This window comes from Heterocephalus glaber, unplaced genomic scaffold, assembly GCF_053883595.1.
Source record: "Heterocephalus glaber isolate CG9 unplaced genomic scaffold, H.glaber_assembly_v1.0 deba00001550, whole genome shotgun sequence".
In the NCBI taxonomy this organism is placed as follows: domain Eukaryota; kingdom Metazoa; phylum Chordata; class Mammalia; order Rodentia; family Bathyergidae; genus Heterocephalus; species Heterocephalus glaber.
In genome coordinates this window covers 8,161,182-8,233,270 of record NW_028258343.1, presented here as the reverse complement: position 1 = coordinate 8,233,270, position 72,089 = coordinate 8,161,182, and the positions used below count along the sequence as shown (strand labels likewise).

The window sequence follows — 72,089 nt, the reverse complement described above, 5'->3', positions numbered from 1 at the left end:
CCCAGGTAAGCGGAAGCTGGTATCCTGTAATCTCTGCCCCTGGGGGCTTCATTTGGATGCAGTCTTCCTTAGGGAATTCATTCCCTAAAGGGTCCAAATCAGAAGCCAAGTTGTTTGAGGCAGAATCATCCCAGTTCTTCAGGATCTGGGCATTCTGAGTACTTTTGATGAGAAGCGAGTGTAGGAAGCATACGTGCAGCATATAGAGAACAAAGGTTCTGAGTGCTTAGGAAATAGGAACATTCAATTCTTACATGTACAACAACGGATCCAAATGTTAATAGTTGTGTTTCTTCCTGAAATTTAGTGCCTCAATTCTTCTTTCATATACCATTCCTTTGATGCAATTATTCTTTTCTTAAGGCCTTCTTATTCTTTTCATGTAGGCCTCTTTAAAATTTTGTGTGTGTTGCCTTGCATCTCTCCTTCATTTCCTTTGCGTTCCAGTTGTTTTTCTATTCAGAGTTCTAGCTAGAGCGACGCCAACAGCTTCCATCACCATTAGAGACCATTTTGCTTGGAAATGTGGAAATGAATGCTTGCCCGTGGTCCCATCCATGTGAGGATGTGGGGGAGAGCAGACTCCATGATTTCTGACTCCTGGATTATTACGACCCCAACTACCTCCTCCCCACATATGCAGACACACAGTAACCTTCTGCAGGTGTCTGATAACTAAGTGGAAAGGCATTGAGCACGCAGTGATGTTCCAGGAGAAGGACCATTTCCAGTTCTGCTGCCTCCTTTGAAATTTAGCTGCCCTCCCCGGGGGGGAATCAGGCTGACGGGCACCTCTTGGGATTGTGGGGTGCAAGAGCCTCACTAGAAGGCCCAGCAGAACCACTCTGAACCAAGGCAGGCTGCCAGGACAAAAAGTGCTTTGTCCCAGTGTTTTGTCCCAGTACTCACAGAGAGCTGAGCTGGTGATGGGAACCTGCCTTGCTGAAGGGAAGATTGGGTCGACCTGGCGGGCGATACATGCACGGGAAGCTCCCAAGCCAGGACAGCAGAATCTGAGCATTCACAGGAGCTGGCGGGGTCCCTGGAGCATATTTGGGCTACTGGTGCTGCGCTGAGCAGACACAGTTTTGGAAAACTGGAAGGGGTATTAAAAAGGTTCAGTGGAGAAGGACAGTGTGTCACTAGAGATGTCTTTTTGTGGGTAGACAGAGGCTGCAGGAAGTTCCATGAGGATCTCATGCAAACAGCAGTATCGGGGAAAGTCACTCTGTCTACCCAGGTGGGGACAGGCACGCACATGCTCACTGGAGGTTCAGAGTTGGTGGCGGATGGGAGGGAAAGGTAACAGCTCCTAGAAATGGAAACAGGCGTTGTGAGGGCTGGGTAGCTGCATTTCAGGCAGGGGTACTGTAGCAAGTTATTTTATTGTGTGTGTATGTGTCTGTGCAGGTAACTAGAGACGAATTCCAGGGTCTTCACACTGAGGTCACTAAGTTGCTGAGGCTGAGCTTGAAAGAACTTGGAATCCTCTTGTCTCAGCCTCCCAGAGTTTTGTGACTATAGGCACGTGCCACCACACCTGGCTCCAGAAGTGGTCTTTTTGTTTTCGTTTTGTTTTCAGTAGTGCAGAATGAACCCAGTACCTTTGCACTGAGCTACATTGCCAGCTCTTTTTAAATTTTAAAATTTTGAGGCAGAGTCTTGCTAAGTTGCTAATTTGCTCAGGGCATGCTCGAACTTTCACTCCTCCTGCCTCGCCTCCCAGAGTGCTAGGACTACAGTGCCTGGTTCAGAAGCAGTTCTGAGGCAGGCGATTAGGGCGAGCAAGTGGGTGTGAAATGTCCATAACAGAAATCCTGGAAATGTGCAGAAAAATAGTTCCCAAAGCCCTGTGCCTGAGACCAATCACCGAATGCTACCTTCAATCTTCTCGCAAGAACTCAAGCAGATTTTTGATAGGGCGGCCCAAACCTGACCTCAGCCTGAGGGAAGCTGCTCAGCAAAGGAAGCTGCTGAAGGGGGTTTCCTGACTCCATGGGACGCACATTCTGCTCAGAAGCCTGGTCACATCTGGATGAACAGATATGCAGGCAGCTCTAGCTTCTCCAGGGTCTGAGGTGCACCTCCACGTGATGTTCTGATGGGAAACCTCCTTAAGGGCCATCTAGGATTCCTTCTGCCTCTCTGCGCTGTGAAAATCGCAGGTTGCATGTTTACCAAACTTAGCTAAAAAGAATTTCCTTTTGCCCAAGGTTTCAACCCTTAGTATGATTCTCTGGAGCTCTCTTGGGGCACATTAAAGGGTGGAATAATTCTATTTCCACATTCTCATTTGCCACTTAAGCCCCAGGTTACAGTCAGGGCATAGCCTAACGTTAACACAGGCAACAAAAACACAGGTAAAATTTGTTTCTTTTCTTTGTCTCCCTGCTCTTTGGTGAATATGAAATTCACATGTAAGGGCACTCTTAGTCCTCTTCCCATCTTTAGGAATGTGATGGTGGAGCAATCTTCATTTCTTCATGGTTGACCCATTTGCAAAATAAAGAGATTGAAAAATCTCTGGATTTCAATCTCTCCTTTCTTTCTTTCTTTCTTTCTTTCTTTCTTTCTTTCTTTCTTTCTTTCTTTCTTTCTTTCTTTCTTTCTTTCTTTCTTTCTTTCTTCTTTCTTTCTTTCTTTCTCTCTTTCTCTCTCTCTCTCTTCCTTCTCTCTCTCCCTCTCCCTCTCTCCCTCTCCCTCTCTCCCTCTCTCTCTCTCTCTCTCTCTCTGTGAGAGCACCCTTCTTCAAAAGCGTGCTTATTACAAAACTCAATTATGTAAAACTGATGGTCCAGAAGTTAAACTCTTGTGGGGTTTTGGGGGCCTCTGTAGCCCCTTGGATTTCTTCATTTCTTCCCCATAAAGCTACTTGTTCTTGAAGAGATTCTATAGAGCCCCTAGGACAAAATACATCCAGACCAATTAGCTAGGTTATCTTTTGCTGTGTCATTCTCTGAGTACTCACATACGCACACATGAACATATGTGTGCACATATATACACAGGCACACAGAGTTTGACTGATGGCATTCAAGAGGTAGAGGCTATGGTAGAGTAGGAGAGACGAGGATGTTGAAACTAAGCCCAACCACTGAGTGCGGCAGAGAGGGAAAGAGGGTACTGTGAATGCACTGTGCCTGCTTCTAGGGACTCCTCAGAGAGACCTGTGCACAGGGTTTGGTCACTGTCTAGTGCTCAATGGTGTCATTGCTCAATGACTTGAAGCAGATGTCATGAAGATCCATGAAGAGTCAAGTTGTATACAGCTGGGTTTATTTAGGAAGCTCTTATTCAATGGAAGTATGCACTGCCCATTGGAAGCACCATCCCCTAAGTAGCACATATCTCAGAGCTGCTAGGAATTTCCAAGCAAGTTATATATCCTTTATAATCAGAAATGAAAAATAGCATGTCTTGCCATTTCCCTCGACCTCCTGCGTATTTCTATAACTCTAAATGCTTATCTGAGAGACAGGTATTAGCTATCAGTTGATATATTTGTCTCAAGACAGATTTCATAGGAATTTCTTTGCTACATAGGAATGCCCATTCCAAAGTCAGAGGAGGTTTAAAAAATAAGGAAATAGAGTTAGACACCCATTTCCTTAAAGAAGATATACTTAACTTTAGAGAGAAAAACTTCCTGAGTCTTAATACATCTAATATTTCTGGGCTCACTAAAGAGACCCATGAGTTCTACTCTTGTTAGAGAAAGAACAGGGTTTGACTTTCATGATACACTTAAAATCAAAATAGTCCTCTTTGGGACTATAACTCTTAAAATCTTTTTGAATTAATCATATTTTCTAGTCCTCAAAATGATCTAGGCCTTTTGCCTGATAAAAGGATTGATAACTGATGTTATTCAAATAAGTAAGATATTAGTCACCAGTGTCCAACACAGTGCCCAGCATCCATAAAAACAATTAAATAAGTTACGTGGCTGCAAGCCAACAGTCTTAGAGACTTGCTTTAGTTGGGTTCTGAATGACTGAGTTGAAGTCAGGAAAAAGCTGGTCAAATACGAATATGGCTTGAAGACCTGACCTTCCCACAGATTTTCACTATTGAATGTGGCTGCAGTATGGAGGTGGCAGGGAGCCGACCATTAATCTGGTATGCAATCTGAGTAGTTGTCAAGGTAGGAGGGTGATTAATGACTTCCTACTGGGATATTGGTTGCACTAGGCTTCTATGAGCCACTGTGGAAGTGCTGAGTGGGTGGGTATGAGTGGGCTAGGTGGGGCTGACGAGGGTGATGAATAAAATACGTAGGAGTGCTGGATAGGGCAGAAGATGAGCTTGGGTTAACTTGATACTCATACCTGGCAATTACCTTAGCACAGTTTTCATGATTTGTTGAAGGAAATCCTTGTTATTAATGTTTGAGAAGATAACAAATGTAAAGGTAGAGATGACTCACACCTACCTTCATAAAAGGCATAAATTAGAAGAGAGAAAATGCATCTAAGATGATGAATGGTGAATTTCTAAGCATGAAGCCTTTCATGGTGCATTTCTTCCCTGGTGCCCCCTTTTGGTTTGACAGTGGCAGCAGAAGAATCTTGGTGAAATGAGATTGTGTGTGTGAGGATTAATAAAGGGATTATAATTTCTTCTTGCACTGTGAGGATTCCCTGTTAGTAAAGAGATTGCAGTAGGTACGGAGAAAAGCCTAATTTTCCTCATGAGAAAGACGAGGGTCCGATCTATTTGCCAGTTCTCTTCAGAACAGTAAGGCAGAGTGATGCCTTCCACACACGCAAACACGGCCGCCCTACCTCTCCTAGGAACTCATAAGATGTCCGGCTTCTGGCAGAGCTTCGGGAGTCCAGAGGTGTCCAGCAGGTCAGACCCGCACAAAATGCAGTTTAATCACTTAGCAGTCTACTCTGAACGTCTCTCAGGCAGCGCGGTTGTTTTCATTCTGACTATCCCTAGTGTTGCTCGGGCAGGTGTCATTTCAACCAATTGATTCTTAGATGGAATAAATTTGATAAAATTGTCATTTTTATATTTTCTGTTATATTACCTTATAAAATTAATGAAAAAATAGGCAATTTTGGGTCATGTTGTATTTAAATAATTGGACTGCTAAGGGGTTAAAAACAGACAGTATCAAAAGACCTGGGAACTGGGAGCTTAAAGGAAGGAAGTCATCCTCCTGATCCTGTATTCTTTGATAGCCTTAAAGTCCTCCTTTTAGAAAGATCTTCAGAACATTCTTATGCAAATTAAGATTGAGAAAACACTGTTATAGGAAATAATGAGTTGGCTAAGGACAGAGATGGCCCTTTTTGTAAATAAATCTCTGGCATGCACATGTTTATATTTCAAACTTCTCTATCACCATATACAGAAACTCCATACCTTAAAGTAATAACTCCCCTTCACATGTCCTCTGCCTCTGGTAATATTCTACTTTCTGTCTCCATGGGATTTTTTTTAGACTATTCTAGATATTTCATATAAATGGAATAATACAATATTTACTCTTTTGTAACTGGCTTATTTCACTCAGCAAAATTTTTTCAAAGTATATATATTCATATATATACACACACATGCACATATACATATTTATATATATGTTATAGTATATGTAAGCACTTCATTCCTTTCTTATGGCTGAGCAATATTCCATTGTGTATCTGTTTCACATTTTGTTTACTCATTCATCTTTTGATGGATAACAAAGGTATTGTTTCACCTTTGGCTATTGTGAATAATGCTGCAATGAACATTGGTATACCAGTATCTATTGGAATCCTTGCTTTCAGTTATTCTGGGTGTATGTATTTGAGTGGAATTTCTAGGTCATGTGATATTCTATGTCAACTTTTTGAGATTTTACCAAGTTTTTTTCCTACAGCAGCTGCTTCATTTCCGAATAACATCAGAAATAGAGAGTTCTTGTATTCTGAAGTATAGGATCTCTGAAGTCTTCATTTATTACCCCGTTTTGAGCCAACATTTTGATAAGAAATTTCTTGAATACCAAGAGTTGAAATTGCCTTTTTTTTTTCTTTTGGTGGTACCAGGGATCGAACTCAGGACCTTGTACTTGCAAGGCGCGGCGCCACTGATCTAAGTCCCAGGCCCAAGTTCCCTTTTTCTTGACTCAGCATTTTCTGAGTTGCTGTAAGTATCTGTTTTTGTAGTTCTTAAAAAGTTTTTCCTTCTTTATGGAAAATGGATGCACCTTGAGACCATAATGTTGAGTGAAATAAATCAGACACACAAGCTTAAATATTGCATGGTTTCTCTTACATGAGAAACCCAACACATAAATAAAGAGCAAAATAAAAGATAAAAGTAGGGATATAGATCTATCTCAAGTGGGAAGGGGAAAGGGGAGGGAGGGGGATGAAAAAGGGATTAAGACCTGTGTGTACGTGCACCAGCTCCCCACAAGAAATGTAAACATTATTCCTGCAAACATGTACAATAAAAAATAAAAACTGAAAATAAAAGTTTTTCTTGTGAGTTTCTGCCGGTGTTAGGTGCTTCTTTGGGAATATGGGAGCCTGCAGTTGCCTACTCCTCTATTTTGTCAACTTCACTCCCAACTTACTGTGCATTTCTTATTCTAACAGTGTTACTACAATGTTAATAGCTATGCTTTTCTTTGTGGTTTTTCTATTGAAGTAATTTGTTTATAATGCTCCTTGAATATATGGCTCAAGTCCACCATCAGGTTTAGAAAATACCAAGCCATTAAACCTTCAAATACTCTTTCTTTTCCATTATCACTGTTTCTTGCCTGTGGCATTTGAATTGCACCTATTCAACCTTTCCCTGTGTCCACATGTTTCTTGCACTCTGTATTGGTCAGGGTTCTCCAGAGATACAGAACCAGTAGGCTGTGTATATACATAGAGGAATTTACCCTAAGGAATTGGTTTATATGAGTATATGCAGGCAAGTCTGAACCCTGGAAGATGAGCAGCCAGTCTGGAGACTCAGGAAAAGCCAGTATTGCAGTTCAAGACTGTTAAGCGAGAGACTCAGAGAAGCGCTGTCGTTATAGTTGAAGAGTGCAGTCTGTGAACAGGAATCTTTTTGCTCAGGGAGGTCAGTCTTATAGTGGTGAAGCCTTTGACTGATTGGATGGGGCCCACTTGCGTAATGAAGAGTAATCAGCCTCACTCAAAGTCCACTGATTTAAGGTAATTTCATTCACAAAAACTTCTGGGATAATGTTTGACCAAATATCGGGGCACCATACCTTAGCTAAATCAATGTATAAAGTTAACCAATACATGCGCCTTTCAGTATTTTTAATCCTGTTTGTTCTCTGTGTCTCTAGGTAGAATTTCTCTTGGGTTATTTTCTTTCACTAATCCACATATCTGCTGTGTGCCAACTGCTGTTATATCTAGCAGCTCCTCTGTTGAATATTTCATTTCAAATACGGTATTTTTATGGTTTATAATTTTCATTTGGTTTTTAAATGCCAGTAGAGAACAAGAGAAATACATATTTCCATTTTTCATTTATACCTTATACTATATTTATGAGTAGGACAAAATACAATGTGTTTAAATGAAAAATTATTACAGTAAAAGGCACATGCCATCAGTGTCTCTCAAAACACTCCCTCTTGCTTTGTACACACTTATCCCATTGTTCTTGCCACTTTGTGGAGGAGTTCTGGACGTGCCCTTTCATGAGTGTCTTTACGGGATATGTTCAAGAACGTGGTAGATGCCGCTGCCAGATGTCACTGAATAGAAAAGCAGGCTCTTCAAGACATTAGAATGTGCCTTTATCTATCGTATTTTCCAGATCTGACATCATGCTACTTTTGAGTCCTTCCCAAAGCCAAGATGATCAGGAAAAGTAAATGGTTTGAATTGAGTCAGGGCATCAAGGCAGCCAGGAAAGTGCAACTATAGACATTCACATGAGAGGACTTTTGGAACTGTTTCAGAAAGTTCTCCAGAGAATGATGGGATGAATGTATTCAAAGCAAAGGACATCATTTTGAGGGACCTTAATGACAATGTGTCTATTATTGTAATAATTTGTAAAATATCCACTGTATTTTGTGGTCATAACTCATAATTTGTTCCATATTTTCTTAATTGTCTCACATTAATTACATCTTCTTCAAAATCTCACAGTAATAACTTTCATGACTGGAATATCTACTGGCCTCTTTCTATTATTTGTTCTTTTCCTCTTGGTCCCTTTCCTTGCTATGACTATTATTTTTTGCCTGAGTACCAGATGTTGTATGTGGAAAATTGTGCAAGGGCTGAGTGGCGTCATCTTCCATCAGAGGGGGCTGTTTTGGTGTGAAGCCAGAGTTGAGGCAGGAAGTAACCTGTATGAAGTCTGGGTCCACATTCTGAATGTCCTGTTTCCTTCTGGCTTGCTCCCCACCCCCACCGGTTTGTCACCCACACAGTTCCTGGCTGGGAGCCTGGGGTGTTGCCAAGGGCTTCTCCTCCTCAGGTTCTGAGCTCCAGTGTTGGCCACTTCAACTCTGTGAGGTCAGTAACTCTGCTCTGATTTCCTGCGTTGTTTCTGTCTTAGTCACTTTCCCATCGCTCCAACAAAATATGGGACACTTTCAACTTACAGGAGGAGAGGCTTGATTTTGGTTCATGATATTTAGTCCATGGTTGGCTGGCTCCAAGGAATAAAAGGATTAGTAGAGGGTGTTTTGGAAGGAGGGTGTCCACCCCATAGCAGCCATGAAGCAGAGAGGGAATGGAGGAGCTGGGGACGAGAATACACCCTTCCAGGTCATGCCCTAGTGACTGACCAGGCCCCACCTCCGAACATGAGATTTTGTGAGACATTTTAAAAGTAAATCATAGGTTTCTTGTTGTCTGAAGCTTAAGAAATTGGCAAATTCTTCTAGGAGAAAATGAATACAGATGCTCCTTGACCTACAACTAAATTATGCCCTGATAAGCCCGTACTTTGACAATTTTATAAACTGAAAATGCATCACCTACAGCTGATCTACTCAACAACCTAGTTCAGCACTGCACTCTCCACTGTCAGTTGTTTCTCTGCATGCTTGTGGGAGCTTTGGCTGCTGCTGCCCAGGATCAAGAGAGAGAATAAAAATTTTAAATTCAAAATTGGGTTTCTATTGAATGCACATCTCTTCTGCACGATGGTAAAGTCCACTCATCATTAAGTAGGAGCTGTCTATTTATCTAATTTCCTTCCTGTGTTTTCCTCCTCTCCTGAATATTCTGCTCCTTTCATTCTTGGGTGATTTGGCAACTCAACCCCCCACTTCTTCTCTCCCTCCCCAGCTTCCATCTTTTTGTTTTTCTATCTGGAGCCATGTGAGGTTTCCATGACCTTATCTCCCTCTCTGTCTCTTTCTCTCCTCTCTTCTCCTCTTTCTCTCTAACAATCTCTCTCTCTCTCTCTCTCTCAGCTTGAGTTCCAAAAAGTGGATTCCAAACCCCAAACTGGCAGTTGTCCTGAGGGGAAGAGCTGCCTGCAGAATATCAGCTCAGCTCTGTGGTTCCTTTCTTACCCCTGCTGGGTCGTGCCTCAGGCATCTTCCAATGCCTCGAAGGAAGGAGAGGGTTGTTGTTATTGGACTGTTATTGTTTTGTTTTAAAATATTTAATCTAAATTTTCTGTTTGTTCTGAATACAAAAAACTTCATATTAGCTAAAAGCAAAAGCCCAACACACGAGTTTGATGAGGGTCACTCAACATGCTCTTGCCCGTTTCTTTGTCAATTACCTGCAGAATAATTAGTATCTTACCTTAATATTCTCCTGAAATAGTCTATTCCAGGAAATTTATCATGTATTTGGTTAACTTTATAAATGAGAGAAAAATCATGACCTTGAGATGTGCATTAGAAATACTGAGATTTTTGGAAAATAATAACCCTAAACAAAATTCTTATGTGAGTAGTGTAGGTGCTCATTTTCTTTATGATAAAGATTTAATGTTTGTCCTATTCTTATTTTAATAAATGCAGGGTCTCTCACCTTCCTTTGGGAAATATTTTGCACCAAGACATTTGATATTTAATCTGGATGTGTTTGAAATCTGATTGCACTCTGTCTGGCACCTACAAATCCTGAAGTTTATTTTTCACCTTTCTTGTTTATTATTTCTATGTTTAACTTCAGTCATTATTAAGGCAAATTATAAGTAGCTAGATCTCCTGGTTTTGAGTTGGCATAAGACTTTCTGTTTTGATTGTGTTTTGTGGTATCCTTTCCCCTGAGCTTCACTTTGTTTTAGTCTGCCTGAACAGCATGCCAATCTCTCCCACCTTTTTAGAAGGAAATTTATTTCTTCTTGCTTACAACTCCCTGCCTGCTTTGTTACTTGTAGCCTTGAGTGATCTGGGAAAGTGAGTACCAAGCATAGGAAAAGAATTTGTGTTTTCTTACTCTTTTGGCCTGAACTCTAAATCAGAAAACTGAAAGGCTGGTTCCCAGATGGATTGTTCACTCCTCTTTCTCTCTCTTTCTCTCTCTCTCTCTCTCTCTCTTTCTCTCTCTCTCTCTCTCTCTCCAGTCACCTACTTTATCAAAAGCCATCTACAGGCACATTGCCCACATTCTGATTCTTACCAGCTTGTAAATATGAGCCAAGAAATCCCATAAAACCTCCAAATCAAAAGAAACACCATTTTCTCATTACCTCTCCTGTTTTATTTCATCCACTGCCATAGCATATGAACCATTGTTATATTGTATTAATTTTGTACCCAAATAAATAGTGTAATGTTATAGATATTTATCACTACAGAAATGAGCAAATAGTTGGTTCTTGGCAAAAAAAAAACAACAAAAAAAACTTGAGTGACTGGAACCAGAAGGAAACTATTTCACTGCATTTCATCCTTGGTTATTCTTGTAGCAGCCAAGGCAATCATATCATATTGGAGTATATTACTAATTCTTTACTGAAAGTTCCCATCCACCTGAAGGGGGAGCCAGATGTTGAAATGCAATTCACAAGGAAATCATGCCATTCCAACCACACAGAACATTGGGGAAATTTAGACCAGTCTCTGAAATTACAAGAAGGAACAGGTGAAGGCAATTAAGGGAAAGATAAGAAAAAAGGTAGAAGTTATTCTCAAATAGCCATTGGAGTAGAAATCTGTGAAGTGACACTTGGAATGGGAAGAGTGAAGTTGTGCCCTGTAAGAGAGGGAACACAGGAGAGCTGACAACTTGGATGCAGCAGGTGGACCAGGGTACTCATATTTTTTCTTTGAAGTAAAGGGTGTTGGCGAAGAGCAATGAAATTAAGGTAAAAGAGTGCTCAGTTGCAATGTGTGCCATCAGGCTACTTTTCTACTTTTCCAAAGTTCCCAGGAAGACCAGTCACAGAATGAATTTAACTGCTAACTGATGGAAACCAAATTTAAAAATGAGGAAGAGGTTCATTAGTTCCCCATTTGTCCATCTCATAGAGGGAAGCTGCTGGCTGTGGAAGTTCAAATGTGGGGTGGGCCATGAACTCATGACCTATACTGGACATACCAGTGAGTGATCCACTTTATTTTCTTCTTATTGTTCTCTTTGAATATATTTCACACTCAGAAACTGAGAAATGAAGAGTGAAACTAAGAGGTACCTGATGGAAAGCAGTACCTCCCACCTCTGTGAGTTTGGACAAGTTATGTGAACTTCTATAGCCTCAGTGTTTTTATCTAGTGAATGAGAATAATAATCCTTAATTAAGGAATCCAATGGGATAGTGAGTATCTGGTACTTGTCACATAGTTGTAACTCAGTAAATGATAGCCATTTTTGTAAAAATTTTCATAATTAAAAAAGTAAGTAATAAGAGAGAACAAAAAAATCACTTTTTGTTTTAGTCACCTTTCTATCACTGGGACAAAATACCCAACAGCTGCAAGCTAAAGGAAGAAAGGTTTATTTTGGTCTTCTTTTCAAATTTCATTACTTATTAGTACATGTTGGCAGTACATAATGATCACCTTCCTTTTGGGGAGTTGGTACATGTGCATAACACATCTCAATTCTATTTTCATCCCCTTCCCCTCCCCCTCATTCCATCCCTTGATCCTGTTCCCATTTGAAAAAAATCTATTTCTTATTTCCTATTATCTATGTTTTATTTTATTTTGGCTCACAGTTTTAGTGGATTCAGTCCATGGTCAGTAGGCTCAAAGGCAGAAATGGCAAGGTGAAAGGGCATGGTGGAGGAAAACTGCTCATCTCATGGGAGCCAGAAAACAGAGTGAAGAGAGGAGCCAGAGATAAGAATGCATCCTTCCAGGTCATGCCCACAGTGACCTGGCTCTTTCAACCAGGCTCCACCTCCTACCAGCACACTCAGCTGGTGACCTAATCAATGCATGAATCCATTGATGAATGCAGCACCCCCATGATTCAACCACTTTTCAAAAGGCCCACCTCTGAATATATAAGACTCGTGGAGGACCTTTTATATTTAAGCCATAACAGCTATATTCATGGTTTAAGGAAGGAAGGAAATTTGCATTTTTAGCATCTGGAAGAGGATATGAAATGAAACTCTAATGATAAGAAAAAGTATCACTTACCTTGACACTTGCTTCAAACACTCTTGACCAGACTTGGTAAGACTTAATTTCATATTTTAAGGGCACTGATTTGAGTTTTCACTCAACTCCAGGATTTTAGTGATTGGGCCTTGAATAATTCCCGATATTACGAGGGCTCTGGGATCTGCAGATAAGTCCCCAAGGTGCTCTGAATCCAAAAGTTCTCAGAGATTCTTCACAGTCCTTTGTGTCTTTCAGAGCATAGAACACAAAGTGTATAATTTGCAAAGTTCATTCACTTTGTCATCATAAAGGGTATTTGGGTAAATCATTAACAGTCTGCATGGAAAATGAATTTTGGAGTTAATATTTAACAGTCCTTATGTTTCCCAGTTAGCAACAGTACGTTCCTGCATCACTTGGATAATGTTGGCCTTTTATATTTTTTTCTTTCTTTTCCAAATTTCTCATATTGACTCTCTTAGTAGCAAGTCCTATGTGGAGACAAAGTGACCTTCTATTTTTAATAGTTGTGACCATAGCTTGTTGAGAAATACTGCCAGATAAGAGTTAAATATTTGACAATTTCTATTCTGTTGAGGCTCTAAGAAGACTAGGACCTTTAATTTCCTCTTCCATCTTTTAGGGTTGTATTAGTTTTCCAACTATGCTATAAGAAACCTTTATAAACTTAGTGGCTTATTACCTTAGTGGCTTTATTACCTTAAAATGCTGAGGGATAGAAGTCCCACACTGTTCGCACTGGGATAAAATCAAGGTGTGTGGAGGGCTGAGTTTGTTCTTGATGCTCTTAGGGGAGAATCCCTTTTCTTGCCTATTTCCAGTGACAAGAGTCTGCGTGCATTCATGGTCTCTTCCTTAATTTTCAAGCCCAGCAATATTGCCTGTCCACTACCCATCTTTCTGGTCACATCTGGGAAAGGGTCTCTGATTTTAAGGACTCACATGATTACATTGGTCCCACCTGGATAACCCCAAATAATCTCTCCAACTCAGACCTTTAATTTAACCATTGCTGCAATGCTTCGTTTGCCATGTAAGGTAATGTACCAGTGGGTTTCAGGAATTAGAACTTAAAACATTTCTTGGGGAGGAAGCTGTGTTATTAGTCTATTTTAAAAGAAAAATGTAATTGTAAATTTTGGCATACATTTCTAAATGTTATCTGCCTCTGTCTCCCAGGTTCCTCAATTTTCCATCATAGGGGAGGCTAGAGGTGGCTTGGGGAAGAAATCAGGACAGCAGGTCCTTGACCGAATGTATGGACAGAGAGAGCTCAGCCTTTCTGTGTCATGCCTTTCTATTATCTTACAGGATGTGAGGTTCTCCATGGTCCTGGGAAATTATACAGGGCATTAAATTGTCCCAAGGATCCTAGAGAGAGTATGTGAATGTGAGTGAATCCGAAAAGGTCTAGATACAGTGGTGATGAACCTATGACATGCATGCCACAGGCAGCTGTTTGTTATTATTGAAAGCTCTACAAGGTTCACCAAGTGGGGCTGTACCTAAGCAAAGAGTGTGGGCAGGTAAGGCGGTTTCATGATTGCAGACACAGCCTCCCTTGGGATCAGTGGCTTTGCCAGAGTTGATAAATACCTTGTGCCTGGCAATCAGAGCATGATTGTAAAAGAAACAGGACAATGTAGATCTGATTGGATTAGAGGACTTGGAGGCAACTGTAGAAGCTCCAGAGATGAGGTTAGAGAAGGGAACACCCATTCCTCCCCATCCCTGGTAGTGTCACTGGGGTGCTGGTGTCAGGATGGCTGAGTCTGTCTCAGGGCTGCTGATATCATGGACTCTACTTCCAGGAGCCCCAGAGGGACAACAAACATCCGGACCCAGGGGTGGCTATTCAGTGTGTTTCAGGATTTTCCCAGGGTGCATTTCTTTAGCACATCTTCTTAGGCTGCAAATGAGGAAGTGGAAGACTAGAGGGTAGAGCTGGGAGTGAGGCAGGAGAGCGGGAAGTGGAAGTTGAGAGGGTGATGGGTTTTCTGGAGCGGGTTAGGCACAGTTCACAGCCCCACTCTCTCTAGCCACTCACTGTAACACAGTTTCCAGGAACTGGGCATGTTGCACAGAGCCTTGAGGGAGGAAGCAGAACAGCGGGCATGGTGAAGAACATGATATGACTGAAAATAGGGCCTGGTGGGGAATAGAAATTGCACCTTCTGAACTTGGCAAAGTGGAGGAGGCTTCCTCATCAGAGGACATTTACTTGAAGTGATTTTTAAAAAAATAGTTGTTGAAATTATTAGGACCCAACTAGAGATATAGAGATAGGGGGAGAATGCTGATAAAAAGCACTAGGAAGGCTTTTGAAAGCAACCTGATATAACGGTTATATATAGTCATCAAGTATATCTTAAATATATGTAGTTTTTATTGTTATACCTTAATAAACTTGAAAAAAGAGAAAGTGAGCTTAATCTGAATGACCACAATTTGTGCCTTTGGGGCAGCAGTTTAACATTGTTTTTGTTAGGATTTATAGCAGTCACAAAACCTGCCTCATTCCAGGTGCTGTGGTGAAGACTACAGGCTTTGAATTCCCTGGGCCTGGGTTCAAAGCCCTATATTGCCATTTACTCTGAGTATGAGATTGACCAACTGATCTTTCTTCAAACCTTGCTTCCTCCCACCAGCAACAACCCTCCCCGAGTGGAATCATGTGATATCTATCTGGTGGGGTTGTTGTAATGATTAAATAAATGATGCATTTAAAATGATGAGTGCAATGGCTGGCTCTTCATACTGAAAAATGTTCCTCTATTTTTGAACATTGTTATTTAGTGGGTTATTATATTATAAATGTACTCTCCTTGGGATATTATCACATATGAACACCTTGGGGTAAATGAGTTTATCAAACCAGCTGTCATCTGCCAGGGTTCTGATAGGAGGAAACAAAACAGGGGAACTTATTAATGAGTAAGAGATAGAGCCTGATCCCAAGTAGGGGGTGCTAATGAGAAGTGCTCTGCTGATATGTTTTGGGATTCTGGGGGTGTACCCTGAGACATTGAATACTTTAGGGGTGCAGCACACATTTTACTCTTTTACCTAGTCTAAATGTATGAATCATACAATAGAGGCCACTGTCTAGAACTAAATAATATAATAAAATGCCATCTTCCCAAGTGTTGGATCTTATTGTGTTTATTGCTGACATAAAAATGAATCCCAGTTGGGGAGATCCATTAAATAGCTCTACAAGCTTTGCCACATTTTATCTCTAAGATGAAAGTATAGGGCAAAATGATGTCTAATATCTCTCGTCTAACATTCCTGGCTCTAAAATAATGCTGGGACTAATGTTATGTATTTCTTTTTATAGGAATTTGTTTTGCTGGGCAAGAGTAAGACCGTATGTCAGAGACATTGTGTAACTCAGGTCAATTAAGAAGGATTGCTCCTTCAGCCTTAGATTTGCTTCAGCAAATCTTTGGAGTTGGGTTTTTATTTAGAACTCAGTAGAGGACCAAAACAACTCTGCACCCGATGAGGGCGAGGAGGAGCAAGCACAGTTCAGATGCATTTCTAAATCATGTGTTGTTCTCATTGACGTACGTGCTATCACAGACAGTGCAGCTGCATGTCATAGAATCTTTTCAGGCTTGATTACAAACAACCTCCGCCAGACTTCCCTGGGAGAAGGGTGAGGAAGTCACCCTGTCACACAGCTGAGCTGCTCCTCCAGGGAACCAAGGCTAGCAAGTTGAAGGGCAGGTAGCAGCACCTGTCTGACACCTAAGGGGGAATGGAGGTGTTTTGGGGATGGGTTGAAAATCTGGAGCATCCAGAGCCAGTTCTTCCTATTTTGGCTTTAGTTATTTTTCTTACTGGTGGTCCTTGGCATTTCTCATTTCTATGTGGGAGCAAATGCTGGGACTTGGGACCAGTTCTTCTGTAGCACTCAGGCAATCCTATGGTTGTTGGTCTAATTACCTGCTGAGCTCTAGTTCCCTCAGGCATGCTCCTTGGCTTGTAGAGCCTTAGGCGACAGTTTCTGAGCCTACCAGCTGAGCTGTAATTAGGGCCTTATAATTATTATCCTTTTTCTCCATCACCTACCTCAAATTTAAGTTTTATGGTTAATTTTTAACTCCAGGACCAGGATAAATGATTCTTTAGATGGGCCTGGAACAACCTGTGCTTATACCTTTTGAAACACTTCTCAAGTGTGTTGATGTTTCGCGCTATAGAATAAGCCCCTGAAGGGTATGAACTCAACCTTGATTCTAATGCAATTCATGGCACTTACAGTGTGTCCAGGACATGTCAGGGATGGCATCACCAATCTGATCACAAACCTTAAAACATGCAGAGGTGACCAGGTAATTGGTTGGCCCATTGTGACCCCTGGCCTTGTCTGGCTTCTCCGACATGGCAGACAACTACTTCACTTCCCGCTTCTGTGTAATCATGATTCATTGCTCTGTTTTGTACACATACTTCATGCAGCTGGTTTTTCCTCTTTAACATTTTGCATATTATGTTAAGACAAACACTTGTATTTTTAGATCATCTGTAACATTCACTTAGACCCTTTCCTCAAGTGAGAATGTGGGAGTAAATGATCAAGTTGCAATTATCCCTGTGTGACAAAGACATTTGCTTATTTAATGGATGATTAATTTTCTATCTTTCTTATTAGACTGGCCATATAATTTGTATTCTGAGCCAGAACTGCTCTGAGAGTGAATGAGGACAGTATTAATCATTACACAGGTCCACAGGGGTAAACTTGGACTCTACAGGGCACAATGGGACATATGGTCACCCTATTTATAGATGAAGATGCTGCTGACCTAGCACCAAGAAAACATGACCCTGGACAGTTCTCCAACAGTTGTGATGTGTATGTGATGAGCCAAATATGCCCTCTTATCAGGATATCCTTGTCCTGATGTGACAGATGTTGGCCAGGTGGATTTGTGTCATATGACTGAGGGATGACATGGAGAGACTAAGGCCCTTGAAAGAAGGTGTTCATTACTTAAAGTTTTGAAGAGAAAGGGGGCATGTCTTCTCCTTGCCCCCAGGGCCCTGAGGGAAGCACCAGCCTAGTTAGGAGGCAGAAGCAGGAGTGAGAGGAAAGCTTGGCCAGGAGCCTTTACCCTGAGTTCCATGGCAAGGTGGGCAGTGCAAACAGCTTAGCATCACTTGCTGTGAATGCTGTCAGTGAGCTCTGAGCTCCACTGGTACTCTCTAGTTGTTTGGTTTCTGGACCTGCATGCTTTATTACAGGGAGAATATAAAGAATTAGTTAAAGGACAAGGTCAGGGTCTGGGCTCAGGCTGGGCTGGAGGATTTGCAATGGGATTTTCATGTGCCCATACAAGCTGGTGTCAGGGAAGATGAAAACAACTTCAGCTGTTAGTTTGTCTCTGTGATCAATGGATGCCAAATAGACAAAGGCAGGATCTAAGGAACACAGTTAAAACGAAGATACTTGTTGGGAGGTGGAGTGCATTTTTGCATTTGGAATACAGATTGCCTCAGAGAGGCTCCCTGGCTCATGGAGGTTGAACTCTATTCTGGACAGCTCTCTGGCCTCTCGGGCACCAGGGGGTTTGGGGACCCCAAAAGACAGGAGGGCATTGAGGTTAGGTCAAACGAATGGCTTGAAGAAGGCACCTCTTGAGGATTTCATGAAGATGTAAAAGCTTAGCACTTGTTACTGCTTTGCAAGGAACTCTGGTGCTGACTGGCTTTGTTTGAGAAATGGCATGAATGTCAAGTTCATCTTAGTTTTACAGCTGAGAACAGATGATGCACACTTGTGCTGTCAAGGGTGTCTTGAGCCCATCAGAGAGTGCGTGAAGCCGGCTCTCCAGGTGCCCTCACTTGACCCTCGCCACAGATACCCTTACTTTACAGCTGAGGACACCAAGAGTGATTAAGGAAAGAGTCCAAAGTGCCACAGCTTTGGAGAAGCAGGACTGATAAGAGGTCACAGGGCTGCCTGACTTGTAGCTCAGTATTCTGACCATCTGACTTCCCTACCCTCAGATGGGAGCTTTCATGAGAAGGAAAAACTGGAATCCTTCCTATGCTAGCCAGCTCTCTCTTGGTTTAAGGACCTAGTTTAAAACCCATGACGAGTCTCCTAGGAATGGGAGGCCCTTCCTTCACTTGTTCTAGCAGTGGAGTGGCTTTTGCATATCTACCAGCATGTTGCCATTTATGGATTTGGGCAACATAACAGAATTGTACAGCTTCAGAGTGTCAGACTTCTTTTTTTTTTCTTTTTCTTCCACACTGAGCTTCCTGTTTCTATGGCAATGAATAGGATGTTTTGCACCAAGAAACACTTTAAATGCCACTGGGGGAAGGTAAGAACTGCACATAGATTTCTGCAAAGGGAGGTGAAATGAGATTCTAACAACTGAGTGAAACAAGAAGAGAAAGGAAGTAGAAATGCTGAAGAGAAGTGGGAGAAAGGAGGAGGGAGGTTATGAAATATATGCTTGGAAAGAAAAAATAAAACAGAGAGAGCAACATAGCAGGCAAGAACAGGGACATCAGAGTGTAGGAGCATCCTTGGGCTCCCCAAAAGAAGATGCCAATGTCATGAGTGCCACGGGGGTGGTACTGTCAGGCAGTGTTCATCCAGAAGCAGAGCTGCAGGAATGGGGCTTCCGGCCTGACCTGTGAGATGGGGATGCTCAAAGAAGGTCCCCTGCACATGCTTTCTGTGCACACACAGGCCAGCATGAGGCCTCCAAGTCAGCTCTTCTGCCTACAGGGTTAGAACTATTACCCTTCCATGATGGATGCCAAGGTACTGGCTCTGGCACATTCTGTTGTCTTCCCTTCTTTATGTGTTAGTCAGCTTTCCATCACTAGAACAAATACCTGAGATAATCAACTTCAAAGGAGGAAACTTTTGTTTTAGATCATAGTTTTGGAGATTCAGTCCATGGTCAGCTGGCCCTACAGCTTTTGGGCCTGTGGCAAGGCAGCATTTCATGGTGGGGGGCACTTGGTAGAGAGCAGAACCACTCACCTCATGGCTGGGATGTCAGAGAAAGAAGAGACTGTGCAGTCACAGTCCCCTTCAAGGGCTCACCCTTGTATTAGTCACTTTTCTGTCACTTGCTCGCAGTTTCAGAGGGTTGTCTATGGTTGGTTGGCTACAGAACAGGAATAGGATGGTAGAAGGGCATGGAGTACAGAAGACTCTCAACTTATGGTGGCTGGGAAACAGAGAAGAAAAAGGAGGAGGAGGAGGAGGAGAAAGAGGAGGAGAAGGAGAAGTTGAAGGAGAAGGAGAAGAAGGAGAAAGGAGGAGCCCAGGACAAGAATACACCTTTCAGGGTCACACTCCCAGTGACCCATCTCCCTACAGCACATTCAGCTATGAACTGATGAGCCCAGCACCCCTATGACCCAATCACCTTCCATAAGCCCCACCTCTTAGCTCATGAGATTTTAGGGGGACATTTAAAATCTAAACCATGGCACCTCCAATGACCTGAAGACCTTCCATTAAGCCTTACTTCTTTAAAGGTTTCACTGTGTCTCAACAGCACCAAGCTGGGGACTAGTCCTCTAACTCACGGGCACTTGGTGAGTATTCTAGATCCAAGCTATAGCACCTTTTCTTTCTTCTCTTTGTATTTGTGGGGGATTGTCCACACATACACCCTAGAAGGCAGATGTTAAAAATAACATAGAATATGAGGGATGCCAAAGAGAATTTGGAACATTCCAGTGGCAACCAGGAAAAGTTTCTTTCTCTTTCCTTTATCCAACTTTCTCCAATGAAAACATGGACACACGAGACCAAATCAGCAAATAAAGACCACAGAATAATTTAAAATGAAACTGAATGGATCTATGAGTGGAAGAGCAAGGACTTCTCACTTTTGATTTTGTTAATTCCTTTGCCATAGCAGGGCCAAATCAAATCAAACTCCATCTAGCCAGGAGTTCCTGCTCTATAAGGTTTTACGAGCTATAAGTTACATTAAAGACACAGTTGTAGGAAGAGTCACTCAAAGGGTAGCCTCAAAAAAGATGGTGCCTGTAAAGGTGCAGGCAGATGTATTTGCCCAGCTGCTTAATGGGGACCCCAGGGCTCTCAGTCACCCGCCAGAAGCCCATGAAGGTTCACCTACAGCTGCTTGTGCAATTGGTTCCTTGTTAATGAAAATTGACCAGGAGTCATACGAGCCAAAGGCAGCTGGACAGAGAGGGACCCGGGTGCCAAGCCCAGCAGGAAATGGCCAGGGGCCAGGGTAAACAGCTGGGGGCAGGAGCTGAGGTGAGTGTCTGTCCCAGGATAGCTCTGCAAGGCACTGCTTTCCAAGGCTTTGGCCAGGGCAACCTGGTTTATTTTCAGTCAATCCGGGTATGCCCTAATTTACTATGGGAGCCTCAAATTTTCACGTCTACTTTAAGAGACCCTAACAAGTACACATAATAAAATGTTAATTTATGCCGTCCGTGAGGATTGGAATCGAGTGTGGCTTGACACAACTGCAGAACAGAACAAATCTGGAAACCCTGGCAGGCAGGAGAGAGGAATGGAGGGAGCACGTGTTTTTCGGAGTTTTGGAAGGGAGGCTGGGAAAAGACTGGAAAACTTCCTGGCATTTGTCTCTTTCCAAAACCCCTAAAGGGACTTTCTCCAACAGCCGAGGGATGGCCTTTCTGTCTCACAGCCCCGACTCTCGACACGACTGTTTCCAACAGTACCAGGCCCAGAGCAGGTCTTTGGTAAACACTTAGTGAACTGATAAGCAGTACTGGGGATGCTCTCTGTCAAACACTCCCTTCCAGGATTTGGGAAGTGTCAGGTCTTGCTCAGCAACCTGCCCGGCTCGACATAAAGGAGAAAGCTGGCAAGCATGCGATGTTCCGAGTTGCTCTGCACAGCCTCCCGCCCCGTTGTGGGTTTCTGGATGTTCCTCTGACCCCAAGAGTGCACACTTTCCCAGCAGCCTTGTGTAAATGATTCTTTCCATGTAGCAGTCCCCAGACCCTCCTGTCTGGTGTCATGGTCCATAATACATTGTATGCTAAACTGGCCCATTTCTAAGAATGGCAGAAATTCCTTCTACCCATTTCTTTTTGTTTTTACTGACTTCAAGCCGATTGCAAGACTAAAATACACCAGCTGACTTCTGGCTGCTTGTTGTAAACACCTTTGGGAGTTCCTGTGCCGCCTGTACCCCACATTTGTCCAGTAGTTATCCCTCTGTTCACAAAAGAGAATTCCAAGCAACAGAATATCTTCCTGACCCTTCTGCTCTGGCCAGGGCCTACAGCACTCCTGTAGCCTGCTCTTCTCGCTTCCCAGACTGCTGCCCAGGCTTGGGATAGTCTTCTCTCATCTCTTGGCCACACACATAATCTAGATAGAACACGAGATGCATTTTGTCTTCTGCAGATGCAGTGATGCACTCGATGCCTTGTGTTACAGAAATAAATGACCACAGTGAATGGTGAGGCAGAGCATCCACAGCCACTTGGCTCTCATGTGCCCAACATCGTATCTAACATTGGTATTGATGAGAATAAAGATTCATCCCATTAACATAGGTTTAAACTACCGAAGCAGTGAGTTACCTAAATTGTGATCCTAGTTCATCTGAGGAACAAGCTTCTCTTGCTCTGGAGAAAGATTTGAGGGGTATTCAGCCCTAGGCAAGTTAACTGGGTGATACCAGCCTTCTTTCTGGTGTGAAGAGAAGAAAATGTTTGGGGAAAAATATACGATATATGATTCATTTGATTTCTCTCTCTCTTTCTGATGTCAACTACATCATGAAAAGAAAGCACGTGTGATGGGGTAAAGTGCAATGAATGAAGAGCTGCTTAACCATCTGCTGACAGCATAACCAGAGAGAGGTTAGAGATGCTAAGCGATATTGCTGAGGCGCCCAGCGAGGAAGGGGAAATGCTACTGTGCACAGAACAGGACTGAATATTTTAGGATCTATGGGGCCGTGTCAAAAAATATCTCACCTGGTATTTGGCACAAGAAGCCTTAAGAAGCCAGCTCTAACTTCTTGACTTTATGTAAAACTCTGTACCTTGTGCCACACAAGTGTGTCACACAATTGTTCTAATCAACCTCTGTAATTTATTGTGCATTGGCTGGGTATACTGCCTAGTCCTGGGTATAATTTTTAAAATCATCCTTGTTTTTGTTTCATCACATTCTTTTCCTAAGAAATACCATTTGGTGATAACACGGGCATGATGGGGGGGTTTAAAAAAATAAAAGATGTATCCTACAGATGCAACATAAGGGATTATAAGAATTTTTAAAATGTCCACACATATGGAAAAGGTCTCTCTCTGCTTTACACTCTCCACTGGATCTCTCCTCTATTCCTTCTGGCTTTCTGTTGTTCCCTGCCAAAAGAAATGTTTTTCTGTCATTCTTTGAATCATTTTAATTTTACTTTGGAGTGGGCTCCAAAGTGTGGGATTACACACTGGTACAAATAATGACAATTTTAAAATTTTGAACTAGAGCCCAAGTAGTAGGAATGAATACAGTTAAGGTAATCTTTATGAGGCTTTCACCAGGACAAAAACTTTTAGGAGAGGAAATCCCATATGATACTGAAAAATGTGTAGTGACCTCCAAGATGCATTTATGAGTTCCTCATTGCCAAAATGCTGGGGACTCTGTGCACATGGCAAACACTGGGGACTCAGTAATCAGCTCACCAGACACTCTCGAAAACACAGCCACAGAGCGAGTATTGGGTTCCACCAGAGAAAGGGAAAGGCTTCTCATAGGCATGAAACATTAATTTTTCTCATGATATCCCAGACCAAAGTTTGAGTGAGTAACTTCACAGGCAGCCCACAATGTCATCTCTGGATTCCTCATCTTCATACTGCTTAGCTACTTTGTCTGCAGATCTCACAGCATCTTTAAATGAAAGTACAGAATGGAGCAGGCATTTAAAAAAGAAAAACAACCAGATTACAAAAGGCAAAAAGACCTTTTGAAATGCTGGAAACACGGGAATCTAAGGAGAGGAGGTGATGTGTCCAGCTCGACGCCGCTTGACCTGGTTGAACACGAACACATTAGGACAGAAAGCAGAAATGTTGCAGGAGAGCCTCTGAATTGTATTTAAGGGAGTCCTTCCCGTCCTTCTCTGGGACACGGGGTGGGTCACGTGGTGAATGTTGCCGCTCAGGCAAAGGGCCTGAGGTGGAGAATGGAGAGAGACACGAGTTGAAGAACTGTCTGCTTTTTGTATGTAGGGGAAGTTTCCAGCAACCATTGCTTTTCCTAATAATGCCATTGAGAAATCAATTCTGGAGAAAAGGGCAGACAACTGATAAAGATCACCGTGAAGTTGGCCCAGTGGATCCCGAATCTTGGTCTTCATGCGCCCCCTAGTGTGGGGTAAAGGATAGTTCATTGGTCACTGGGTTGATGCTGAAAATCTTTCTTAATTATCCTTTTGATGCATGAGAAACATGGAGAAGAGATAAATTAGAAATATATCAAAATTAAGTAATGAGTTAATTTTGAACCTCTAACAATTTCAGGCTACAAATTAGTAATTGTTTTAAAAAGTGAGGAACTTTGATATGCTCAAGACTGAAGTAAAGAGATTGGGTGCACTTGCCATTGTGTGAACAGTTTCTCACATTTCAATAGGCACATGAATCATGCGGGAAGCTTGTTAACATCTAGGTTTTTGTTTTGATTCAGTCATTCTAAATGTGGCCCTTGATTTTCCATCTTTACAATCTCCCGAAATGGTGCTGGGGACACTGGTCTACAGGTGACACTTGGATAACACTCGGAGTGACTGACATGCAGGACAGATCTGTCCCCTCAGTCGGGCCTGCTTGCATCCCTGTGTTCTCACGTTCAGCCCAGCTGCCATCTCTGCAAACCCTCCCAGGACCCCTGCTGGAACTCCTGCCATGACCCCCTCATTCAGTCAGAGAACTGTAAATTTGTTAGCTTAAATACGACTACCTTTGATTTCTTGGACTGAATGGGACCATTTCCCAACAGCATTTACTGCTTGTAACATTGGATTATTAATCATTACATATTACCTTGTGATTTCTTGAGGTAGTTTTGGTTTTTCCAAGTGAATCGTGTGGTTTTAGGAATGGGGGCTGTCTGATGTGATTTTGTTTCTTTGGGGGGGGGGTCCTGTATGATGCAAGGAATGTAGGAGGCAATTATAGAAATAGTTGGCTGGCTTCCTACTGTAGACTTGGACTTGAAAACCTTCCAGATCTGTTTCCTAAGAGGGAACTGTGAATCTAAGGGAGAAGAGGGAGGAAGGGCTGAAAGGTATTGGGTGTCTGAGAAGAGTGGAGAAAGCCTATTTGGGGCAGGGGTTTGTTCCTCTTGTAGTACTCATAATGGATATATACTGGACTCCAACTTTTCACTAAGACTTTTCTTAATATTAGGAGACGCATATTGAATTCTTCCCAGAGTCACACTTAAAATCACTCTGTGCAAAAATGTCCAGACCTTCTGAGCAGAGAGGGAACAAAAACAAATACGTTCTACAACAGTGGACAAGACAAGATGAAAGGAAACCCTCTCGGTACATTGAAGAAATAACAGGTGAAAAATTCAAGTCAAAGGAACGATACTGTATAAAGAGTGATAAAGAATGCTTGAAAATTTTCATCATGAAAGGACAGAATGCATTTAGTACCATTAGAGAAGGGTTATAATGCCAAAGGATTGATTGTATGTCACGATTGAGAAATAAATAGATGAAGTTTGTTTCATGTACCACAGGGCCGGCCATTTTAGACAGACACATCACCTGCTGTCCAGGAAAGACCACACGGAAGTGGCCAATGGAAGAGTTGAGTCTTCCTGGCCATAGCAAGCATTGTTCTGTGCTGTTACCTAAAGAATTTTTAATACTGCTTATATTGGCTGGAGAAGGTGAATTCTGAGTTCCCTGGCACATCTGGGGTTCTTGACTCTTTATAAAAACGATGAACTCTCCATGTTACATAGATAATGATAACAGTTATAATTTTAATTGTAATGAATATTTTGCACTGTAGGCTCAGAAATAGAGGTTGATGGTGGGTCTTTCTTTCTTCTCACAGGGTCTGCTGGGAATTACAGCAACAACTCTGCTTAATTCCTGCAGCAAAATGCAATGCCCCAAGACAACCATTTTTATTGTACAATGTATTTCTGTTACTAGAAAGATGGTTTGCCTTCATTGTAATAATTTTAAGAAGTAAACAAATAAAAATGTTAAATATCTATAATACTATCTATGTGGATGGATGTGTGCATGTCCACACATATGTACATTTTTATTTTGCAAAGTCACTATCTGTATTTTAGAATCAGCCTTTGTCATCCTTTGTCACTAAATATTTTCTATCACATTTTTCAAAGTCGAGTAAGCACATTTCATTTAAAATATTTCTAATTATTATGAATTTTGCATCTATCAAGCCAAGACATTCCTCCATAATTTATATGCATTGCTCCTTTGTCTTTACTCTAGAGTCACAAGCAACAAAAGGCCTGATCCTTCTTTTGCAGGATCAACCTTTCAAATATGTGAAGATCAACTGCTCTCGGGTCTCTGTCTTATTTTTCATTCTTTACACAAATAAAAGTAAAAAGGCTATACGTATCTAAATAAAATTTGATGAGTTTGGATAGGCACAAACACCATGAAAATAAAAAAATAAACACATTATCATCTCCAAAAGTTTGATTATGCTTTTTGTTTTGTGTCTGCGCGAGCACGTTTGCGTATGTGTGTGTGTGTGAGAGAGACAGAGAGAGAGAGAGAGAGAGAGAGAGAGAGAGAGAGAGAGAGAGAACATCTAACATAAGATGTATCCTTTTATTAAAGATTTATCCTTTTATTAAATTTAGATGCACAATTCGGTATGTAAACTGTGGGCACAGGAGTGCAGTAGATCTCTACATCTCTACTCATTAGCATTACTGAAATTTTAAAACCACTGAACAATAATCCCATATTTCCCCCTCTCCCCAGCTTCTGGAGACATCGAAAACTCAGCTTCTATGAGTTTGATTATTTTAGATACCTTCTATAAGTAGAATCATCCACTGGTTTATTTCACTCAGGGTAATGTCCTGCAAGTTCATCCATGTTGTTGTATATAAAAAGATTTTCTTATTTTTAATGCTGACTAATATTCCATTGCATGTGTAGTTTGCATTTCATTTGTCCACTCATCCCTCAACAGACATTTCAGTTTTGCTGCTTTGTCTTGGCCATCGTGAAGAGTGCTGCCATGACTATTGGAACATAGACAGCTCTTCAAAATCCTGATTTCAATTCTTTTGGATAAATACTCAGAAGTGGATTAGTGGATCATATGGTAATTCTATTTCTAATTTTTGAGGGATCTCCAACTAATCTTAAACGAGGGTGCCAAGAAGCTACAAAGAGGAAAGGATAGACTCTTCAACAAATGGTGTTGGGAAAAGTGTATGTCAGTATGGAAAAGAATGAAATTGGACCCTTTATCCTACAGCTTACACATAAAAACCAGCTCCACATAGATTTAAAATTTGAATATAAAACTTGAAAATTACTTTTTTGGTTTTAATTAGCTTCAGGTTTTCAGGCCTATTTCATGATTCTCATGTCCCATTATCATAGTTCTTTGCCTTTGGATTAATTTTAATTGGTCATTTTCCCACATAATATTTTGGAAAAGGTTGGAAGTATCTCCTCCTTTTGAGGATGGAATTTTGAATTTATTCTTCGAGTCTGAGTTGTGTTGACTTTTTGAAGTTGACTCATTGTTAATGCACTGAGTCTTCCATGTCGTGCTCTCTCCTCTGCTGTTATTCAGTAACCACAGTCTGTACCACCACAGTGACACATTTTCTAACGATACACACAGTGTTTCTGGCCAGAGTGCATCTTTGTGTATTCTGCCATTAATCCAACAAATATTTATCGAACACTTCTTGTGTATCAAGAATGCGCACAACAGCGTTACAGTGATAAAGGAGGTAGACTTGTTCTCTTGCCCTCAACAAATTTATAATCTGCAATAAAGACAGGGACAGGATAAGGGGCTATGACAGCATAGGTGAGGCGGTCATTGCTTTAAGACTCAGGGAATATCTTGCTGAAGAAATACGATTTAAGATCTGAAGGAGACGTGAGACCTATTAGTATGAGATTCAGCTCATTGTCCCAGCCTATTGAGATAATTTCAGATCTTGATTCAATATGTATTTTTATTTGTGAACAATAGAAATGTTATCTCCATTATCAGATAAACTGTAGAGAAATGACAGGGACAACAGGGCCCAGGACAAATCTTTTTGACATCATAAACCTTCCTCCAAATGTTTCCAGATTCATCTGCTTCTGTTTTTCTTTAAGGAACGTTTCCCTATTAATCTATATGCATTGGATAAAGAATATCATTAGTAGTAAATTGATTTAACTTCTGCTTTATGATTACTTGCTTACATGGCTGATATACTTAAATTCTCCCAAGGCCTGGCCTGGACTGAAAGTGGACATGTTCCACATTCCCGAGACTCCAGGAGTGGTTGTCAGTCACGAACTCTGGCTTGTGTTGTGGATGTCTGTCCTTACAGCTTCTCAGCTCTCTGCATGATGTCCCTAGAAATCACTGTCACATTACAGGATGTGAGACCATGTTTTCCAACACATCCTGCAGCCTCCACTCCATCATTCTCCATTGTTCCTGCTCATATTTTTATACTTTTTTGACCTTTTATATAACTGGGTGCTCACTATTCCTCCAAATCCCACGTTGCAATATCCAAAGGGACCAATTCAGTTTCCAAACACTCAAGAATTTGTTTGCACCCCAAACATAAACAACTGAGAGACTCCACGAATTCTTCATTTTACAATTTTTGTTTTGACATTGTGGAGACACGTATTGATCTTTTCTTGGTCTCACCTAGCTTCAGCAATTACCTGGATGCAAAATAGTAAAGCAGCATTTTCTAATTGTATGATTGATTTCTTTTCCTGAATTGGCACCTCCTTTTATCTTGCTTCTGAGACAGAACTCCCAGGAGGAAGAGGAGGCTGCCAGGAGATGTGAAGCGAGGGTGGGTGTACCATGTGCGATCAGGCTCTGTGGTGAGGATTAGCGACTGCAGCCCAGCCATGAGCCAGAGAGCAACAGCAGGGGGAATCTCTGTCCCGAGTGAAGGGTAACTGCTGCTGAAAACAATATGGCTGATCCATGTTTGTGGAATGATAATCCATTTGGAAATTACTTTCAAACTTTAAATACAGTCTTGCCAAGAAAGCCAGCCTGTTCTTCTGTTCCCATAGCTCTATGACTTCATTCAGTTAAAGAAAGCATTTTGCAGGGAGCATTTCCTCTATTTTGCTGCTGCTATTGGTGTTATCTAATGCTCTTCCATGAATTTGCTAGAAAATGAGACCCTTTGTTTTGCAGATTTAAGTTGTAAGGGCATCCATTTATATAAATCCACTGCAGACATGTTTGGAGGGTTTAAAAATGTTTAATTTTAGCAATAGCATGTAACTGATTTTCTGTGCGGAGAAGTTTCTGTCTGACAATGAGTCACGGTTTTAATACCTTGAATGGCTTTGCCACAGGTTCCTTTCTCACATGTGGGTTGGGCTTTGAAGTAACAGTGGGTTGAATGCACTGGTGTGATTTTTAGCTTAGCTCTTTTGCAGACATCATGGAGAGGAGACAGAGGGATATTTTGTTAGAGGTCTCAGGCAAGGTGAAAGTCCACTGCACCGTTCACTGTCAGCCAGGACGACACAAAGGAAATGCTTCTCCTTGACACCAGCCATGAGACAGACCCTCAGCAGGAGCCACAGCAGATTGGCAGCTTTTCACATTCAGCAGCATCTTTTATAAAAATGTGACTTTGATAGCATTCTTGGAGCTATCAAGCATGTGGGAATCGCTGAACATTTCTGCACTCCTCTAAGCGTGTTATGCATAAACTAGCAACTATTTTCAGGTCACATTTTTGAGTGCAGAGTGTTACACTTTATTTGTATCTTAGGCATGACTGAGCTGTTATTGCCTGTTATTGAATGCTTTACTCATTTGGAAAATCTAGGCAGGAAAAATTACTTTAGCCAGTCAAAAATATGAGTTGCTGAATTGTTGAAGTGCAGTATTCAGTGTGTCTAAATACTCTAGTGTTCAACAAGTGCTTTGTTAAAATATTATATTAGAATACTACAAGGAATGTTAAAACTTTTGACCATCATCCATTTATCCATCCATTTATCTGTTCATGGTGAAGCCAGCACTTACTGAAAAGTGGTTCTGTACTGGGCCCAGAAGATGTAAAGGTGCATCAAACATTGACTTAGCTTTATGAGCTCACAATCTAGTCATGCAGCCAGAAATGGCAGGAGGAAAATTATGTTTAGTGTGAAAACTTCACTGTAGCAGGGAAAAGCGGGTTACAGAGGATCACAGAGGAGGGTTGCTTTGTTTTTTTCTTTGTAGGAAGAAGAGAAGAACGTAAAGGACCAGAGCTATTGGCACACGCACAGCCACCAAGGAAATGCTAAGGTGTCTGGCAAGAAGAGAATGCCCTGCATGGAGCAACAACCATCAGCATGGCACAAGATCTGACTAAGTGGGAACTCTGTCCCAGAGCACCGATGCTCTGCCCTACAGAAGAGGTGGGGCAAGGAAGGCAGGAGTCATCTAGAAGCCTCCAAGCAGGGGCTTATGCTGAGCATGTGTGATCCATAGTGCTTTGATAGGCTTTTCATTGTAGATCACAAATAGACTAATCTAGAAAAAAATATTATCTATTGTAGAGGAGGAGAAAATCTCTATTTCTTAGAGATCTGTGAAGTATATGCTATAAAGACAATTTTTTTCATTGATAACCCTCAGTTAGGGTATGGTAGATCTATGTGTACCACGAACAGACAACCCCTAAGGTTTATATTGGATGAATATTTATGGTGAAAGTAACAGAAAGGGCAAGAATAATGAGCTACAGTCACTCATTCTGGAGTGAGTGGGCATGGGAATACAGTGCAAGGATGGGCTGAGAATGAGTCTCAGTAGAAACAAGAAGCTGCATTCACAGTTTATAAGAATGGATATGTTTTTGTTGATCACATGAAAATCACAGAATGGAAATTCAGGCATGTGGAGATTATATATATATATATATATATCTTTCTGAGAAAGGGAATTTCAGGATGTCTAGTGCATCCAACGGGTCAAGGGATGTGGTAACAGCAGAATGGAGCATGTGCTGCAGTATTCACAAACACATGCATCTGCGCTACAGGTACTGAGCAGATGAGATGAATTAAAATCATCTGTTTCTACTACTCATTTCAACCCACTTCCATAAGTCTGGGCCAAGTTTTTAAAAGGAGTCTTTATTGAGCTTCCTCTTCCATAGTTCTTGATAAGTGGTGAATCATGGTGCTTAAAGCTAAGGTTGACACATTTCTGACACCCAAGAGAGAATAATGTGGAAGACGTGGATGTAAGACAGTTAAGCAAAAAAATTCTTGTGACCAGCAAGTTCCTGGTTAGAGTCACAGCTGCTGTCTTCCCGGCACCAGTGGCAGGCGAAACTCAGGAAGTAACCTCGGGGTCATGGTTTCCACCTAGTGGGGAGAATTCTTTAGTCAATATTCAGTTCAGATGTTCATTTCTCTCCAAAAGTCAGGGTGGCCTGTGATAGCCCTTTCATGGCTGTGGGCAGAGGAAAGGTATTTTGGAGCAGGCAAATGGCAGCAATTCCACACTGTAGGGTGCGCCTTGGAGAAGAGCCCAGCTTTTCACAGTCTTGCATTTGCACGAGTCTGTGCATTCATAAGTAGGAATAGAAATAGCTAGAGTTATATAAAGATGAGTGATGAAGACTCTGAACTTTAATGTGTGATGCTGTGAAATCAGAGAATACGCTAGTAACTCTCCCAATCAGGCTGTAAATATGGACACACATATACTGTTACAGAACCCAGGAGGATTCTTGCCGCACTCTGAGCAGGGCTTACAGAAGGAAGATAAGGGGCTGGGGACATGGTAGAGCACCTGGCTCGCAGGCACAAGGCTCTGGGCTTAACTCCATCATGGCAAGAAGATGAAGAAGAATGAGAAGGAGAAGGACAACAGAAGAATGGGACCATCATAGAACTATTAACCTTACAGGTATCTGGCTAATTAAACGTTTTCTCAGCCTTGGTGAGGAAAGATGGGTGGTGATGCAACAAACTACCCTATAGTTATATCTATATGTTAATTGTTGGGACTCTGAATCTTATGCGTAGGCATAACGTTAATAAACTCTCTGTACAATCTATGTTCCATAGCATTACTTTATTAACATCACACTTATATACAAAGATCTGTTGTGGGTGTGTAATTTCCTTTAAAAATCTAATAAAAATAATCCCACGTGGACTTGCCATGAAAAATACATGCAGTGGGTAGGTCCAACTGATACAGGCAGAGGCAATAAGAGGCAGTCTTCACCAAACAGCGCCCCAACAAAGCAAACTCCCCTGGGTGTGCTCGAGGAAACTCCACAAGTTTATGCCTGTTAAGTAGGTCCGTGAAATGTTTGAGAACTGGGATAGTCACCAAGTCCTACGCCTTTTATTTCATAGGCAAGGATGCAGAGGCCAAGGGGACCTTCCCAAATGACAGAAGGATGCCCCTGGGACCAGCACCCTGGCCTCAAGTCCACTCAGCCAGTCTTGGAAAAAAGACAAGGGAATTATTGGTTTTCAGAAGAAGACATTATGCAATGTAAACATTTGTATCCACTCTCAGATGAGTTGTATTTCCTGATTTGATGAACATATCCCAGAGAGTAAATAACCGTGACAGAGAAACCAGCCGAGTCTTTGCTTGGAGTTCTCTCTTTCTTTCCTTTTACATGGGCTGTCTGACAATGGTGCAAACAGTTCTACTCACTTCCTTCTCCTGGTTTCTTGGCATGACAGGAAATAACTAACTTGAGGGCACTGACAGTGAGGGCACGGGGGAAATGGGACAGTTTGGGGAGCTTGTGATAGAAGCCCAAGCATGTCACTGCCTAGATGGCGACATCTGTGGCCTGACCACCTAACTAGCTCTCAGGAGGAGTTCAGGATCCTCCTTTCTTCCTGTCTTTCTAGTTTAGTCGGGGGGCAAATCCTACCAGACTCCATGTGGTCTCATCATAAAGTGCAGGGAAGTCTCTGCTTCATTTATTACTAGGAAGTAAATACCACTTTCTCTTTTGAGAAAACATGAGCATTTCTGAAGCTACACCAGCAGCTCTTTTCAGAAGAGATTTGAGCCTAGAGGGACGGAAACACGTAGGTGGAAATCCCTTATTGGAGAATGGGTTTAGGAGCCACAATACAGCTCTTTGCTCTCAAGGACAAGTCTTGAGAATTTCAAGTTGTCAAATGTCCTCAGGAGGGATTGTGAAAGACGGGAAAAGATAAGGGGAAAAGCCTGGACATTTCAGTGCGACCACATTGCTCTGAACCAGGCTCCTCCTGCGAGGCTGTGGAGAGCTCAAATGTGCAGGGACTGTGTTCTCCCACTTCCTGTTCCTCTACATTCCAGTAAGGTTCCTTAAAGGAGACTGCTAATTGCGAGATATTCCAGCTGAAAGAAGACATGTACCCCTTTATGAGAGAAACAGACAAGGTTGGGCTAGGGATTTAGCTCAGTGGTTCCGCTGCCTGCCTTGCAAGCACAAAGACCTGAGTTCAATCCCCGGTACAAAAAACAAACAAACAAAAAACCCAAACAAACAAACAAAAATTGGCAGAGAAATAGACAAGGTAATAATGAAAAAGAGATGATAAGGACAGTGGTGGCACCATAGGAAGAGGCAGGAAAGCTCACAACCAGGGAGATGCATGCACTCACCTTACAGGGTGGGGATTCTTGAATACAGTAAACTTTTCCTGCCACAGTGCATTTACATCTACTCCCTCTTTCTGGAAAAGTCTAGCCCAGTTCTTTTTAAAAAAAATTTTTGGTAGTGGAGAATGAATCCAAGATCTTATGCATGCTTGACAGGTGTTCTGACACTGAACTACATCCCCAGCCCCTTTTAACATTTTTTAAAATTTTGAGACAAGGTCTTACTATTTGCTCAGGCTGGCCTCAAAATTGCAATCCTGCTGCCTCAGTTTCCTAGTTGGGGGCATTCCAGGCATGCAGTGTCACTGAAGATTCCCCATGTTCTTCCCAGAGACAATCCTTCCTGGCTCTGCTGTCCTTGCTCCCTGCCCTCCTAGTCTTCTCCCTCACAGGACTGTGTTCATTTCTTTCATAACATTAGTCACAAGGCGCTATTTGTTAAATATCTACCGGGCATCTATTTCATTTCAGGCACTGTCCTAAGCACTGGGGATGGCAATGAACAGACCATACTAGAGGCTCCTGACCCAGCTCCCACTCCAGTGGGGACTGGACCAGGCCACAGTGAAGCAAGGCTGAGCAGGTCCAGGTGCTGTGTGCAGAGTTACATAGAGAGCAACTCTTCCACCATCTCGAGGAATCCGACACAGCAGCTGGCATAGGGACCATGAGCACACAGACGAGGAAAGAAGGGGATGGGAAAGTGAAAACTTGGCCTGGGCCTCACATGTGCCCAGCATCCCTGTCTGTGACCCATCCTTCCCAATAGAACAGCTGTCCTAGGAAATCGGGGAACCTCAGGTCCCTGTTCCCTGTTGTAGCCTCAGCATCTGGTGCGGAAGAGGTGCTTATAGTTATGGACTGAATGAGGGAAAAAAATGGTGCTTTAATATACCTGTTAGAAACACACGGGGCTATTTCCATTAAGAAGCCTGTGCATTTAAGAAAATGTTATTTCCATCTGTGTTGGCTGTGTCGTGGCAGAATCAGCTCTCATTCTGCCTCTGATTTTGATCCTATTATTCCAACATATTGAAATGTGCTCTATTCTATAACTAGGCTTTACCATTGTATCCTCTTTAGTTAACATTGAAAGTGACATTTAAATTCTCCTCTTATTGCTGCCTCCTTTCTACCCCATTTATTGATGCTGCTGTGTTTTGTCTCCAGGAAGCGAATGCAAATTCCTGAAATGAAAACCACCTGCCCTCAGCTTGGCTTGTAGCTCAGTGTGACTCAGGGGCTGGCTTTGACATCTTGGCATGAGAACTCCAGAAGTTTGGAAGCGACTTTATTTTGGTATCTAAGTGAGGAGGAAATACCTGGTACAACTTGTCAGTGTTCAAGAGGAAAGGAGAGAGAAATTATAATAGTAAAAGATGGTATCCTGGGTGAGGGTAAGATTGTTTGTAAGCAAATGTCCTGTGCAAACTTTGCTTGCAGCGTGGGTCATGATCTTCACTCTGGGCTCCATGGAAGCAGCTGTGTGTTGGTGGTGGCCTCTTGCATTGTTGGCACTCCCTTGGGATAGCTAAGAAGCAGTAGGATTCCAAGTAGGTTGATTAATGGAATTCACACATGATCAAACACAATCAGAAGAGGCAAAAAAAAAAACTATTTAGGGAATAAAACCAACTAGACAAGAATAAAAGGAAAAATCTCATTGATGATGGGTCGATTGAAAGGCTTCTTAGCAAGTGGACAGAAGATGTTAATAATGGAAACAATGGGAACGACACTGTTAGCATCAGGCGCTGGGTGAAGCCTTTTGTGTTTCATCACATTTTTCTTTCCTGACAACACTTCTGTGCTATAAGGAGGACTCACACACCTTAGTAGATGGGCTCATTCTCTCCATAATGAAGATAAGATTCAGACCTGGGTCTGATCGGCTCTAAGGCTTTGAAGTTTGATCATGACCCTGCATTTGGCAGAACAACCTCTGGTCATGGAGATCAGGGAGGGATAGGAGCCGTGACTCCTCAGTCCCAGGACCTCTCTTCTTGCCTGCTTGCTCTGGCACCCATACAGGGTCGATAGACCATTGGTTTGGAGCAGAACTTCTTTTTGGGGTTTTAGGATGTTGCCTTCGGACTTTCTGCCACTTCCTCTTCATCAATATTCTAGTGAGTAATTTGGTATACATGAGAGGAAGGTCTAGGAGAGATGAGCTCATTTGTGCCTCATAAATATTTCTAAGGAAAGGGCTTTTCTATTTTACAAAGAGAACAATAAGAAGCAGGTAGGGATTATTTGTACATGCTAAATTTGAACGCTAAATTTTCCTCAGTCACAAATTCGCTCTTTCCAAGACTAATCAGGTCCCTTTCTGAGGGAGGTGCTCTTCTCCACTTGCCTGGACACCCATGGTTGGGTTCTCCCTCCATGTGGGGCTCTGTGGAGAGTAGATGCCTACCCTGCCCACATTTCCTTCTCCAGAAGCTTCCACGGATGTCTTTCATTCCACCTCAAGTTGTCCACCGAGGGGGTGGTCCAGTGAGTTGTTGTCTGCTGTTTGCTTCTTGTGGCCAGGCATCTGTGTTTGCTTATTTTGTGTGTGTGGTAGAGGGAGGAAGCAGAAGTTGCCTGGCAAAGAAGGTGATTCTCCTTGTTAGATGTTTACTGCTTGTTTGTGAAAATGCAGGCTTGTTACTCTGGATGATTCTTGGGAGAGAAGTGGGTGAATAAACTGTGGTAGTTGGGATTCAAAAGATAGAACTGACTGGACTGAAGAGGAAGGAATGAGGGTGGAAGCCCAAGTACTTCTCTGCATTGTGCACGTCCACACAGGACCCTGAGAGAGGCATTTCCTTCGGGAGTTGGGTTGTGGTCTGAACCTGAGCCTCCTGGGAGTCCAACTGCCATAGAAACTCAGGAAGTCCTGCCTTCAGAGAACCCCTAGGGTTGGGGGTGCACATATGATCAGACAGCCAAAGGCCCTAAGTGAAAATGAAGCAGATTAAGCAAAGAAATAATGATGACATTCACTGCACTCTAGTTTTGTAGACTGAAGTTCATATTCACTACAAATCCATTCCTTGGCTAAAGAAAACTTGTCATTGATGTTAACAGCTATTCCTAGATGTTGTACAGGTTGGTGTTCATGATCCAACACTGAGAGATGAACAACAGGGAATGCACACAGCTCATCTTCCATACCTCTTGCCTGGCTTTTCTATAGTATAATAAAAATCCACTATAAACAGATGGGGGGCAGGGTCTCACCATGTAGCCCAGGCTGGCCTCAAACTTTCAGAGATCCTTCTGTCTGAGCCTCCTGAGTGCTAGGATTACAGGCATAAGCCATCATACCTGACTTATAGATAGATCTGTACCTCTCTATCCTTCTCTATTCTTGTCTTAAGAGCTGGGGCTGGAACCTGGTGGCACATGAAGGAAAAGTCCTTTACTGAATTCTTTCCAGGGAAAGAGAAGAAAGAAGCATTTAATGTTGATGGGAGGAAGGTTCAAGTCCTCATCTTGGGCTGTGCTATGGTAGATGGAGAGGCAGAAGTCCATGGCCATGCAAGGAATTGTCCACGTGAGCAAGGCAGCATGCGTTTTCTGAACCAGGGCCTTAATTCATGAGGAGGGGAGGAGAGGGAAGTGATGCATTTCATCATCCACCCTGGGTGCTGTGCTACCCCTGTGACATATTAAAGAAGCTGAAGCCGTGTTCCCTCAGACACAAAAAAATCTGTCTCTGACAGAAGGCACAATGGCATGGGGGCAAATGAAGAGCCCTAGCAGGCTGACGCTGAGCCTCGAGACAGAGAAACATCCCATTCTCAGTCACTGCAAACTGAATTCTTTCCAAACCTTGACATCAAAGAAGGCATGATGAGTTAGCAAGATTTCATATTATAGGAGGGACTCTTTAGTGTAATCCCTTCATTTTGGGGAACTTAAAAGAAAGAATAATAGCAAGAGTTTTATAGTTTTCTCTAGAGGAAAAGTGTAAATAAGCCTGTTAGTGATGCTTTGGTAAAGGGCTCCACTTTCTCACCTGCTGAACAGTGAGTGAAGCACGGGCTGAGCCATTCTGCCTTCCCTCTTTGCTTTCTGTTGGTCCTTCCCAATGCCCTGGCCCCCTTCCCCGCCCTTTTTCCTTCCCTTGGCCTCTTTCTTCCTCCTCTCTCATTTGTCATTCTTCCCCTTTCTCTTTCTTCATGGATCCCCCGACCTCATTCTGAAAGAATCTCACCACCTCCCATGATAAATGCATTGCTCGATGACTGGATAGATGCAAACATATAAAGCAAAGTCAGAATAGAGAGAGAGAGGCAAGAAGCCGTCTGAATAAGATTAGCACTCAACCATGCCGTGGAGACCTTTGCGTTCGCCACGTGTGTGACTTATTGGCTCTGAGCTTTCCAAATCCCCTTGCAAAGTGGGAGGCAGGAAGGGGCCTCTGTTATATCGCTCGTGTCCCCAGATGAAGAGGGTGGCTAAGAAGGAGGACATCTAGTGTGAGCAGCAAGACCAGAAAGAAATTACATTTTGGTGTTTACAACACTAAGTATGTCCCAGGAAAACTATATTGGGTCTTGAAGAAGAAACAATTATGACTTAGACTTTAATGGTTTCTTAATAAGGGGAAAACATTCCTTATTCTTCAAATCCCAGTATTTTCTGAGTTCAACTGAATATGAATAGTTTGTGGCTTTTAAACAGAAGGAAAGCCTACCCCATAAGTGATGTTGGGAAAACGGATTATCTGTTTGCAGAAGATTGAACCTGGACCCTTATCTCTCATAGTATACCAAATTAAAACCAAATTGATCAGAGTTAATATAAACCTAGCTCTCTGCTAAAGTCTACAAGAGCTGTTTGCTTCTTTATGGCAGTTGACATGTGATTGAATGCCAGAACTGATTCAGGTCTGAAACAGTCATCTTGAAAAGATGCAGGTGTTGAATTTTGCAGAAATAATGCCCTCACTCTCAACATGTGACTGAATACCTTAAGAAAGGCGATACTGACTTGCAGCATGTGATTCCAGGCCGTGCAGAACTATGGAATGTCTGCTGGTTTTCTAGCCATTCTTAAATTAAGGCTTTGCAATCTGTTACATAAATCTCTATTTTCTTATTTTAGGTTCAGCCAGCATTTTGCTAGTGAATAAATCAGACATCCCAGATGTCATTTCTCACTGACTAGATATAAATCACAACCAAAAGGCTTGCTAGGTTTGCCAAAATCGCTTCACATGTCAACAGAATCTAACGTTATTGGCCCAGGATCCATTCCCACCCCCACCCCAAAGGAATAAAGAGATCATTTGCCATCAGTTGTGCACCAAAGAATACTCATACCCAGGTTCCATGAACAAGAACATCCCTCCCCACTGAGTACTATGGGCTGTAAATGGACAAGGTGCATCTCTTGCTCCAGTGACAGGGAACAGCTTCCTGTGCTGCTGCTCTTCTTGTGAAAGATGAATTTACTCTGCCTAGTAGTTAATCAGTTGCTTCCCAGGACCGGAAGTAAAAATGGAGTGGTGCTATCCGTTCCTCTCTTTATCTGTTGTATCAATCAGTGAAGGCTCTTGTTGAAATCACCCCAAACCTCAGTGGCTTCATACACAGGGATTTATTTCTGACAGCATCCATGCTCTGCAGCTGGTCTCTTTCTCCAGGCATTCAGAAGCCTGGGTCCTCCCTCGAGTGCTTTCACCTTCCCCTCGCCTCTCCAGGGAGAGCCACCCTTCATCTTGGCAGCTGTATGGTCTGCAAAAGAGGCAGAGCGTGTGCAGGTTTGTACAGGGAGTTTTCTGGGTGAGGCCTGGGAGGGATGAACATGACTTCCCCCACATTCCAAGCCCAGGAAGTCAGGCTCAGGGCGGCTCCTCACTGCCAGGAAGGTGGCTAGTGTGGCTTCTTTCTGACCTCAGAAGAAGAAATGAGTTTGTGAGCATCTGGCCGGCTCTACCACAGATGCCAGATTCCTCTCCTCTTCTTTTACCTCCTTTTTTCTCCCCTCTTCCTGCCTCCAAGGTTCTACTTAGTTTTAGGTGCTTCCCTGAGGGGCTATTTTCTGCCTGGCCTAGAAACTGCTACAGGAGGCTGGGTACCGGGACTTCCACACTGGGAAACCCAACTCAGCGTTGGACACATGGACTGCAAAGAAATTTGGCATGGGTACTTTTCAGATGTTTAATCTGAATATATCAACATATGTGGAGGAACTAGCCTTATTTAATATTTAGTAAGAGAGACATGAAGTTTATGATGATGTGAAGTTTATAAACAATAAGATTTTATGTTTAAACTTCCTATTTTAACAGTCTTTTTTCTAGTGAAGGATGTTATTTCCACTCTCCATCTTTACCCACCACAAGTGATCAGAAATATTGCCTGATTGTGACTTAAATATGGCAAATATTAGATAAAAAGAATTTAAGATAATAAGAATATTCACCTCTAATCTCTACCTCAGTCATTCATTTTCCAGTCACGGGGAAGAGGGTGCTACCTTCCATTATGGGTTAAGTGAATCACCTTTGTGTTTTCCATTAACAGAATTTTATTCAGTACCTTGCATAAGACATAAGTAATTTTTAAAATTTGAGCATCTGTTCAGTGTTTTCTTCCTCATGAAAATTTTAGTGAAAAAATCATATGTTAGTAAAAGTCTATTAGAAGGAATTAAGGAGAGATAGGACATAAATTAGAGAATCATTGGCTTAATGTACAGAATAAGATTCTATGTAAATATAGCTCAGATAATTCTTTTTTAGGGCCCATTTAAAATTTTAATTTTAGCTCATTTTAAAATATTTTCCTTATGGGTATAGGGTAAAGGAGAATTAGAATAGTTTTTATTTCTACTTTTCAAGGAGTACTGCAATTCATTTTGGTATATCCACTTGTGAGACTAAAGCCATTTTGTTATTGAATTTATAAATTTTGAAGAAATGTTATGTTTACATACAAGGCCAAGCTGATGTGATTGTAATATTTCTTCCCTCACTGCTTCATTTGCTGTAGAGAAATTCTTTCCTCACCATGACTCTCTCCCTAGAAGGTAAGCATTGTTATATTATGGCAATATCTTTGCTTATTCGTCACTGTACTTTCAGCATCTAAAACAATACCTGGCATTTAGTGAATGCTCTGTAAATATATGCTGAAGAATTAGATGGATGAATGGAAGAAAGGGGTCGTTAGTGCCTTTTAGGCATAAATAGAAATTACTGTACCATAATGTTCACAATGTAGACTTGGAGATGAATGAGATAGTTTCCTCAGTTACTTTGATGCCATATCAAAAACATATCCACTCTTTCCTTCATTAATAAATGTATTTTGTGTATATGGCACTAAGCTATTGAGAATAGCAAGGACTGTAAGACTGATTGTGTGCTAAGAATTTAATTCACCAAAGATCTAAAAAAAAAAAAACTTATTCAAATTTAGGCAATATGATGCCTTACAAAGTGGATGTTAATAGCCAGGGGATACCGTAGACACAGGAATCCTTTTTATGACATACCCAAAGATCATGATTTTTGTCTTTGTAATAGGTCTTAAAAAGCCAGAGCTCTCACACGTTTTTGCAACTAGATTGGCAACTCTAATCTACTTTTTGTAAATAAGCTTTTCTTCCAATTGAAATCAATAAGTATATGCTGGTTAATTGAGTTAATTCTTTGAACAATTCACTGACCATTCAAGAAATTCAAAGTGGTAGCAATGACTCTAGCCAGTCTTCCATAGACAGCAAGAGAAGAGATGGCCTGCTCCATGTAAACTGGTTATTGAGGAGCCCTAAGGTCTGTAGAGAAAAGGTTACAGTATATTGCAGAAGCTCAATAGTTTGAAAGTAAGGAAGTATGGATGTTCCCATGGAACTTTCCCTCTGGAGTACATAATTCATTTTCTTGGACTTGGGCATAAATAAACTGCCTAATTTGCATTGTGCAGCCCACTGAAAAGAAGTTACACATAAAAGAATATGTGGGGCAGACATTTTTCAAGTGAATTTAAATTTTAAGTGTTTGTTTTTTGTTATCTGAAAAAAGTAATACCTTTATTCCTTTATGCATTACAGGAAATATAATGGGGTGGGACCTGGTAGTTATATTGTATTGAGGCCTTTCTCCAGTATTGTAGGATTCAAATTAAATAAATGTTAAGATACAGGATAGACTAAAGCATGAGATGAAATAAAAGAAGACCCTTGTAATAACATAATGTGAAAAGTATTTTTAAACTAAATTAACACTGCTTGAAAAATGAGGCAAACGATTCTGTCAAATCTGGGTCTCTTGAGAGGTGAAATTTAGTACACACAGCACAGATGTGTGCTGACATATTCTGAAAAGAAGAAAGATTGTCCTTTGGAAAAATAGGCATGAATTGGTCATATAAACTTTTGGAACCATCATATATGAATAATGGTAAATTTTTACAAAGAATAAATTTTAGTAAAAATTGATCATTAAGACAATGTGTCTTGGGTTTTAAAAATTGTACTGATTAGCAAGAAAGGTATGTGATGAGAACTCAAACCAAAATGAAGCAAGAAAGGGAGGAAAGAGCTAGCCTCCATAATTTCATTTCAATGGAGAATGGAAAAATCAACTTGTCATTTTTCTCTAATTTAAGATCTCCGAATTTATATGTTCTTACAGACCTGAAACAAATCCTCTGTGTAGATATTCTTGTTTCTAATATAGTTTATAACATAAAGAGCGAAGTTTCTAAGTACAAGAGGACAATTCCTAAGAGAATATAGAGCTAACGAGGTAAGTTTTCTTAAATGTGAGTGGTTCTGCTGGGAAGTTATTGAGGACTCAGCCCTATTGAGTCTTCTTTCTCTGTTAACCTTACCTTTAAGCATGGCTTCCATCTTCAAATGTATCTTTATACTTCAGCCAGCAGAGTGGAGGGCATACCTCTTCTTTTTTAATGGCATGCCCTGAAAACTGTACACATCAATTCATCTCCGCCCCTATTGGCCACAACCTAATCACACGATCACATTTAGCTGCAAGGAATTCTGGGAATTGTAGTGTCTGACTAGCTGACGCAACCTCAGCAAAAACTCAAAGAACGAAGCAGAGAAAAGGAACAATACATTCTCTTTCTTACCTTGAGAAATGAATATAGGAAGAGTCTTGAAACTGAGATGTTACAGGCTAGACACAGATGCAGGGGAATGTGAAATGGAGAACAGGCAAATTAGTGTAGAAAGCTGAGCTTTATGACCAATAAGTGCAAGGTTAATATTCCTTAAGAGTTTAATCAGGGTCAGATACTCTCCTTGTTGATTTGTATGGACTAACTCTCTGAGGTAAATTTGACAGCTAGTTTCACCTGAAGGGTCAAAAACAAAGGGCAAAACCATGGAGACACAGAACAATTTAAAAGCTTACTCAAAGCCATACACCTCTGTTGAAAGACAAAGTCAAGATGACCCCTAATCCTATGGGCCTGTCAATGGATGAATGGATAAAGAAAATGTATTTTTAAATTTAAAATGTATATATGCACAGTGGAGTATTATTTATCCACGAAAAAGAATGAAATCATGTCATTTGAAGGAAAATGGATGGAATTGGAAATCATCAAGTTAAAACAAATAAGCTCAATTCAGAAAGACAAATACAACATTTTGTCTTATATGAGAAATTCAGAGAAGACAAGGTAGAAGAGAAACAGGAACAGGAAGGAAATGGAAATGAAAAGGGGGTAATAGGGGATAGAAATGAACAAAGTATATTATATGCATGTATGAGCGTGCACAAATGAAACTCATTCTATTTAACTAATATACACCAATAAAAAGAAATAAAAATACATTTAAACATTGAGACCATCCTGAGTCCCTATGAGGGTGAGCAAGAAATGTCTCCCCACTGTGCTTACTTTGGAAAATCTCTTCACATGGAGTTTAGGGTTCCTTGGCACAGCTCCTAATTTGACCTCCTGAGGAAATGCTTTAGGAAATCTGCCTGCCCTTGTCATCATAACATTTCTACCCTAGGATTCTTCCAGTAATCTCTTCACTTGGCTCCCTAAAAAGTATTTATTCTGAGTTGATGTTTTCTTGGGTCCAGTAAATAGCCCATCCATCCCAAGGCAGGGTCACCTCTCCATAGCAAAGCTTCTGGCACTTTCAGAGGGATGGTGAAGACTTAGTTCTTTCTCTACTGTAACTTGGGACCATGGGCTTTGCCCAGGTGATGCTGCTAGGCTGGGCCTGGGACTTTGCCTCTCCTAGGAGTTTCCTTTCCACCTCGACTCCCTATGCCACTGCTATGCTGAGAGAGGTCATAAAATATCTGCACATGTTTCAGCAAGTGGTTCTGGCCAGCTACAGCAAAACTACCCATATACCACTATTTAATTTCATTAAATTCAACACATCAGTTAGGTCTGGCAAGACCTAGGATGTGAGGGAAAATGAATCTGTGACCACAGAAATCTTACAATCCATGTAGAGGAGTCCAGTGAAAATAACATTGAGTAGGACCACAGATTAAGTGCCTAAGAGGTGAAAGGTTACAATGTCCTCTTGGTTGAAGAAGCATCATTGCCAATCCAGTCTGAAAAACAGCAAGTCATGTGAGTAACTTGTATGCGATTGAGTTATACATTCTTCTTCTTCTCCCTCTTCTCCTTCTTCTCCTTCTTCTTCTTCTTCTTCTTCTTCTTCTTCTTCTTCTTCTTCTTCTTCTTCTTCTTCTTCTTCTTCTTCTTCTTCTTCTTCCTTCTTCTTCTCCTTCTCCTTCTCCTTCTCCTTCTCCTTCTCCTTCTCCTTCTCCTTCTCCTTCTTCCTCTTCTTCTTTTTGGTACCAGGGATTGCAGTTATACATTCTTTAAATTGTAAGCAAGGAAGGAAGGAAAAAAGGAAGTAAGTTAAGGCAAGGGAATTTCCATCCACCTTTTGAAGTAATGGGAATGCATCTTGCAGGCAGTGGGAGATGGCAGCTGGGGACCTGCTGCACTCTCAGGCACCTTCAGGTCTCTTGTGGTGTAGAGGTTTACAGTGACAAATCCAAGGTAATTTCACTGAGCTTTAAAGGTAATTTCAGGTTTTTTTCTAAAGATTAGTTTTAGTCAAGTTGAGTACATAAAGCCTTTGCAACCAGACTACTGCCAGAGTAACCTGACTACACTCCACTTGACAAGCATGAAAAAAAGCACGTTCCTGGAGGAGGGGGTAACATGCACAAACAGAGTGGGAGAATAGCAGAATATTAGAGCTCAGCATGAACACAGTAAAAAGATGGAAAAGAAACTTCATGAAATGAATTAGGAGCTGAATATTTGCCCATCTGGAAACCAGGTTTTCTTTACTGCTCAGATTAGTCAGATTAATGGCTCATTTCATTTTTCCATACCAGACATTACAAGAAGCAGTACTGTGAAACAGGTACCAGTGGCTTTTGGCTTCCTCCACCCCCCTGCCGTGTGTCATGTCCCACACATTCTACCTTCCTGCTGTTTTGGGGAGGAAGTGAAATTACAAGTGTTTCACTATGAATCCAAATCCAGATGCTGAGGTAAAGTGGTGCCTTGAACTTGACCTCTCCGGTTTTCATGTTCTCTTCTCTTCATTCATGTGATCCCCTAACGCTCAAGTTGACTTAAAAATGAAATGAGATAAGATGATAAGAGTGCCAGTGCTGGGCAAATGAGTGACTCATTACCCCATACCTGCTGGTGGCTGTGCCAAAGCATTTCTCCTAAGCTGCTGCTTCCTTGCCAACCAAAAAATATATACATACAACTTTATGGTTATAGAGAGGGTGATTAGTTGCCCTAAAGGCCTTGCTCTTTTTCCAGACTTGCTCTCCCAACTTCCCAAGTGCCATCTCAACCCCTCAGGGCTCTACTCTCTGTTTTGGAAATTATGATGCATTGATGGCAGATAGATTCTGGATTATAGTTTGCATTTCTCTGTGACACCCTGCATTTTAATGAGAGCTTCTGCATGCATACTCTCATTGCAAAAGGTGAGGGTGGGGATTTTGGAGACTGGCAGTTTGTGGAGGGAATTTTAAAGTCAGAGATGTTTGCTTTTAGAACTCGTAAATTACTTTCCGTTAAGAAGGTACTAAATTACGGGACCCGTGGGCATGGCAGCCTGATGGAAATGTAAATTGATATTTATCAGTGAGCAGGGAGAGCTAAAATTCCAAAGCTGAGAAATTTATGGCTCTTAACCCAGTTCTTTCTTTCCCTACCCTGTGTGTTTTGTACCTTCAAATGCTTTGTCAGTAATTATAAAACTTACAAAGGAAAAGAATCAGGAAAAATATTGAAACAGCATGTAATTAAATTTCATGAGATTACAGATCAATAATGTAGAAGATAGCAGACTTATCTGTAGAAGTCATGCTGGAAGTTTGGAGAAATAAAATTTTAGACCTGCTGACATGAGTGGATTTCTTTAGGAAAAAATACATCATAACAACTTCAGTGGCAATAACTGATTTATCCTTCATTTCTGAGTTTTAATGAAGATCTGATTGCAACGACGTACATTGTCCAAGTTTCTAAAATTGGCTAGACTAACAAACTGAAGTAATTGCAATCAGATGTAGCATAGGGTAAGGTCAGCAAGTTATCTGATGGGGAAGAAAATCTGTGTAGGATTTTAACAGGCAATTCCAGTAAGCTGGAGTTTATCCCTATACATTCATTTCTTTCTCTTCTTTCTTCCTGCCTCTCTGCCTTTCTTCACAAAAGCCCCATTATTTGCATCTAACTCATAAAACAGTTCATTAAACTGGCAAACACTAAAAGAACAACGAGAATTTGCCTCACTTGGAAACATGAAGATACAGCTTGAAATATATAACCTCATCTTGGAGCAGGAAGTGACAGAGAAAATGGGAAGATTTAAAAATGATCTTTGAAGCTCTAGAAAAAGCCCTTAAAGACTTTCTTTTTTTTTCACTTAAAAACTTTCTATCAATATGGTTAGCAACAAAAATGAAACTTCTACAAAATATTTCTAGCAGGCCAGTGTTTCCAAGCATGCTGTGTTATCAGCCCCAAGACATCTTTCCTTCCATCATTTTATTTGTCACATAATTCACATGAAAATGTTCAAATAGATGGAGTTTGGTATGGAAAGGTCCCTTTGCAAGACAACATAAATAACAATCTTTAATGTAACTGAAAGCAGATATGAGTCCCTTTTGTATTTTGAGGAGTGATTGTGAAGTGAGTGAATGAGTAGATTTTATACAGAAAAATGATGAGTATTTTAGAGGAATGACAAACAGTCAGCAGTGGACAGATCACTATTGTATTCCAGGTACCTGTGAGCTTGGAGAAGAACATTTCTTGCTTAAGAAACCTTATCTTCTTTGCAGGTGCAACCTTCCTTTTTGCAAAAAAGTTGCTTGAGGCTGAGTTGGTGCACATCCCAAGGATAACTCCTGGAGATTTCTCACATTATAGTATTCAGGGTGAGATGAAAATCTACATTGCTCTGAAAGGATCCAACACCCACTGCCCACAGCCATTTCCAGGACCATACACAAAGCAAGTAAGGAACAGAAACTTTTCAAGAAACTTCTTGATATCTCTGAGAACTTCCTGTAAATCTGGAAGGATGCATCTTCAAGCACAATCTAAATAAATTTGTATTGTTATTGACTAAGAACAATAGCAATAATTCAGGCTTAGAAATGATATCTGTGGTCCTATTCATTGTTCTTGGGGAATTGCTGCCACCTTGAATTTGTCAAATTATAACCAAAAGGGAAAAACTTATTAAAACTGTATCTTCCATTCTTTGTCCTATAAAGATCCTTATGAGAAATTAAATCCCACTGGATCCTCTGGGCTTTTACCTGGGTTCCAAGCTGAGTGAAGTAGAGACCGCTCCCACCTAGGGCCTGGCTCTAGAGGAAGGACTTGCTCTTCCACTACTAGCACAGCACCAGGGTCTCACTGAAATGCCATTGAACATGGAGTTCCAAGCTTCAGTTTCCCATACCGGACAATATTTGAGAGGCTCTGGAAGCAGAAATGATCACTCAAGTGTCCAGGGAGGCTCTCAAGGTCTTGTACCAGAAATGCCTTGGTCATCAGCTTCTAGTCCAGTGAGCTCTATGCTCACTTCTAAACTGGAAACCTTTCTCTGCTCTCTTTTATCTAGCTTGTGATTAAGCTATACAAGTTAAGCAGACAAAAGCAATAAAAGATGATAGAAAAAAGACAAGAAGTGGTTTTATTTACAAAGCAAATGATCTGGTTCACTCGCAAAAAGAGAGCAAATGAAATTAGCTGCTCTGCAAATCGAGTAGAGTCACAGGTACTTACCAGAGCAGGCTTCTGCAGTATCTGAGGAGGGCTGCAGACAAGTTTCTGGGTAGTAAGTTTGATTCATGGCACATAATCGGAGTGGGAAAATATTGAATGTGATGGAAATGTGCTCCATTACCACATGATAAAATGCAAGTACCAAGTGGCTGTCAGAATGTCTCAGGGTCCAAGTGACAAATGCCCTGGGGAAATGATTCAAAGTAACAAGGACACCATTTATTAGCATTTCTACCACCTTGAGTGCTCAAAGAGCAGCTGTTATATTTCAGCCAGTGTTCCTTCCTGAAGTTGGAAGGTGGACACAGCAGGAATTGCTCCGAGGAAGAAGCCTGAGTGGAGGCTGAGATGAGGAGGAGAACTCCTTTGGCCAGGGATTTAACTCAGTGGTTTTGTCGCCTGCCTCGCAAGCGTAAGGACCTGAGTTTGATCCCCGGTACTAAAAAAAAAGAGAACTCCTTTCTATCACTGGTTGCTGTTCCACTTGCTCTTCCAAGTGTTTTCCCCCTAGGGTTTCTCAGAAATGAAGACTATCATTCAGTTCATCTTTGCGTTAAGTTTCTCTTACAGCCTAACAGCCTGCCCTGCTAGCTAGAGAGGCAGTCTTGATGAAAAACCACAAATATACAGTACTCTGACAGCCAGAGTATCAGTTCCCACAAAGGATATCATAAACTCAAGAAAGAATACTGGATGCAGAGAAAACAGAAATCCCCTTTCCTAGTCAAACTGTTTCTTTAAAGAACGTTCTTCTTTCACCAGACACAATGGTACACATCTCTCATCCCAGGCGGAGGTGGGCGGATTGCAAGTTCAAGGCCTGACTAGGTGACATAGAAAGACCCTGTCTGAAGATGAAAAGGGCCCAGGATGGAGCTTAGTGGATTGCTTGCCTAGCATGTGTGAGTCTTTGGGTTCAGTATCCAATATGGCAAAAACAATTCTCTTTTGCAACCTAAAGATTTCTTCAGTTGACTGAAATCTTTTTTTCTAGCAAAAAAGCAAGTGTGTCACACAGAGTAAGCTTCTGTGGCTTTCTGTGTATCAGGGTGGCTCATTGCCCTTCACAGGGTAGGAGTCACTCTGTAGAAGGTGGTCAGTACCTGCCTTGGGGCTTCTAGAGTCCAGCCTTTTTGGAAATGTGGCCACTTGATGATAATCCCTAGTAATGCTTCTGCCTTACTATTTCCCTATCTTTCTGGTGCTGAGTCCAAGGCCAAGCACAGAGTAGGAGTTAGTGGGTCCCAGAAGAAAGAGGCAGCAAGGCTCCTAAAACCCTGTATCTTTGCCGTCTGGCTCCTATCCCTGTGGGTCCTCAGGGAAACAAGCAGATGGGACCACATAGGAATAGTAACTCTGACTGGCAGGGGTTTGGGCCCTACATTTTATGTATCTTCCCAAGGAGGAAATTAGTTGTTCTCTGCACTATGTCTGAGGACTCTGCTACTCAGGCTGGAAGTTGGAGAGCAAGAGAGTAGATGGTCTCCCCACCCCCAGCTTCTTCTGCAAATTTTATTCACAAAGTCTTGCCACTGAGCAGCTGGGAGGACAGCTTTTCCCAGGCAGCTGACGACACCATCTTCACATTACAAGGAAAGGAGGCAATCTGAAGGGGATTCCCTTAACTGGGTTTCCACACAGAGGCAAACAAAAGCATTTTCGGTAACTTTGTTCCTTTCCATAAGTGGTCCAGTAATCTGGCTCAAGTTTTTAACCTTTGACATTCACTTGAATTTTTGCCATGATGGAGTGAAGAGTTGGGCAGAGGGTTGGTTGAAATATGAATCTCACTCACACATGATTTATATAAATCAATGAAGAAAAGCAGGAGCTTTTCTCTGTGCATCTATTCCCAGATCTCAAGTTCATGTGGATTGATAGATTGGCTTGGAGCTACTGTTACAAGGGGGTCTGAAGTAGCCTAGCCAAGCTGATGTCATTGCTCCAATAATTACACTCAGGGTTGGTCATTTCCGGAAAAGATCTTGATCGTTCTAACCGTGGAGCCTGAACAACTCACTTCAATCCTGATTGTATTTGGGGATTCATAGAAGAATTGCTTTGATGAACTCTCATACTGACATCACTAATGATCAGACATCTCATGGTGCATCTAAATCATCTTATTACAGAATGGGAAATCTTTCTTGTGGTTTGAAATGTTTCTCCTAAGATTCAGAATCCCCCAGCTCTGCATAGAATCATTAGAGGAGATATAGAAGTGTGATTTATTCTAAAGATGAGAATGTCAAGGCAAAAAATTCTGTTCCAACAATGATGAGGCCAGCAGCACAGAGAGTTTAGAAAATAGGAACAACTGAAGAGAGACTAGAATAAGGAAGAGCAGGAATGGAATCCTCAGGAAGCTGAGAGCAGTTTGTTTATGAATACATATGAGAAACACTATGGGAACTTCCACAAGTAGCTGGGAAATTTTTGAATGGCAATGCCTGAGAAATTGATTTTAATTTTTCTTATTGGGGCCCTGTGTAGTCTGGGAAAGAGATGGTAACAAAGATTCACACCACAGAAAGAAAACCTCAAGATTAAAGTTTGATGCTCCCTTTTAAAATGACAAATGACATGTTTTTGGAATAGTCTACTAAAAATAATATGAGCTTTTTACAACTATTTTATAGGTGAGAAAACAAGCAGAAAAAGAAGTGCTGGAGATGACATGGCTGAATTGCCAATAATTTTGAAATGTTACCACCTAGCTCTGGAAAAAATTATGTCTACTGACAGGGTCAAATGCAGGCAGCTATAGTGCCTTGCTAGAGTGAAAGAACAAGTCTTTTCAGCAATATATTGTTTCATCCTGACTTTATTGTATCGTAACTTCAGATAGAAAATCATTCACTAAATTGAATTATTTAAACACTAAAGTTTTAAAAATTACTGAAATGAAAGGTGATTTCTGTTTCAATTCAACAAATGTGCAAAATGAAACAGGCCACTATTCCAATATTCATTCAACAGACATCCCAGAATTAGTTTATGGGAAAACCTTTTTGTTTCCTGCCTACAGGGTCTATCATTAAGATGCTCAACTTTGGGCACAAAGAAACTACAGCATAATGTAACTGAGAAGAGCTACAGGAGGTGGAGGAAAGAACTGGTATAGAAATAGAGATTGTGGAGATCAAAGAAGGCAATATAGAGAGCACTTATTTGAGAAAGGACATTGGATAATACTCAATGGATGAAAATATAAAAAGCAGGAGTGAGAAAATTTTTCCAGCAGGAAAGGTTAATAGAATGAAGAAAAGAATAATAAAAAGAACAAGCTGTCATTTATCAAACTACTATGGTGCATGTTCGCACATATTAGTAAGCAAATTCCTCATGACAATCTTATGAAGTTGTTACTCTCCCTACTTCACAAATGAGGGAACTGAAGATTAGGGAAGTAAAATTACTTGGTCAAATACATACAGCTAGTAAGCAAATTGACCTCAGCTCTGTTTGATTTCAAAGACTCAGCTATTACCTCAACAGAGTTCTAAGAAAACAGAGAAAATACCAATAGTCTTTAAGAATCTTTAAGGACCCCAAGTAGCTCTACTTAGGTGCTAGTGTGGTGCATCAGGGGGTCACAGCGACATATTTGAGCTGCTGAATTCCCATGGCTAATAGTGAAAGAGCTGACTGTTGGGCAAAGATTCCATTCATTAAATATTTTTCTGTTATTGAAATCCCCGAAAGCTAGAAAAATGTAAATGGTCAATACATAATACATTTCCTTTCATAATCATGTATTTAGAATCACTAAATTTTAAAAAATGTTTCGAATCATAACATTATGAACCTTAAGCCAATACATAGGTATGTGGGAAAGCTTAATACTGTTTTTTTTTTAATTAAACATGTGTAAAATCTGGCTTCTGTTTCTCAATGGCCTCCCACAGTATCCATCCAAAAAATGTTGGAAGCAATTTTATTTGCTTTATTCTGGTGTAATAAGACATATTTGCCTGAAATGTGCTTGGGGGGGTCAGGGAGAAAAGCATTCAACATCCTTAAGGAAAACTCTAGTCCAGCTTGGGAGAAGCAAATTCAGCTTTGTTGCTAGGGTTCCAGCTCGAGAGCTACGGAAATACTAAGCTGAAGCAGACACAGGCAGCACCTCTTCCATTTTTCATTTCTTGAATTTTGTCTCTGCCATTTCCCCTGAGCTGAGATGAAAAGCCAGATTGCCATCTGGAATTCCTATGTTAAGGTTAATAATTCTCCTTCCTATTTTGGGGTGTTGGTGCCACTTGAGGGAAAGCTTCCTGACTAACCTGGACCAATCTTCAGTGGAATCAGGGGTGTTTCCTTATCTGACTGCCAAGGAAAAGCCAGACAATGATCTTTCTGGTTTGATTAAAGAGCAACATTTCCCAGAGGCCAGAGGTCTCTCCAGCAATATGGTCCAGTGACTTCTCTTGGGCTCAGGAACAGAAAAGCCAAGGGTTGCATCCGTCTGACCAGTCTTTGCTGCAGGCTGCACTATCCTTGCCAAGGATGGACAGCATTGGCTAAGGTCAGGGGAGTACTGGGAAAGTATGTGTCTAGATTTGCCTAGATGACAGCAGACACATCTGTGCAAAACACTGGCTGAAGATGCTATCGCTAAACACCACTGGGACTGGTTCTCTGTTAGAATGAACCATCAATTGTATTCCACGGGGCAAGTTTCAGCAGCTGGGGAGCAGAGGGGGTGAGTTCTGGCACTGTCTTGGTTATTTTCTTTGTTACTGACACCCATAATATTTGATACCCACAATTTAAAAGAGAAAAGGTTAATGTTGTCTCACATTTCAGTCCTTGGTCAGCTGGCTCCAAGGTAGGATGGCACGGTAGGGGAACATGGTGGAGAAGAGCTGCTCATGGCATGGCGTGGAAGACAGGTAGCAGAGTGAAGGGAAGACCCAGAAAGGGGGATGTACCTTTCCAGAGCATGCCTCCAGTGACCCCCTCTTTCTAGTAGACAACCGTCTCCTAAAAGCAAATCAGCTATTTTGCCCCATAATCCAATCACCTTTCAAAAGCCCAGCCTATGAGTACTTGAGACTTTGGGGAAACAACTACATAGAAACCATAACATGGACTGAAATAGAGCCCTGGCTGAAAACTCCAGCCTGGACTTATAGAATGACCTCAGCAAAGCCCAAAACCCTGGATTTCAGTCTCAAGTGAAAAAATTGGTGTTAAATGTATAGACCTCTGGAAAATTTGGTGGATTACATGAGGTAACATTTAAGAATCATTTGACATATATCAGGCATTCATCAATCCCTTTTCTCTTTAATTGAATGTTGCTCACCCTTTGATCCATTTAGAGAGGTGTATGTATCATTCCTGGCTATTTCCTCTTTATCCACAAAATAAAATATTCTACCCCAAAGGCCTTTTTGACTTAGATTGAGGACAGAGTAGACTCTCACAGGCCAGAATCTTCCCTCTTCCTTTATCCTACTTTGGCTTCTTTACCAGAATCATTGCCATCACCATCAACTCCATTCTGTCTCTATGACATCTGTCACAAAGCTGACAAAAGCACTTCATTACAAAACACTTATAGAGTTCATTTTTGAGCAACATTTTTAGATTTCAAGGATTAAGTATAAAGAGAATATTTTCTTTTAAGAGACTTGCAGCCTGTGTAAGGAGTCAAAAGTGTATTTCTCATTTCTGTTCTACCCATAAATACACTTGGTGAGCCAGCCCTCAGCACATCATAATGAACACTCATTCCAGGCCAGACCAGAATATTCCAGAACTTTCTGCCTCCCATTGAGTATTGCCATTGAGGTTAAGTTGGAAAAAATGCATGTATTCTGTTAAATCTTATGCAGTTTTAGAGATTGGGGGAAATACAAATAAAGCAAGATTTCTCCAAGGAAACGTTGCCATGATATTGTGTGTGTCATAGCTCATGCCTTCCTGTTCCAACTGCTGCACAATTCTTCCAGTCTTGGTCCTTTCTCCTTCCCAGAATGGTCAGTCCATGTCAAGGTGCCCCTCTTCAGATGCATCCCTTTACCTCACTGGTGGTTACAAAGCACAGGTACCTTAGATTTACTCTTGTCTGAGAAAAAGGAACCACAGGATTAGAGCCTGGAAATAAGTCCTGAGATAAAAGAGTTTCAGAATCATCGAGATAGAGATACAGACTATGAAGCCTAAAAGAAAAGACTCTAAAAAAAAAAAAAGAAAAAAGAAAAGACTCTAGACCCTAGGACTATTTATGCTGCCTTCACCCATACTTTGTATTGATTTCTACTGCATTTTTAACTTCTAGAAAGGCCAGTGCCATCCATACAATATTAGGTGTAAAGTGACTAAGCATTAATGTTCCACACATCAGTTGCCAGATGAAGCGTTAACTTGGTTACAGATACGTATCACTGCACAAATCTTCCTACATAAGGGATTTGCCCAACCCCTCACTAAATAAAAAAGTCTACTCTAGCACTGCAGGTATTTACCATGTACTCCCATGGCCACGATAGAACTCTGATTCCATTGAGAAACTGCAGCTGCAAGTGAGATGTCACCATGCTCTCTTACTGGAGAAGGACTGTGAATGGCAGAACTCTTTTCTGGGCAATAAGCAAAGACTACTACCTCCTGAAGACAACCAAGTCCCAGAGATGGAGGAAAGGGCATGGGGGAGCCAGAGGGGAAGATGGACCACTTACAATGCTCACAACAGGAGCAAGACATTGTACCAATTAATACTTTTTTTTTTTTTTACCAGTTATTTGATCAGTGGAGAACAAGGGACTATTGTCAGAATCTTTTAGAATTTATTCTTTATTTTTATTTCTTATACTAAACCTTTCCCTCCCACTACAAGCCTGTTCTGTCTGGAATAAGCTTTTCTCCTCTCTTTACTTACTTAATTTCTAATCATACATTCACATTTTAAACACTGCTTCTTTAGGAAGCCTTTTCTTCAATGTTCCCCTCTCAGAGTAACCTTGGCTGATAATCCATCAGGGAAATAACCTCAGTCCTACAACTGCAAGGAACAGAACTTGACCAATAACCTGAATGAGTGAGGAAGCAGATTCTTCCCCAGAACTTTCACAACACTTGGCTGATGTCATAATCTTGCTCTTGTAGAACACAGAGAACATAAACCATCCACTGTGCGGAGACTTCCGACTTACAGAACTGTGAGGTGATAAATTGATGTAATTCTAAGCTTCTAAGTGTGGGGTAATTTGTTATGCAGCAATAGGAAATTGATGCAGACTCCACAGTTCATACTTTTATTTAAGATTCTTTAGTTTAATTCTGTTTTCACAGAGTATTGAACTCTGCAGTTTCATGTTATCTAATCTTCCTGATGATAAAGCTCTTGCTTTTTTTTTTTTCCACAAAGCCATGTCTGAGAAGTGTGTGTGTGTGAGTTCTTTCAAATTGTTTGTAGATTTTACATATGTGGAACTTAAATATATAAATAAGAATAATACATTGTTTTCTATGAACTTTTATCATTTTTTTTTTTTTTTTTTTTGGTACCAGGGATTGAACTCAGGTCCTTGCTCTTGCTGGGCAGGTGAAGGAACCACTGAGCTAAATCCTCGGCCCTATGAACTTTTATCTTTTCATAACATGCTTTTAGAGATTCAGTTGTAAAATATTAAGAAAACCAGAAAAAAGAAATTAATGGTGTTTTGATGCAAGGACAGTTCAGATATATTGGTAGGACTGCCTGAATCAATGCTTGAAGTATTGTAGAGAGGTATTGTTTCTAACTTTAAATTGGATCAAATGCTTGCTTTGTTTGAAATGAACACACAGTGTATTTGTCACTTTGAGTGAAAGGCCAAAGTTGTTTTCTTTATCACTGAAAGCACCCATTTGCAGTACATATAAAACAAATTAAAAGAGAGAGAGAGAGAGAGACCTTGTTGAAGTAGTAAAATATTACTCTGATTAAATACTCATTCTTGAATATTTGTCTTTTTGCTCTCCAATATGACAAAATAGAAAACGCACACAGAGCATTGTAAAGTATGATTTTTTTTGGAAGGAAAAGCACCTGTGAGACTGCTTTATTTGCAAGCTAAACTAGCCACTACTTCCATAGACTACCAGTGTTCTTAAAGATATGAGTTAATAGCTGTTCAGATTTGGGTAATAGGGAAATATTTTTTTTGTAAATTAATTATGTCAGAATATCAGCTCAGGAAAACAATTATCACTCTGTGTTGCTAAAGAGAATTGTAAAGCTCTCAGGAGAAAAATTAGATGTTTGAAAAATGCAATATGCCACCATTAATGTGGCAGTTCAATATTTAACATTTTTTAGGTTAGGTGGACAGTGATGCTAGTAAATGTCATTTTTGATATTGCTTAATGAAATTTATCAACATTGGAAGATCTGCCCAAATATCCATTCAAAATGAAATCTAAACCTATGATTATGAGATTTCATTGATAAGATTTCCAGGTATGTGTTACACCATCACATATCTACTTTTGACAGTGTATCAATGTGAAGAATGTTCACAACTATCTAAAAAGACCATTAAAATATTCTTCCTCTTTTCAAATATATATTGTATAGTGCTGGATTTTCTTTACATACTTTAACCAAAGCAATATATTGAAACAGATTGAAAGCAGAAGATATGAGAATTTAACTCATTTTTATTGACAGACATTAACGTGATTTACAAAGACATTTAAAATGGCACTCTTTTCATTGTTTTTCATTTTGGAAAAGATGAAGAATACTTATAAAAGTATATTATTCACAGTAAGATGAATTATTTTATTCTAAAGTTGATTAATAACTATTTAAAGAATCTTAGTTTTTATTCTTAAAATCATGACTATTGATAAATATAATCTATCAACAAAAGTTATTTGTAATATTCAACACATTTAAAGACTTTCACAGGAACCAGAGAACACCAAGTTGAGGAATCATTTCTATAGAGCTAACTGCTGTAAGTGCTTTAATTTACTTGTTATGCCAGTCCTAAGAGGTGTTATAATCACCCCATTCTACAGTTGAGGAAATTAAGGCCCAGAAAGGTTAAGTGATTTGGCCAAAGTCACGTGGTGAGTTACTATTTAAACCATGGCAATCCATTGTAGTATGAATCTAGGTGGGTCGCTTTTATTTATTATATACTGTGATTCTCTAAAACTTTAAATCTTGTTGTGAGGTTTAGCGATCATTTGGGTGACGCAATTTTCTGTAGCAGATCCATTTGAGATCAGATTTGTGGTTATAACTGCTGGGGTAGAGATGATAAAACTTATTTATTCTGGTTCACTTTGACTTTAAGCGTTTGGGCTTTATGTATTGAGCATTGCATTCCTCACCCTGGGCTGGCCTTGGGCTTTGACTTCTGGCCTCCAACCCCTATGAAATCATCAACAGCAGAGCTCTGGTTCTCAAAGACTGGCAAATATCTTCAGGGCAAAGGTGCTTTTGGTGCTATTTGTGACTCTTGGGTTTCTGGTTTCATTAATTATCTTACTAGCGCTTCAGTGCTTTGTAGAAATATCTTGAAATATGCTTTTAGACAATTTTAAATGTTTTCAGTTACTTATCTATCCATATTCCATATTAATGCAAGATTCTTTTCTGTATTAATATTGAATGTGTGAAAATGTAATAAATCTTAGTAGACGTGCTTGAGTCAAGGGCAATTTGATGATACTCAGTATTTTTCTAGGATTTAAAACCAGCATCTTGTTGGGTGTGCATCCCTCTAATTTCAGCTATGTGGGAGGCTGACGCAGGATAACAAGTTCGAGGCCAGTCTTGGCAACTTAGAGAAATTTCTCACCAAAGTTAAAAAAATTGCAAAAGGGCTGCAGATGTAGTTCAGTGGCACAGCACTCTTGGGTTTGATCCTCAGTACCAAGCAAACAATCTCAAACAAACCAGCACCTCACTGGTAAGGATCTTTAGGGGATTAATTCATTCCTTATTATGAACTTTAAGCATCATGTCTTTACCATATCCTTCAAGGTTTTCCAAAGCTTCCCTGGACTGTAAATTATAGTTCATTGCCCATCTGTTTATCTCTGTAATTGCAGGAATTAGCACTTTGCATTTACCCACAAAGAAACTCACCTGCAATATTGTCTCCCCTCTTTAGACCAAGTTAAATCTCCTAAAGGCCCCATTAATTTGTTGCTTTGTTTACACCAAAGAGTTGAACATCATGCTCAGATTTCAAGCTTCCCCCCTCCCTGACTTCTTAAAGACAGATATTTATTACATGTCTCTAGTAAGAGTACTACTTTTCCATGGTTTAAAATCCCTCATCAATGTAAGTGTCCATTTTATCTCTGTGCAAGATAGTTCTTTGTTCTTCATTAATCAGTCTTTTTTTCCCAGTCACCACAGACTGTAGAAATAGTCAAATTGGGACTTATTTTTCATGAGTAATTCTTGAATGAACCCTTTTAAAAGTTTGGGACGTTCAGATTATATTTATTGAGTTCCCTTTCACCTACACATTTATTGTCTCTTACAGAAGACCCTGATATGTTCTTTAGGAGACTATGTTCATTCTTTTTCCTCCATAAGTATTATTTTTGTAAGTATTTAGTGATTCTATCACTATTATAGATTCTAATTAAAATGGAAAATAGCTGAACACTTGTAGTACAGAGTGAGCTCTGAATATACATCAAGAAAATATTTTAGACTAAGGCATATTCCCTACAATCCAATGTGTAGCAACAATTATCTCACGTTCATTAGGTACCAGTGCTTTTTATTGCTATTATCTTTGGTCTATGCTTAATATTATCAAGAAGTAAAAAAAAAATGATACCTGTGCAGCTACCATTGTTTGCCTTTTTGCAAGGAAGTTAGTTTAATCAGTTCTTGGTTTTTCCCTGTTTCTGCAACAGTCTAGCAGAAACAGACAGAGGTCAGGAATCATAGTCATCCAGTGACCATTTGAACCGGACTTGCACCAAATTATTCTCTTCAGTGACATGGTGCTGCTGACCTCTCCAGACTCAGGTTAAACAGCCTTCAGAAGCTTGTCCTTTTCTGGACAGAGTCAGATCTCAGATCTCCACGGGGTCCTCAAACAATTTGGAGTGAACAGTGTATACAGTGTGTCATCCCCCGCCCCGCATCAGCATGTGTATAATTCACATAATTAAATGTCTTATTTTAAAAGTTTTGCACTACAGATTTCCAAAATACTCATCTGGGTCTGGGACTTAGGAAAATCAGCATCAATATCTGTGACTGAAGAAGTCACCTATTTATAAACCCAACTCTTTTGGGTCTCCAGCGTGCTGACTTGCCCACTACATCTTAAGACTTGTAAGTATCCATAATAGCATGAGCCAATAAGCAAGTTTTTAATTCTTTCCCCCCACCTGTCTCTCTCTCTCTCTCTCTCTCTCTCTCCCTCTCTCTGTATCTTCTATTGGTTGTGGTTCTCCACAGAATCCTCCTCTTGCATCCCATAAATACAGATTTTGGTACCAATATGAGAAATGCTGCTGGCCAAAATACTTAAAAATATGGAAGTGACTTTGGAGCTGGGAGATGAGTAGAGGGTGGAAGACACTTCAGATGCATGTCAGAAAAAGTAAAGATTACCATGAGCAACTGTGCCAACATGTAGATATTGAACATAATTTTGGTGAAAGCCATTTTTTTAGAAAAAAAAAAAAAAAGAACTAGTGTGACTATTGATGATATGCCAACTTTAATGGATTAAAAAATACCTAAAGATTAGTAAAGCACAGTTCTGGTTGTGTCTGAGTATGACTGACATGTATAGACCAGCAAACTGAATGGGGAAGACTCACATCAGATGTGAATGGAACTGACTGATAGGCTTGTAACCTGGACAGAATAAAAAGGAAAAGAAAAAGGAAGTGCCTCCATTTTGGAAGAGCTTTAGTACTCGCCATTTCCTCTGAACATGGGTCACCAGTTTCTTTAAACTTCCAACTGAGACTGGCACTGATGACTCTACAGTATTCTTCCAGGCCTTCAAACTTGGACTGGTACTGCCGCCTCCTTGATCCTTATTGTTTTGCAACTTCCATCTTCTGTGGTTGAACAACTTCTGGATCTTCTGTCTGTCCACACACACAGCCATTATAGATTCTCCTGCCTCTGATCCTGTAAGCCTATTTAACAAATTTCCTTGCATAATTTTTATATATATATATATATATTTTTTTTTTTTTTCTATTCTTTCTCTTTCTGTGGAGAACCCTAACTAATACAGATATTAGTACCAAAAGTGGGACAGGGGCCCATGGAGGTCTGGTGATCAATAGAGTTTTAGCCAAGGTATGAATTACAGCCAGTCCATTAAGTCCTCAGGTCCATCCTGTGGTCATTTCCCCCATTCCAGAATGCATAATTGGGTGGGATAAGTATATTTACTACTTGGCAGAATTTTCATATTGTTCCCATAACTTAGGATTTGAGGGCTATCATGGTGGGAAAGCCCAAAAGAAAGCCATCAGAATAGCTTCTACAATATCACATTCCTGGAAGGATTGCAAAGATTAGTGCCACTATCAAGAACTCCAAAGATGTAGGGTTGGTTCCCACCACATCCCCATTTAACTCTCTTACTTGGCCTCTGCCGAAAACAGATGGATTTAGAGAATGATGATGGCCACTGTGAACTTAATCAAGTGGTGACTCCAATTGTGGCTGGTGTTCTGGAAGTGATTTCACAGCTTGAAGAGATTAGCATATCTCTGGTACCTGGTATACAGCTATTGATTTGGCAAATGCCTTTTTTTATACTTATCCATAAAGCCCATCAGAAGCTATTTGCTTTTATCTGGCAGGGTTAGCAATAAACCTTTACTGTCTTACCTCAGGGGTATATCAACTCTGGTCCAGTGTCACAACTTGGCATTCAGGGATCTTGATCATATTTTCTTTCACAAAATATCACACTGGTCCATTACATTAATGACATTATGCTCATTGGATCATGTGAGCAAGAGGTAATATCCTCTCTGGACTTGTTGATAAAGCATTTGTGAGTCAGAGGATGGGAAATAAACTAAAACTCAAGGGCCTTGTATAGTGACATTTCTAGTAATCTCATTGCTTGCAGTGCCTGTAGATATATCCCTTCTAGGGTGAAGGATATGTTGTTGCATCTGGCCCCTCCTACAAACAAGACAGAAGCACTATGTCTAGTAAGCCTATTTGGATTTTAGAGGCAACACATTCCTCACTTGGGTGTGCTACTCTGGCCCATTCACTGAATGACTCAGAAAGCAGTGGGGCCCAGAACAAGAGAAGGTTCTGCAACAGGTCCCTACTGCAGTGCAGTCTGCTGTGTCATTTGGGCCACATGATCCAGTCACATGATCCACATCACTGGCAGACAGAGATGCCATATAGAGCCTCTGACAGGCCTCATAGGTAAACCACAAAGGAGGACTTAGGCTTTCGATCAAGGCTCCACCATCATCTGCAGACAACTATTCATAGTTTATATGTTGGTTTTCAACACAAATAGCAAATAATAGTGTTCTGTAGAAAATAAAGGAGAAATATTATGTTCCACAATAATGAACACTTAGAAATGTTTTATTCCATGTTTTTTTTATAATAAGCAAATGACAAAGACTTTATATAAAGGAGAAAAATAAAGAAAATAATTCCAATATATAAAAACTGTGGAATCAATGAGGCTGATTAATTGAGCAGATCCACTTTCTACATCCAGGAAGGCTTTGTTCAAATTCATTCAGACCCAAACCAAAGCAAATAAAATATGGATTTTAACACTCAAGGTTCAATACTATGCATTTAAAAGAAGTTTTAACATTTGTATGTTGTGATGGCTCTGTGGTGTGTCAATTTCATGAGGCTGAACTATGTTTTCAGGAACTCCCTTGCTTCTGGGTTTCCAACCAGTGATCTGGGGGATGCTCTGGGGTGACTGAGGGATGGCAGGGAGTCAGGAGCCATGTTGTATGTGTCTCCGACTGTTGTTGATGTGTGGACTCACATTGTTGGCTTGATGTAGCACCTAGATATGCTGTGCTTTCCTTCTGGGTCCTTCTTTCCTTTCTCAGACTCCCCAGCCAGGTGCATGTCTTTACCTTCATGAGGAAGGGGCCTGGCTTCTTCAGGAGGCCTATGCAACTAATTCCAGAGGCAGTAAGAATGGATAGCACTGTAGTCTGTCCTCATGTGCTCCATGTACTTTTGCTCTCACTCACTTTGACACTATCTAAGACCATTCAGGTTCGTATAACAAACTACTATATAGCAAGCGGCTTGTAAACAGCAGAGACTCATTGCTTGGAGTTTTGGAAGAAGGGGAGGCCAAGATGAAGGTGCTGTCATGTTTGGTTTCTGGTGAGGTCCTACTTCCTGGCCGTACACAACGCCTTCCTGGTGTATCTTTATGTGGCAAAAGAGGGGAGGGAGCTCTCTGGGGGTCCCTTTTAGAAGCCACTGATCTCACTCACAAGGACTCCATCTTTATGATCTAATCACCTTCTAAAGTCCCCACCTCCTCATGTCATCACCTAGGAGGTTAAGATTTCAGTACATGAATTTTGCTGGGATACAAATATCCAGTCTAGTAATAACCATCTTCCCTTCCTGAGTGTCTAACCTCTGGATTTCAGCCATTGTCAGTTGAAGACAATAGCCTTGCAGAAACTGCTTACCCACCTTCTACAATTGTGAAACCCTCAAAACACATTCACAGGAATGTCTCCTGTTTTTCTGCATCTCTCATTGAGTCTTAGCTGTTGAACATTATAAAACTCTTTTAAGAAGGTTAGACAGTCTGTGACCATTAATGACACGAGTCAGTGCCTCTACTAAGACTAGAAATGTGCAGATCCTTCTATAGCCAAATCAGTTCCTTAAACTTCACTGGAGCCAAGCCAAAAGAGATGAACGGATACAGAGAACTGTTTAACTCTACTCAAGGTCATTGGGTATTAACTTTTAAATATTAATAGAGAATTACACCCATCTCATACATAAGGAAAGCAGAAGTTCAAAGGCTTAAATAAACTTGAGCCCCTGGCTGTTAGGAGGGAGTTCAAGGCTGAGATTTTATAATATCCATATGGTTCCAGTTAGAGTTGGATGGATGAAGGAGAGCTATGATGGTTATCAGACTGACTTCCTGGACGTCGGAGAGAAGGAAGTCACATTTATGGTGTGTGCTAGATACTTGCTGATTTCATTTTCTACTGTAGGCAGCAGTGTAACAGTATAACAGTAATTCCCGGGTTGTATAGCAGAAAAATAGAACAATAAGTCACATACAAGTCAATATGTTTCTACACACACATACACATGCACCCGTAACAGCTAAAACTTCCATTACGCTATGGTTGTAGTAACTCTATTAATCATCAACATAACCTTTGGCTGGGTAACATTACTATTGTTGTTTATTAGAGGAGAAAGCAAGACACAGTAGGATTACATGTCCGCACTGGGTCTTGCTAAGGTTGCATGCATACTGAGCCTGGGAACCAATGCTATCCAGCTGCAGGCCATCTGAGCTATGAATGCTGCTACACTGTCTCTGTTACAACTGCAGTCTGTGTGGACCCATAGCTCTTCACTCTTGGTCTTCTCAGTTCTTCATAATCTGGGTATATTTCTTCTTCAACCCCATCTTTCTCCTCTTTCTTATGAGTTCCTTATGTTCCACAAAACATTATTCTTCCCATAGATCAATATTTCTTCCTTTTATCACATCAAAGAGACACCTAAGGTAATTCAGATAATCAGACCGTGATATCTCCCTGCATTTCTAACCCCTCCCACCCAGTCCTTTCTTTTCTTTGCACTGTTCTGCATGCTGTCTTACTTCTTGGAGTGCCGCATTCTATTCCACCAGCACCCCACTTCATTCTGCTGCAGTTTCTAGAAACTGTACTTGGTTTTTTTTCTTTTTTGTGGTACTGGGGTTTGAACTTTTGATCCTCCTGCCCAGGCTTCCAGGGTTCGAGGACTCCAGGTGTGTACCACCATGCGTGACTCTACTTGTTGTTTATAGTCTTGTTCACACAGCACCCTTTGCATAGCTCTACATCTCTGAATTCCTGACCAGAAGTATTTTTCTCTTCCTCCAAGTGTTCATATCCCTGTATGAGTCATCGCACAGTGATGTGTGTATTTGTTTTCATTTTCATAGGCCTGCATTCAAGATTTTAGCAACAACTGAGTACCTATCTCAGGACACTAGTATTGCACCATCTCAGTCTGAAATTCACTGCCTCAGATCAATCATCGGGAAGGACAAATTCCAGGGCCATGGGAGCCCTGTGTGTGAAACCTCCGCTCACTGAGCTCCCACGGAGAGATATGATCATTGCACTAAGCCTTTCTTCTTGCCTTCTCTTTCAGATGACTTTCGATGTCCCCAGATGACAACATTTACTGTTACTCACCAAGCATTTGATTGATACCTGTTTTAAACTGTCCATCACACTCTGATGGTCCCTGATGACTATCCAGCTTCCAATAAAAAGTGATTTCCTCAAAACTAGGAGCATATTTTATTCATCTTTACATGCTTCATCAAATCCTGGAACAGTGCACTGCATAAAAGAGATACTCCTTTAAAAAAAAAACCTTTTGAAAGGGACTGTCTTTTGGAGTCATACGCATTGAATTTGCCAATTCCAAGTGTACTCATTCATGTCCCGATTAAGATATAGAACATTCCCATCACTCACTGGCTTTCTAAGGTACAAAAGGATGACGAGAAAGAAGCTTGGTGTTGAGGAGGGATTTATCACTGATTATTTTTTCTGGTGCTGGTTATCAAACCCAGGGCTTTGCATGTTTGGCAAGTGCTCTGCCACTGAGCAACATCCCCAGTCCAGTGACATTGTTTGGACTTGCCAACATGTGATTTTTTAAAAAAATCAACTTTTGGGGGTGGGGTGGTTGGTTTTATTCTTGTCTTAGAATTTCTACAGTGTTTTCCCCTCCTCCTACAACCCGGCTGATCATTCCTGGCTGCCACGGACCACCAGTGCTGTCATTATCCCTGTTCATGGGCCACACCCTATCCCTGACTCCAGCCAGCCGTCTGCCTCCTTTCCACACTGATAATGCTTTTCAGTTTTCAAATGTTATAGGACTTAAATCCTGCAGAGAATGTACTCCGTAGCATCTGGCTTTTCTTTATTCAGGACAATGTTCTTGAGATTCAGCCATATTCTTATGTATTTGTATTTTAGTGTTTTTTATTGCTGAGTACTCTTCCACTGTATGAACACATTACACTTTTGCTTTTCCTGATACTGGGGGATTGAACTCAGGGACTTTGCCTTAAGTTACATCTCCAGCCATCTTTTTAGCTTTTTATTTTGAGACAGGGTCTTGCTAAGCTGCTAAATTTCCCAGGCTGGCTGGAACTTGGTTTCTCCTGCCTCAGCCTTCTAGAGTGCTAGGGTTACAGGTGTGCACTACTGCATAGCTGCATTACACATTTTTAACCATTCTCCTGTTTTGGGTTTTGGGGTTGTTTCCATGTTGGACTATGAAAAATAAAACTTCTAGAGGCAGGAAATTTACCTCAGTTGCACAGTACCTGCCTGGGAAGTGTGAGGTCTTGAATTCTATCCCTGGTACAAAAAAAAAACAACAAACCAAAAAACCCCAAAACTGTTATGAATATTCTTGTACTTTTTTGTGGATTTTTCTTGGAAAATTTACCTTTAAGTTTGTAAGAAACTACCAAACAGTTTTCCTAAGTGGCTTATCCTCATTATTTCTTTTTGATATTCCCACTGGGATGAATGAAAATTGCTGTTGTTCCACATCTTGATCAACATTTGGGGTTCATTCTTTTAAAATGCAAACATTCTAGTGAACAGAAAGTGGTATCTCATTGTGATTTGAACTTAGATTTATCTGATGATTAATGAGACAGATGATCTTTTCACATGCTTGATGTTCATTCATATATATCTTTTTTTTCAGTGAATGAGGTGTCAGTAACCATTTTGCTATATTTTGGTGGGAGGTGTGTTTCTTCATTTTTAGAGTTCTTTGTACCTTAGGGATAAGGATCTTTTGTATTCATTTATACACTGGAAACATTGTCTTTTAGTTTGTGATTTGCTTGTTCATTTTTCAAGTGATATCTTTCAGTGAGAAGTTTTAAAATTGATGATCTCAAATGTGTTACTTTTTTCTTTTATTTTCACCTCATTTTGTGTCCCATCTATGAAATGTTTGACTACCCGGTGTTAAAAATATTTTTCATTAATGTCTTCTTCCAGAAGTTTTGTAGTTTTAGCATTTATGTTTGGGTAGCTCTCTGGCATAGTTAGCAATAATATCTGTAAACTATGAGGTTAAGATTACAGGTTAATTATTGTTATTATTTTCTAAATTCCAGCACCATTTGTTGAAAAACAGTCTTTTTCTCCATTGAATTATCATGCCATCTTTTTGAAAAATCAGTTGACATTGGCATAGGAAAAGATTTCATGAACAAAACCTCAGTCACCCGTGAACTAGCACAAAGAATCAACAAGTGGGATATCTTCTTACTAAAAAGCTTCTGCACAGCAAGAGAAACCACCAACAGTGTGAAGAGACAACCCACAATATGGGAAAAAATTTTCACCTGCTGTTCCTCAAATAAAGGTCTACTATCTAGAATCTATAAAGAACTAAAAAATCAGACCTCCCAAATTTAAAGACCCAGTCCAAAAATGGGCATCTGTAATGAACAGACATTTCTCAGACAAAGAGGTAGAAATAGCAAATAAAAATATGAAAAAATGTTTGACATAAGTGGTCATTTGAGAGATGCAAATGAAAACAACACTGAGATTCCACCTCAACCCAGAAATAATGGCTACTATCAAGAAATCAACCAACAACAAATGCTGGCGGGGCTGTTGGGAAAAAAGAAAACTTCTCCACTGCTGGTGGGAGTGTAGACTGGTGCATCCACTGTGGAAATCAGTATGGAGATACCTCAAGAAACTAGGATTCGAGGTCCCATTGGACCCAGCTATTCCCCTGCTGGGTATCTTCCCCAAAGAATTAAAAGATGTATACCACAGTGATACATGTGCACCCATGTTCATAACGGCACAGCTTATAATAGCTAAAACTTAAAAACAGCCCAATTGCCCATCAACTGGAGACTGGATAAAGAAAACATGTGTGTGTTTTTTAAAAAATAAAATGGAGTACTACTCAGCCATAAAAAATGAGAAACTAGAGACATTTATAACTAAATGGATGTACATTGAGGCCATACTCTTAAATGAAATAAATAGGATATACATGTGTAAATACCAAATAGTTTCTCTGGCTTGAGAAACTAAAAGTGTAAATGAGGATAAATATGTATAATAAATAATGTGAAATAGGAAGAAAAGGTCCAAAGGGGACTGGGAAGTGAGAGGGATATGCATTCTAATCTAGAGCTTTCTTTTCAAAATTGTTTTGGCTATTCTAGGCCCTTTATAATTCTATATAAAGCTTTAAATTAGATTGACAATTTCTATAAAAAATTAAGATTTGGGGATTTTGCATCAATAGAACAGTTAGTGGTAAATTGATTATGATATATTTTTATTCATTTGGTTGTTTTCTTCTTATCATAACTGTTTGCAATTATCAGAGTATAGATACTACACATAATTTGGTATTTTCTATCCGATAGGTTTATAAAATCCATGTATCTCTTAGTTTTTGGTACTATCATATATAGAACTTAAATTTTCAATTTTCATTCCTGATTTCTAGAAATGCATTTTATTTATGAATACTGATTTTATTACTTGAGACCTTGCTAAACTCACTTATTAGGTTTAGGAAAATTGCAAGACTCATGAGTCTTGCAATGCTTGTAAAGATTTGACTTTATCTTAGATTTTAAATTAATTTATCCATAATACATTTAATTTGATAGAGAAACTTCCATTTGTTAAGTTGGGGCTTGACAAAGACTGAATTTTAAGGTGAATTCCAAGGAGGATGACAAAATCCTCAAGATGAGGACTCACTGAAAGGTTCTTCTTTCAATTAAAAGAAATGAAGCAGCTTATTTATCTTGGCTATTGGAAAGAAAGTTTTGATACATTTCAATTTGGTTTGATTTGGTTTTCAGTGTCTTATTAGAAAATTGTGTAGGGTCTTGAGCAATAAAAACATATAGTGTGTCACTGTCCTATGAAACTTAAATTTTAATTTATAATAATCTTTTTTATTCTAATATATATTTATTAAATATATGTCCCCAAATCAATACTTGGTCAGAAATATGACACTCTCCTCATTCTATATATTTTTCTAGTTTTTAAAAGTTTTTATATATTTTTTTCATTTTATTGGCACACTTTGGATAAACATAATGATGAAATTCATCATAGAGAATTTGTACCAATGCATGATATATCTTGCTTCTTTTTTATCCAATACCCTCTCTTCCCTTCAAACGTCCCCCCCTTATTTACAAAGGCTTTGCTTCCACTTTTCCTTCTATTCTCCTTTTTTCCTTCCTTCCTTTTCCCCCTCTCCCATCCCTTCTTCCCCTACCCATTTGAACCTTTTCTTCCCATTTTCCAATATCTAGTATACATTGTGGTACTTATTTACACTTTTGGTTTCCACAACAACAAAAACATGCAATATCTAAACATGTGTGTCCAATTTATTTCACTTAAGAATATGGTCTCAAGGCCTATCCATTTACCTATAAATGTCTCAAGTTTATCCTTCTTTATAGCAGAGTAGTTCTCCTTTGTATAAAAATATCACATCTTTATTAATTCATCTATTGATTGGCATTTGGGCTGTTTCCAAGATTAAGCTATTGCAAATTATGCTGCTATAAACAAGAGTGTGCGTATATCACTGTGGTATGATGCTTTTAATTCTTTAGGAAAGATATTGAGAAGAGGAACAGCTGGGTCAAATGGAGCCTCTAGTCCTAGCTTTTTGAGGAATCTCCCCATTGATTTCCACAGTGGTTGCAGCAGTCTGCACTCCCACCAGCAGTGGAAAAGGGTTCCTTTTTCCCCACAGCCTCACCAGAGTTTGTTATTGGTCGATTTATTGATAATAACTGTTTATGGAGTGAGATGGAATCTCAATGTTGTTTTAATTTGGATCTCGTGAATGACCAGTGGTGTTGAACATTTCTCATATATTTATTTGCCATTTGTACATCTGTGAAGTGTCTCTTTATTTCAGATGCCTATTTTTGGACTGGGTCTTTAAATTTGGGAGGTCTAATTTTTTTTTTGAGTTTTTTATATATTTTGATGTTGGCCTTTTGTCTGAGGAACATCTAGCAAAAATATTTTTCTCTGTGTGTTGTCTCTTCACTTTGTTCATGGTTTCTTTTGCTGTGCAAAATGTTTTTGATAAGATGAGATCCCATTTGTTGATTCTTTGTGGTATTTCCTGAGTGATTGGGTTTGTTTTTTTTTCAGAAAGTCTTTGGCTACACCTGTATCTTCAAGAGTTCTACCTAGCCTATCTTCCCGATACCATTCTGAAAGTGCCTGATCACTGTATATTTTTAATATATTCCTGTCTCTATATATTTATAATATATACAAAATATTCATTCTCATGTATACTCTAATATACATATTCAAAAACAATAGTGCCTTGATCATAAATATTCCACCAAATATCTGTGAATGATTTAGACATTGACCTGCACAAATTTATACTTTATTACAAACACTAAAAATGTAATATTGCTGTTTTTTAAAAGTCACAGTCCTTATTTGAGAGCTGTTAGAAAAACAAGGGGAACTTTTCAACTAAAAGGAATAGATGTTAACTTATTGATTTGGTTTGAGTTGTGCTCCAACCCCCTTATCTCATTAAACTATGGCCTAAACTCTGGTATCACAGCAACTAAAATTAAACTAATGGGTAGAGCATTAAAATTCTCTGGCCAGAGCTTCTTAAAAATTAAATTGCTTTGGAAAAGGACTGGCTCATTGATTTGTTAGGAACTGGTTATGAATTATTTACTTATCAGAGGCTTTCTATTTTACTGGATGATTTGGGGCTGCAAAAGGACACTGTCCAGGGTTTACAACAAGCAATGTGGCGTGAGAGACCCACACTTACCCACAGCATCAAGCAGGCACTGTTGTCTCTTATTTCTCTCCAGATGGCCTAAAGCAAGTATCACTAACTCAAATATTTAGCGGCGCCTTTGTAGACAACATTCATGAGGGAAACAGTTAATAGGGCAGTGTCAAACTTGACAGGATGCCCAACCCTATTTCAGATGAATATGCCATTTATTTAGATTTTTAAGTATAGCTCGAATTCTGTATTCTAATGTGAAATTCTCCAAATTTAAAATCTTGGCTTCTGTGTTGATTGAATGAGTCATCAAAACTACATTATTTTGCTCGAATTGGCCTTTGGGTTCCATGTACTCTTTATAACATGGTTGATCCTAGATTTTACTATAAAGAGAATGAAGAGGATCAGGTAGATGGTGGGGGTACTGATTATTCTTTTATTTACTATACATTTGTAGAGGCCTTACTATATGGTAACCGAGTTCTGTCTGTTGCAAATACAATTGTGAGCAAAGTATGGTCCCTTCCTTTACAGAATGTGTAGTCTTACAAGTAGGACAAGGTGACGCTGTTAAAAAAACTGATAAAGATTGGAAAGAAATGCCATAGAAAGGACAGATTCAAGGAATTGTGGAGGCATATGAGGATTTGTTCCTTATTTCACAGGTAGGGAAATGACTCCTGTAGAAGTTAGTGATTGCTTAAGGATGTAGCAAGTCACTGGGAGAATCTAGGCTAGAAGTTGGGCTGCTCTGTGGTTTGCACACTGGGCCTCACGCTTGATTTAATGCTCTGCTGCCACTTTAGACACTTTAAATGATTTCATCTTTTTGCTTGGGATGTGAAACAGAAGTGCAATGGAATGATGATGCATGTGCTGTTGCTTGCCACACGATTTGCATTCAGCAGGGGTTTCTTTGAGCAGAGTTCTAGACCACAATGCAGGGAGTCTAGTGTGACTCGAAATGACTACCAGGTAAACATGCAAGTCTAAGACTAAATGGGAGTGGTGGGGCCTGAGAATCCTATCAGGTTACACAGTCCATTCCAATGAAAACTTGCCGTAAATGTAGAAAGATGAAATACAAATGACCAAGGTACCCATCATATCCTTCCTTTCTTGCATCGCCTCCCTGTAGTATCCCACCAAGTGGCTGAACATGGTGGGACCGAAGGAAGGGGAAAGGAGGGAAACCCAATGTTCTTTCTCCTTTCAATCCTTCCTTACCCATCCCAAATCCAAAGAAAGCATGTTGGTAGAATGTGGGTGCATCAAGAATTGAAATAATAACAATTGAGTTCATTCTGTGCAGCATTTCCACTGTTTAGTGGAAATATATGTACATATAAAAACTGTGAAATAAAAAGTGTTTGATTTTAATGATGCTGCATAAGGATAAAATGATTTTATATTTACATTTAAAACCATCATTGGACAACATAATGCTAAATGACAAATTTCACCATAATTATGAATTTTAAGTTTTCTGTACTTAGCACAACATGAAACAGAATTAAAAACACTATGATGCAAAAGAAAGGTGTTATGGTTTATAGATGGACATAAAAACCTCCTGGTAGGACTTCTGGGAGAAGACTGGATCATGGGGGCCTGTTACTTATCCGGGAATTAGTCCACTGATGAGCTTAGGGTTAAATGTGATGTTGGGAGGTGAAGGCTGGTAGGAAAAGGTAGGTCTCTGGGGATGGGGCCTCGGGATGTATCTCTCTTCCTCCTCCCTTGGTCTCTCTATGTTTCCTACCACCATACCATGGACTATTTCTCCTCTGCCATGCCACCCTGCTTTTCCACTCTGCCTTGGAACTGGTCCATTATGGACTGAAACCTCTACAAACAGTGACCCCAAATAAACCTCTCCTCCTTTAAGCTGTGGGTGTCAGATATTATGTCTTTCTATTTTATTGCCTTCTAGGACTCTTTTTTTCCTGAGTGTTACCAAAGGGCTCTGCCTTTTTACTTGCACTGACCCTGGAAGTTTTGTAGCTGGCCCTGCTAAGCCTAGGCTAATATCCATTCTCCTGACTCTTAGGTCACAGTGACTCACTGTGCTCTCATTTGATCTTCGAGATTTTCATGGTAGTGATTATAAGCCTAGAACAAGAAAACAAGGAAGCTTTGTTTAAATAATTTTCACATTACATAGGTTGTCATAACTATAATTTCATGTATATAAATAATATACATGAGCTTGCCCATCTTTGGTCTGTTCTGGCTTTTAATTAATTAGTGGCCTGCTTGTGAGGCAAAATGAGGTAGTGCACAAGCAGCCCGTGCAACAATCTATGTTAACTACTGCTTTTTTGGCTCCATCATTGAAACATGGCTA

General features: G+C 40.4%; 2 long non-coding RNA genes across 2 annotated transcripts; one reads left to right on the top strand and one right to left on the bottom strand.

The window, feature by feature from the left end:
- Nucleotides 1–30,889: 30,889 nt before the first annotated feature.
- LOC147824225 (uncharacterized) lies at nt 30,890–42,324 on the bottom strand. The gene is made up of 2 exons (XR_015442495.1): nt 42,241–42,324; nt 30,890–39,135 (listed from the first exon to the last, which is right to left on the bottom strand). It is a non-coding gene; the product is annotated as an uncharacterized LOC147824225 (long non-coding RNA).
- On the top strand, nt 39,117–47,812 carry LOC147824224 (uncharacterized). Its single transcript, XR_015442494.1, has 4 exons — nt 39,117–39,546; nt 40,396–40,432; nt 42,042–44,918; nt 46,740–47,812. It is a non-coding gene; the product is annotated as an uncharacterized LOC147824224 (long non-coding RNA).
- Nucleotides 47,813–72,089: the final 24,277 nt, after the last annotated feature.